General features: G+C 46.6%; 1 protein-coding gene and 1 long non-coding RNA gene across 2 annotated transcripts; both read right to left on the bottom strand.

Annotated features, from left to right (window-relative positions):
- Window positions 1-36,247: 36,247 nt before the first annotated feature.
- On the bottom strand, window positions 36,248-37,071 carry LOC130363112 (uncharacterized). Its single transcript, XR_008891729.1, has 2 exons — window positions 36,988-37,071; window positions 36,248-36,562 (listed from the first exon to the last, which is right to left on the bottom strand). It is a non-coding gene; the product is annotated as an uncharacterized LOC130363112 (long non-coding RNA).
- Window positions 37,072-37,717: 646 nt separating this feature from the next.
- Window positions 37,718-59,835, bottom strand: FBXO28 (F-box protein 28). The gene is given in 7 exon segments (XM_056568471.1): window positions 37,718-38,854; window positions 38,857-38,914; window positions 38,916-39,160; window positions 41,452-41,647; window positions 48,130-48,268; window positions 50,828-50,937; window positions 59,623-59,835. Coding segments are annotated over 7 exon segments (1,047 nt in total). The 3' UTR covers window positions 37,718-38,768.
- Window positions 59,836-60,948: the final 1,113 nt, after the last annotated feature.

Genomic DNA, 60,948 nt, shown 5'->3' on the forward strand with positions numbered 1-60,948 from the left:
GTTAATATCGTCATGTTTTGTCAGTAAATGTGTATTTGCTATTTGTATAATGTTCTGGGGAGAAGTAGCTATAGCCGAAGGGCCCCAGCTGCAAAAGGCATTCGGGTAGAGAGCCTCTGGCAGCCCGATCCGAGTTTATCCTTATACTCCAGCATGCAGTTGCACGTCCTAAAAATCTCACATGTTTATATAATTGTCCCAGTTATTCATATCCTCATCAATTGAGCATGTAACGACATTTAGAGCAATGCCACATGGACTATTTCTCCATTAGTTTATTCATCAGCCCTGAGAAGGACATTGTCTTAAAATGCCCCAGGGGACTTCTGGTTCCGGCGCAGGTGATGACCGTAGCACAGTAAGCAGTAAGCAGGCTCCCGTTCCCCCCAGCTTTCCCTGGCTATTTTACCCACCTCCCTCTATAAATCCAATTTTTGCTTTCAGTTCCAATATCCAGCGCTCCTCTGGGTGTTCCATGCTGACAGGTCCATCTCAGTGTACAAGACTCCGGTGGCTACTGCTACAGCCCTAGACTGTGCTCCAGCATCTTCTTCTCCATCTCGCTCAAGACGAACGACGAGTAGATCCCGCTCTTCGTATGTCCATTTTATCCATTATAAGACTGGGGACTAATGCCTTATTGCCATACTAACCTCGGGGGAGGGGGAGAGTTTTGTTGTTTTATGCCACCTGTAGGTGACATTATTTTGCTATGTGCCTATATTGTCTCTTTTTCTGCCATTTTTGTCACCCGTACATGCTACATTATGTTTCCCACAATGCCCTATGCTCTGCTGCTGCTCCAGTGCTACCTTTCTACTTGTTTAGCTGACAGGTCCCACTTTGTACTACTATTATGGCAAAATTTATAACGTGGAATGTCAAAGGTCTATGCTCACCTCATAAACGCAGGCTCCTACTTCACTACTTGAAAAAATCTCACCCCGATATAGTCCTATTGCAAGAGACCCATTTGTCCGGCGAGGATTTCATTCGGATGCAGCAGCAGTGGGTCAGGCATGTTTATGGTTCACCAGCTGTGGAGGGTAAGGCGGGAGTTCTAACTTTAATATACAAATCCTTCCCATTTATGTTACTCTCTCATGTAGCAGAGTCAGAGGGGAGGGTGTCCCACCTTCAGTTGGAACACAGCGGAGAGGTATTCAGCATTTATAATGATTATACGCCTAACGGGGAAAACTGCTCTTTTTTTTTGGAAATCTAGCCAACCAGATTCAGTCTGACAGCTCCCCCTGGAAAGTTATAGGGGGTGACTTCAATTCTGTTTTAGACCCTCAGGTAGATAGGAAGGGGACTTCTCGGGTGATGCGGACGCCTAGACCCCGTGGACTGTGTGCTTCCCTCTTCGCTAGATCGTCCCACCCAAACGATAGGGAATTTACTAATTTCTCCCATGCTTATCAGTCATGGTCCCGTATCAATCTTTTTCTTGTTAGGGCTTGTTTGGGGGCTCGGATACGGGCATTGGAGAATTGGTTATCTCAGATCATTCACCAGTGACGCTCTCCCTCCAACCCACCTGCCCAAGGGGCACTGAAATATTATGGCACTTCCCATCCCTCTTAACCAGGGATGAGTGATTCATTGACCAATTGCGGGGGGGGGGGTGTTGTTGGTTGGAATTTGTTTGGACCCCCTTCTCTACTGGGAAACGGGCAAAGTGTTTATCTGATGTCCTACCTCAACTCACTTAAACGTACCTCGCATTCCAATTTTATAGCTGCTAGCGCTCGACTGCATCAGGCATATACCCTCTTTCTCCACTCTCCCACTGACTCTGCTAGGGGGCATGGACGGCGGACAGAGTTCAATTTGAATTATGGCTAGATAGACGGGAGAGATTGACTCGCTCCTATTTCGAAGTGGAACTTTTCCGCCAGGGAAATAAAGCAGGCCGCTTGTTGGCAAACCTGGCAAAGGGCCACCGTCAACCGGCCCATGTCACTAAACTAAGGGGCGAAGATGGCATACTACATACTGACCCTCACTCCGTTAATAAGTCTCTGGCCACCTATTATGCTAAATTATACCAAGACACTCCTTCTGATGCCTCTGTAGGGTTGGAATTTCTGAAGGGTCTTGATTTACCCTGTTTGACATCGGACCAGAGGAATGTCTTAAATGCCCCAAGGACCGAGGGGGAAATCCAGTCAGCTATCCATTCTCTCCATAATGGCAAAGCCCCGGGGCCTGATGGCTACTCGGGGGAATTTTATAAAGCCCTTCTTCCCCAATTGTCCCCTGTACTCCGAGATGTTTTTTCTGTCTTTATGACCAAGAGAAGGGTGTCCAAAGAGGCATCAATGGCCTATATCAAGGTTTTCCCTAAACCCGGCAAGGATGTTAGTGACCCTGGATCCTACCTGCCCATATCCCTGATAAATCAGGATATCAAATTACTTTCTAAAATTCTAGCAGATAAGGTTATCTCGATTTATGCAGACTTTGGTGGGGCAGCATCAGGTGGACTTTATTAGAAATCGCTCAGCCACCATGAATATTTGGGCAGTGATGACGGTTCTGGACAGATTACAGCATCAGCCCCAGCCGGACGATCAGTCACCTCTTGTAGCTTTGTATGCCGAAAAGGTTTTTGACAATGCCCGGTGGGACTGGCTGGGGCTGGTGCCGGATCGTTTTGGAATCTGGTGGGCCTTTAGAGACTATATAACGGGGGTGTATCGGGAGCTGATGGTGAGAATAAGTACCCCGGGATTCTCTCTGCCCCCTTTTCACTCTGCAAGGATACTAGGCAAGGATGTCCGCTCTCACCTCTCCTTTATGATCTGGTTATAGAGCCGCTAGTTAGACACCTATTGTCGTTCGATCTGTATGAGGGCATTAAAGGGGCCCCTGACGCGGTTAAGCTGATTATGTTTCCGGATGACATTCTGCTATTTATGAATGCGCCGGGACAATCTTTGCAGAGGGTTCTCAATTTTCTCAAATTTTTCGGTAGTTTTTTAGGGTACATGACAAAAGTCAGAACTACTTCCCTTGGGCACTTCTCTCCCAATTGCTTCCTCCTCAATCACCTACTTAGGCATTAGGGAGGGCAAAACACGGACATGTTATATTGGCTGAACTATCCCCCTCTCTTTAGCAAAATACAGGCGGAACTAAGGAATTGGATGGGTTTGCCACTTACGTTTATGGGATGGTGCCACTTAATCAAAATGGTCAGCTTTTCCCGCCTCCTATATCCCCTACAAACACTACCCCTCCTTTTGCGTGATGCTGATGTCCGTCTGCTGAACTCTGCATTTCCAAAATTGATCTGGGCAGGTAAAAGGCCTTGTATTGCACTGCAGAAGCTCATGCTGGGTAAACAGGAATGGTCTCAATTTCCCTAACCTTAGGGGCTATAATCTTGCTTGCCTATTTTGCTTCATAGTGGACTGGATCCATAGATCTTCCTTCCATGCTATCAGCGGTCTGGAGGGTATTTTGTAAAGATAGACTGCGCAACCTTGATAAGGAAGCCCCTAACGTGGTGGATAACCTTATAGGTTCTAATGCTCGTAAGCTCACTATCTACACTCTCTATCCAGCCTTTAAAAAAGTTCTTCTGAAATTGACCGAGATACCCTTTTTTTCTCTTGGGCTAGCTGGATTCCTGATGGAGATATTTCGGAGTGTATCCTACAGCAGTGTTTCCCAACCTTTTTCAGCTCGGGGCACCCCTCCGGAAAAAAAAAATTTGCGGGGCACCCCGACCGAAGTTGACGAGCAAAAAAAAAAAAAAGGCAAAAGCATCGCAGACATTTTTAGACACCAACTCACAAATGACATCTTCTCTAATCAGCGTCGTTCCCTTTTCTTCTCCATCTGGCCCGGCCATCATGACAATTTCTTCCAGCCACAATTCTTCACCATTAAACCTGCAAAAGAAACCTATTGGGATCCAAACTTTTTTTTACATGGGTGACAGAGGGGTGTAGGAGTGTACATGGGTGACAGAGGGGTGTAGAAGAGTGTATATGGGTGGCAGAGGTGTGTAGAAGAGTGTACATGGGTAACAGAGGGGTGTAAGAGAGTGTACATGGGTGGCAGAAGGGTGTAGGAGAGTGTACATGGGTGACAGAAGGGTGTAGGAGAGTGTACATGGGTGGCAGAGGGGTGTAGAGGAGTGTAGAAGAGTGTACATGGGTGGCAGAGGGATGTAGGAGAGTGTACATGGGTGGCAGAAGGGTGTAGGAGAGTGTACATGGGTGACAGAGGGATGTAAAAGAGTGTAGATGGGTGGCAGAGGTGTATAGAAGAGTTTACATGGGTAACAGAGGGGTGTAAGAGAGTGTACATGGGTGGCAGAAGGGTGTAGGAGAGTGTACATGGGTGGCAGAGGGGTGTAGAAGAGTGTACATGGGTGACAGGGGGCAAAGGGGGTTATAGAGGGGTGTACATTGGTGACAAAGGGGTGTTGGGGTGGACAGGAGTGTACATGGGTGACAGGAGTGTACATGGGTGGCAGGAGTGTAGAGGGGTGTACATGGGTGTAGAAAAGTGTACATGGGTGTAGAAGAGTGTACATGGGTGGTAGAGGGGTGTACATGGGTGGCAGAGGGATGTAGACGAGTGAACATGGGTGACAGAGGAGTGTACATGGGTGGCAGAGGGGTGTAGAGAAGTGTACATGGATGACAGGGGTGTACATAGGAGACAGAGGGGTGTACATGGGAGACAGATGGGTGTAGAAGAGTGTACATGGGAGACAGAAGGGTGTACATGGGAGACGGGCATGGGTCACTACACTGCCGGGGCACTCACTCACTGGGCTGCAGGGGGCTGCAGAGGGACGCTGGGGGACACTGTGTGCGCACGCACAACAAAGCGCACACATACTTCCCTTCCCCCCTTCAGCGCCGTGAGTCACAGGTGCAGCAGGCCGGGGCGGGAAATTTTAAATAAATAATAATTTTGACGGCAAAATCCGGTTGGGAATCACTGTCCTACAGGGCTGGCATAAGGTTTTGCAAAAGTGTCATCAATGAGAGATGGTGTGAAACTTATTTTAAATTGGCCCATAAAGCCCTTTACATCTTCAATATACTCCCCTCTCCGGCTTTTCCTAACAGGATCATGGCTTGCTAAAAATGCTCTACTCCACTAACAGATACTTTGCTTGGGGTGTGGACCTGTCCTTCTGTGGTGATCCACGGGTGTATGGCGGGACCACGGGTGTAGCGGTGTAAGTGGTGGGATCAGATGGTATTAACCCCGGGGGGAAGATGTTGTTAACCTAGTAATGAAATTAGAGTCAACAACCAGTTATGGTCAAACGGTGAGTATAAGACAGATAGAATTATCTTCACAGCTAAGGCCAGATTTCCCAAAGAGGTGGCCAGGACCCAGAAGGACCTCGCAGCTTGCTGGACAAATATATACTTGTAATTAACTTGACTCGAGATTGGACTTCACTATATGCAGGACTTGACTAGTATCAGAGACAGCAGACATAGACTTGAGACTTACTGGAATGACTGTAGCTTTTGGGGTCTTCCAGATGCTGATCACTTGCACTGAGATCTCTGGTAGTTGCTGTGCTCAGTCAGGTAGCAGGTGGTAAGAGCTAAGAGAGTGAATTGTAATGGCCATCCCTTTATATAGTGGGGGGGGGGGGGCTGGACTGAAGCCAATTGGTCAAGCTGCGGGTCATAGGTTAAGCTGGTGCTCTCTGGGACAACATGTGACAACAAATCATGTGACTGCATAACATAACATGTGACAGACTTATACAGGTCCTTTGTACTACCTATACATAAGGATACTGTCTAGGCATTAAAGTGATATACACAACATTCTGGAAACAACAGGGGGAGGCCATGCAGGGGAGCCCCCAGGTCACTGAGGGTCTTAACCTGACAGGGCCTAACGGTTGTGCAGGACCATGTCCTGTACTGGGACATTACACTTCTACAGTTGATTACTGGTGCATGCTCCTAGCTTATATACATAATATGTGGGTTATCACCCTACTTTTCCACCAGTTTCGTCCTCCGGAATAGGTTTCCCCTCCTCTCCCCAAGATACCCCAACTAATACATGTAGTCTTCCTGGTCACTTTACTCTGCCTGTTTGCCTCCTGGTTGTCCTCCTCCATCCCTACCCATACTATGCTACTCACTCAACTCAAACTATTTTGCAATGTCGATAGGTTAGATAGAGAACGGCACAAGGCGTCACGCACACAAAAGTTTTTTGATAAATGGGAGGTCTTTATTACTTCTGCATATACAGAATCAGAAATCGAGGACATAGTGAGGCCCTTTAGTCACACAGTATGGTATTGTCGGGGTGCTCTGGGAGATACATTAGGGGCCTTATGTCTTCCCACGCAATCAACGCTGGTAACTTGCACCTTTTTTACTTTCACATTTACCGACAGTGGGCTTTTATATTTCTGTGACTGTTGATTTTTGTGTTTGCTATCAAGCGAGCTTTTACTGACATGTTCCATGGGCCTTTGTACGGGCAGATGATTGACCTTGTATGACTTACTTTAATTTTCCTGTTTTTCCTCTCACTGATGAGACTGTTATGTTTGTTTGTTTGTTTTTCTACTAAGAAAATTGAATAACATATGTTAAAAAAAAATGCCCCAGGAACTGTTATTGCTATCAACAGGCATCAGTGGCCACATCCTGTTGTCCGCCCTCCAGGACTGGGCGCTGAGGACGGCTGTTTTTAAGAGGGGGAGTTTGTGGTGGCCCAGTACAGGAATTGCACCTCTGTACCAATGCTGCCCTGTCAGGCAGACTCCATTCCGTGACCCCTGGGCCTCCCCTTCACCTGTGTGTACTGAATAGTTAAATAATGTATGTGTTATCCAATGCAATGCACATAATTGTCCAAGTCCACCATAAGTCCCAGGAAGCCCTGTGGTCTCTGAAGTCACTGGTCACCTCCTTGGGCCTAGCCAAGCTGTATAGACTGTTACATCTGTCTAACTCAGTAAAGCTGCCGTTGTTCCGTAACTTGGCATCTGAGTCATTCTTTGCCCCCGTGCCTAGCCCAGGATCCAGCGGTATACCTTCGGGTGGTGTAGAGGATAAACCACGCCCTGGCATCACGAATACAAGGGGTAATTCCATCTGCCCTCATTACACTCTCACCACAATTATTTTTATAAACTTTTGACATCTCAAAATAACATGTCTGAAGTTATGATAAGTGGGGGGGGGGGGGGTCCGAATGCTGAGAAACAAAAAGGCAAAAGCTCTTAGTAGAGTGATGTGCCCCCTCCTTTATGTGAGGTGAACAGATTCAGAGAAAGTGGCGAGAAGAAGAGGGAGATTAGGTGAATGTGTCTAATGTTTAACTTTAAATATTGACCTTTAAGTCTTTGTTATTGTTCCGACTTCCTCAAACAATAGGACATTCATTATTTGTCGTGTAAATGGAGGCGTCTGGGACAAAACTGGTTTAATTTCTGCATTTAGTTTTGATATTTGGTAAACAGGATAGCGACGGCTTCTTGAACGCTCCACTTTGTTCAGGTCGGGCCAAGGAGTGGTCACAAAGCCACTTTGAACATGTCGACTCTTGAATTTGCTTCTTCAAAAGAGAAAACTGTGGGAAATCACGACTATCGCTGCGGCGCTCCGCGGGTGGGCTTCAAAAATGACAGTCACCCTATGACAAGCTAAGCGCAGCATCTATGTATTCTCTTAGGCAGTGGTCTCCAAACTGCAGCCCTCCAGATGTTGCAAAACTACAACCTTCCAGCATGCCTGGGCGGCAAAGTACATGTCAGCTGACATTGTACTAACCTTGACATCGATCTTTAACAAAATGCGTCAGAGTGGTCAGATCCTACCCTCCAGCACGAAAGCGGATCTCATAGTTTTGCCAAAAGAGGACAAGCTTCCTCCTCCTAAAGACCAATATCCTTAAAGGGGTACTCCGCCCCTAGCATCTTATCCCCTATCCAAAGGATAGGGGATAAGATGTCAGATCACCGGGGATCTGCTGGGGACCACTGGGATCTCGGCTGCAGCACCCCGCTATCATTACATCATGGCTACGCCCCCTCAGGATGCCATGGCCCGCCCCCTCAATACAAGTCTATGGGAGGGGGCGTGGTGTCCATACCGCCTCCTCCCATAGACTTGTATTAAGGGGGCGGGCCATGACATCACGAGGGGGCGGAGCTGTGATGTCACAATGCTCCGGCCCCTTTATCATTGGTCATTACGCACAGAGCGAGCGTGCTCTCTGCAGTAATGATAGTGGGGTGCCGCAGCAAAGATCCTGGGGGCCCCCAGCAGCGATCTGACATCTTATCCCCTATCCCTTGGATAGGGGATAAGATGTCTAGGGGTGGAATACCCCTTTAAAGGGGTACTCTGGTGCTCCAGCGTTCTGAACATTTTGTTCAGAACGCTCAGAGCCAGAGGCTATGATCGTGATGACACAGCAACGCCGTTTATGCCCCCTCGCCGTTTATGCCGCCACGCCCCCTCCATTCGTGTCTATGGGAGAGGGCGTGTCAGACGACATGCCCACTCCCATAGACATGAATGGAGGGGGTGTGGCGTAAAGGCATGACCTCTGCCCCAGGTACTGAGGGAGATTGCGGGGGCCCCAGAAGCAGAACCCCCGCAATCAGACATCCAAGAGATAGGGGATAAGATATCTAGCAACGGAGTTCCCCTTTAATGGAGAACTCTAGCCAAAACGAACTTATCCCCCCATCTGTAGGATAGGGGATCAATAGCTGATCGCGGGGGGTCCTACAGCTTGGACCCCCGCGATCTCCAGAACAGGACTCTAGCTCTCAGTGAGTGTGTTTAGTCTATCAGTAGACGGCACGCACTCCATTCATTTTTATGGGAGCGCCGATAATGCCCATGAGCTGTACTTGGGTCTTTTTTGCTCTCACATAGAAATTAATGGAGTGTGTGCCGTCTATCGCACGTGCTCCTCACTCAGAGCCGGGTCCCGTTCTGGAGATCGCATGGGGTCCCAGTGGTTGGATCCCCTGTGATCAGCTACTTATCCCCTATTCTGTGGATAGAAGATAAGTTAGTTTTGGCTGGGGTTCTCCTTTAATAAATCAAGATATCAAGACTATAGCTAATCGGCTAGCGAACATTTCAGCAAAAAAATTATAGACACCAGGTGGGGTTCATCAAAGGAAGATCTGTTGTTACCAATCTCATGATGGTTGTGGCAGCCCTGGATGTCACCGATGGGCTGGGGCTGTAAAATGTGCCCCCCCCCCCCCCCCAGGGCTCTTAGCCATTCATGTAGAAAAAGCTTTGATAAATTCAGCTGAGAGTGTCTGGGGGTTGTGTTGGACGGCTTCGGCCTATCCGGACACTTCCGCTCCTTTATTGATTCCTTATTTTCTCACCCCCAGACAAGGGTTTCTACTTCTGGGTTCCTCTCCCCTCCAATAATGGTTCACAAAGGCACCTGACAGGGATGACTCCTTGCATCTTCTTTCATTAGTGATCACGGGCATAAAAGTGGGTGCTAAGGAAGTACGCCGTTCCAAGAAAACCCAATCCCACAAGCTGATGCGGTGCTGGATGCTCTCAACCACTTTGGCTCCTTCTCGGGCTTCAAAGTAAATGTGTCCAAATGCCAACTACGCTTTCTAGGGGCATCTTCCATCTCTTAAAATAGCAAAGCATTATAGTGCATATCTGGGCCTAAGCTTTACTCCACTCTTCCAGAAGACCTTACGAGATGGAAAGACCTTACAAGACTATCTCGCTGGTGGGGAGAATACACCTCCTAAAGATGAGCTGTTTTGGGCAGCTCTTATACCCATTGCAGAACATACTCTTGTTCAATAAGCACTTTGATATCCAAAAATTACATTCCGCCTCCACACGTTTTATATGGAGCGGCAAGCAACCCCGCATATATGCCAGAAACGTATCTAAAATCTAGCAGTACTCCAATGCCATATCTGAGATTGGATTCTGGAGTCTGACCACTTTTCCAACCTGGAACTGGAGATACAACTGGCGGCCTCCTCGGACCTGCGAGCTTTGCACCCCAAATACGGTGAACTGCCCACTGCCATTAAACATAGCTCGGTATAAAAAAAAAAGCCCTTCGGAAGCTTTACCGTTTACCATTTCATATATCACCTTTCCTGACATTCTGGGACCCTTAAACTACAAATCCCATCATTCCTTGTTTGAGGTCACTTTCCTCCCTTCCACACATCAACCACCCCACCCACTGAAGCACACCTGTGATCTCTTCAATGCAATAGACCAGTGTTTTCTAACCAGGGTACCTCCAGCTGTTGTAAAAACAGAATGATCTTCCTCCCACCTCCCATAGTGAGCAAAGACAGGCTCCCTCTGATCACCTGACTAGTGATGTAATGTCTCAAGCCGCACTGCAACCTGGAAAAACCTGAGACCAAACTAATTTTGTATGCTGTTAAAAATAAACCTTGGGGCAAAAATCAAAGAAGAATTGCGAGACCACCATGACACACAGGTACAGACGCTATATTATGAACACACAAACGTTACAGCTCCCGTAGCATAGTCAAAAAATAATAATAAAAAATACACCTTTAAGTTTATTAATCCTTTAAATCATGTAAAAAGTACAAAGTACAAAATAAATATGAGGGAAGAAAATGGAGGCAGCATTCACTACCAAGACCATATACATAATACAATGGAAAAAGCATAAGTCAATAAAAAATACATAAGTCAATGAACAAGGTAACCCAACATATTAGCTTAGAATGAGATCAAGTAACAAAGCAGGATTGCTAGAAGCTTGCGTATAATAAAGAAACAACAATAGGATATACGAACCGGCCAATAGGAAATGAACAGGTGTAGGAGAGGAAGGGAAAGACGTGAGACGCGAGTTAGTAAATTTAAAGGGACCTCTCATCAAATAAACTTTTGATATATTTTAGATGAATGAATGTTGAATAACTTTCCAATAGCATGTTAATGAAAAATATGCTTCTTTCTATTGTATTTTTCCCGATCAGTCCTGTCAGCAAGCATTTCTGACTCATGCTGGAGTCCTAAACACTCAGAGCTGCCAGCCTGCTTTGTTCACAGCCAAACAGGCCGTGAACAAAGCAGGCTGGCAGCTCTGAGTGTTCTCCTTTGTCAACAAAGCAGACTGGCAGCTCGTAGTGTTTAGGACTCCAGCATGAGTCTGAAATGCTTGCTGCCAGGACTGGTAGGGAGACCCCTAGTGGTCATTTCTTCAAAGTGGAAAATTAAATGGAAAGAAGCATATTTTTTAATAACATGCAATTGTAAAGTTATTCTGCATACATTAATCTATAATATATCAAAAAATTTTTTGATGAGAGGTACTCTTTAATGTTTTTTTTGGACTTCATGGAGGGCTGCCCCATTGTTCATGTACCTGGGTGGACCTTGCTCCGGCCCGAGACACTATCTATGTAAAGGACTAACCCAGAATCACGGGGTCACTACATCACCGGCATACTATTCAGTTTAGCGCATGCGCAGATTCACTCTGTGTCTGTTTTTTCTATAGCGTGACGTCCTGCCTATTTTATTTTTTATGTACCTAGTTGTTGTACAATATGGTAATTGAATTGTACTATTATGTGTGTGTATGTATATCTAGATTAATAATATCATTATTATTTATAATTTTTTTACTTTAAATATAAAAAGTCAAATTTCTTTCATGTGGAGTCAAATAATCTAGAAGAACTGAAATTCTGGTGTGATAAAGTTTACTGCGAGACACGAGTTACGCGTACACATTGGAGGCGCTGTCATAGTTTTCTGCAGGATTCTATGCAGTTTCAGGCTATATCCTAGTCAGTTTGTAGTTCTCTTGTTTATCTGCACGTGGAGTGCACATGCTGCTACTTGAAGTACCGTATTTTTTGCCGTATAAGACGCACTTTTTCTTCCACAAAACTGGGGGGGAAAAGTTGGTGTGTCTTATACGGCGAATACACCCCTATCGCGGCGGTCCCTGCGGCCATAAACCGCCGGGAACCGCGGCTAATACAGGACATCACCGATCGCGGTGATGACCTGTATTAACCCTTCAGATGCGGCAATCAAAGCTGACCGCTGCGTCTGAAGGGAAAGTGACACTAACCCGGCTGCACCGGGAGGGACCTTACCTGCCTCCTCGGTGTCTGCTCCGTGCCAGGGTCCCCTGCATGGCCGGCGCTCTCCTTCATCGTCATCACATCGTCGTGCGCGCCGCCCCGTCATCCAATAGGAGCAGCGTGCGTAGCGACATGATGGCGGCGACGGAGAGCGGCGACGGAAAGCAAGGATGCCGGGGAAGAAGAGGCCTTGCTGGAGCGTCAGGGACACACCGACAGCGATGGAGGGCGACATCTAGGGCAGCGGTGATGGTCCTGAGAGGCGGGGACAGGTGAGTACAACTTCCTATGCCAGTGGTCTTCAACCTACGGACCTCCAGATGTTGCAAAACTACAACTCCCAGCCAACGGCTGTCCGGGCATGCTGGGTGTTGTAGTTTTGCAACATCTGGAGGTCCGCAGGTTGTAGACCACTGTCCTATACTTTACATTGCACGGATCCCTCAACATACGATGGTTTCAACAAACAATGGTTCATTTGAAACGGATTACCATCATATGTTGAGGGACCACTGTAGATGGAATATTTAATCACGCACCCGTATGGTCCATGTCATACCAAGGAAGGAAGGGACGTAAACTGCACAATGTGTATGGACTCCAGCTGCTATGTACGACTGGATTTATACATAGAATTGTCCCCTGATGAAATTAGTCAGAGCAGTATGTCTGAGGGTATAGTGGTTGCTAGGAAGACTGTGGTTGCTAGGCAGAGTGTACAATGGTTGTTAATGTGGAACCCGGGTGGTGTAGTACAGGTAGTAGTAGAGGCAGGTGGTAATAGCCCAGGGATAGATGGTAGTATAATCCCTTGTAGTGTTCGTGACGCCGGGATGTGGTTGTATGGTGTAGGGCACCGCCGACAATCAACCCAGAAATGAGTCCAAAGCAGGTTTTGATGCACCTGGAACTTTACTGAAGAAGGCAGTATAACATTTCTTACAGATAGCCAACTTCCACAGAGGTGACCGGGAAACAGGGAACCTCTCAGGCTTGCTTGTAGTGGTAATAATGATGATGCAGGCCACTGTGTGTAGGAACAGTAGAGACTTGACTTGTAGACATAGATGAGACTTACAGATTAGATGTGGCTGCAGACTTGTCGGCGTTGAACCTGTACAGGACTGGTGTTTTACTGTCCAGGAACTAAGAGCAGGAACCAAGAGAGCAAGTGTAGAGACTACAGCCCCTTATATATATCAGGGGGAGCTGGACTAAAGCCCATTGGTAGCTGGTTGCCTGTGGTTACCTGTGCCTCTGGAACTTTGGGTATCAGGTGATCACATGACCATATCACATGACCTTAGGAAGGTCCTATACAGTTTAAAGGGGTTCTCCGGTGCTTAGACATCTTATCTCCTATCCAAAGGATAGGGGATAACATGCCTGATCGCGGGAGTCCCGCCGCTGGGGACCCACGGGATCATGCACGCGGCACCCCGTTTGTAATCAGTCCCCGGAGCGTGTTCGCTCCGGGACTGATTACCGGTGACTACAAGGCGGGTGGCGTGTGACGTCACGCCCCCGCCCCCGTGTGATGTCACGCTCCGCCCCTCAATGCAAGCCTATGGGAGGGGGCATGATAGCTGTCACACCCCCTCCCGTAGGCTCGCTTTGAGGGGCGGAGCGTGACATCACACAGGGGCGGGGGGGTGATGTCACACGCCGCCCGCCCTGTAGTCGCCGGTAATCAGTCCCGGAGCGAACACGCTCCGGGGACTGATTGCAAATGGGGTGCCACGTGCATGATCCCGGGGGTCCCCATCGGTGGGACTCCCGCGATCAGACATCTTATCCCCTAGCCTTTGGATAGGGGATAAGATGTCTAAGCACCGGAGTACCCCTTTAAACATCGTAATAACCTTTGCACATAACTTACATTCACTGTACAATGCCTAAAATAAGCATACATAATTAACCAGAATAATGACCTAGGGGATCCTACAGGAGAGCCTTGTGGACTTGAAGGACTCTACCTGAAGAGACTTTAGGAACTGTACAGAACCATGTTCTGTACCGGGACATGACAAACCCCCTTGCTTAATATAAGTCGCCCTCGATGTCTGTTCCCTTAGGGAGAGGAGCGAAATGGCCACTGGGCCGTATGCAGTCCTGAAGCATTACATACAACGTCCAATTCCAGGCTGATGAAACAAATATGAAAACTGATGAACTGGTGATAAGAGTCTCTGTATATAATGTCCATACATGCTCTGCAAATCTGATGAACATAATAACTCTAGGACTTGCTTGAGATCATTATCTTATGAATATACCTATGACTATAATGACATGACTTATACTTATGACATAACTTTCTTTTTTTTCTTTTTAGTAGGTATGACTATGGACTATGCACAACTAGTGACTATGCATATAACATACATAGCTGACTATACATTTCTGACTGACTAGGAAATTTTTTGACACTGGATTATATCCGACATTCTATTATGACTATGACATCACACTTTATGAGTACTGCGACATTTGATTAGTACTATGATATATCTGACTATGGCTGACATTTGACTGACTATTAGACTTGGTATGCATGGTGACGGCAATGCTTATACATACACCTTGCCATTATACCACTGTTTATTTTTGCTGTTAGACACTGGTTGCGGATTGGGTTGCCGGAGGCTTTCTGCCCAATGCCTTGGCTACTAGGGTCTATCAGCATTTCACACTTACCCCTAGAACACTTTACTCTAGATAACATTTGACATTCTGTTACCTTACTTTTGTATGTGCATTTAGTTAGCTACAGGAATACCTTCTGGTCAGTAAAGTACCCTGGGCACGCAAAGACAAGAAGAAATGACATTAGTTATATGACATTTTAGTGACTACCAGTGGTGTGAACTGATATAAGAATGCTACAGTCCCTAATGTATATTTGACTGAAGTTTGTGACTGATGTACATGACTTTTGTGATTTAGACTTATGTGTACTGAACTTATGTGTGTACACTATTTAGGTCAATCTAGATATCTGGCTGTGTAAGGCGTTAGTCTGAAGGTGGTTTTCTTGTCTTCCCCAGTGGGGCTGGGGCAACACCTATGTGGTATCACTAGAACACCTTTAAACAATCCTGTACAGTAAACCATTTACATTTTATTACATTTTATTAGGCATAACTTTGAATACCTGCTATTCTTGAGTGCAAAAGGGCACAAAATACATTACTTTGACTATATATACACATTAAAGTTCACATATTGCTCAGTAGTCCCAATACACTATGGAGTCTCTGGGTAGAATCACGGCCGTAGCCAGGCACCAGACTTACAAAACGTTGCAGGATAAACTGGCTTGATGAAAGTCTGTCAGGTACTCTTCTTGAACGTTGCTCTGTTGTAGTAAACCTGTAACAATAAAAATGTACTTGTGCACAGAAACAGTTAGTCATATACCCATGGTAGGTACAATCATTTTACACAACTTTAAGTTGGCACTCTTCTATCCAAGCCTCGCCTAGATGTATGCTTCCTAGGTTGGGACATGAATCTAGGAGAACGAGACTGGGCCCCCTACACGGAGGTGTGGCCTGATCAAAAGGCACCAACAAATTTGCCTCGGCATACTCAGGATGTCAAAGAGGTTTGGCTGGACCAACAGGCACCTAAAATATCCCCAGTGGCGCAAGCTGCTGCTGTGAGCATAGTGGTCACTGTCAGCCCGACCATTGCACAGTCACGGTCGGGCTGACAGTGACCACTACGCTCACAGCAGCAGCTTTGCGCCACTGGGGATATTATAGGTGCCTGTTGGTCCGGTCAAACCTCTTTGACATCCTGAGTAGGCCGAGGCACATTTGTTGTTGCCTGTTGATCAGGCCACACCTCCGTGACTGGAGTAGTCAGGCACATCAGTTGGTGCCCGCTGATCAGGCCACACCTCCACACAGGGAGTAGGCCTGGGCACATTTTCTGTAAAGGAGGATGAAGAGCTGGATCTTCAAAGATACTTGGGAACCAAAGCAGGTGCCTCGGGCATGTAGATCTCCTCCTCAAGGGCTGCGTCCTGAACTTTCCTCGGCCTCAGTCCAAAGGGATCTGTGTCCCAGTCGTCCGAAGAGAAGTAAGTGAATGGCAGATGGGTTGGATTCTTTGGCCATGTGACGGCTGCTGCCCACTCTCCTCGCAGACTCCTCTCCTGAGTATACAATATCACCTTTCTCCAGGCAATGCAGGGCTGGGGGAAGATAGTCTCTTTGGACAGCTCTCCTGCTCACAAGGATGATGCCCCCATGCCGGCAGTCCATAAGTGTGCCAAACCCTCTGACACGGTCAAATTTCACAACAGTAGCGCGGTGGTGCTCCAGGGGTGGCTCACCTGCCTAGGGTTGTTCTAGCTTTTGGATATATAGGGCCTCCAATTTTTTTGTGTCCTGTTGCCGCTCCTGGTGCACCTCATACGGCAGCAGCTTGGGCCCGTACATCTCTCTCTTTTGTGCCCTCAGTTCCTCCACTATAGCAGCAATTTCAGCTTTTCTGCTGGCTTTTTCGGTCTGGGCTGTAGGAACTGTGTGATGGGGCTTCCCTGGCAGGGGAAGAAGGTGCTCCCACATATAACAGCTTAATGCAGGCACATCGCCGAACAACCATCTGGGTAGAGGGGGTGACAGTGGGCATGTAATAACTTAAGCAGATTTCAAGGCCTGGGTAGGGATCGACCGATTATCGGTTTGGCCGATATTTTTGGCCGATAATCACGATTTTGGGCATTATCGGTATCGGCAATTACCTTGCCGACAAGCCGATAATGCCCCGCCCCCCACACCGCGACCGCCCCCCCCCCCCCCCCGACCTGCAGCGTCGCACCCCCTACCGCATTGTCTCCCCCATCCCCGGTTTTATAATTACCTGCTCCCGGGGTCCACGCTACTTCTGGCTCCTGCTGCGTCCTGCGTTACGCTGTGCGCAATGACGAGTGACGTGACGCGACGTCACCGTCAGTGCGCATAGTGACAGCTCAGGAGGACGCCACCAGAGCCAGATGTAGAGTGGACCCCGGGAACAGGTAATTATAAAACCGGGGATGGGGGAGGCAATGGGACCGGGGCGGTCCGGTGGGGGGTGCGGCGCGGTGCTGTGCGGCAGTGGGGGGAGCAGTGGCGGTGATAGGACTCAGGACCCCCGGACAGGCAGGGGGAGAGTAGCGGGTGGCGGCGGCGGTCTATGGCACCGCAAAAGCCACTGCAGTTCATTGATTTAAAGCGCCCGCTTTAAATCAATGATCTGCAGCGGTGCCGCGGGAGGTAAATAGCCGATAACTTATACCGGAATATCGGTACAAGTTATCGGCTATCGGCCCTAAAAAAACGATATCGGTCGATCCCTAGGCCTGGGTCTCTCTCTCTGGGTAGGAGTGGAAGAGGGCGTAGAAAATGCGGCCTCAGCCGGAGTACTTCGGACTCCTCGTGGTAATTTCTGCCCAGGATCCCCAGGTCCGCAGACTGGGATGATTCCCCTTCCGAGGTGGCTGGCCATTCGTCGTCCTCTGGAAGCGGGAGTAGGTCGCAGGCCTCCTCGGCTCCAAGGGACAATTGCTGGAAACGGTCAACCAGGTCCTGAAACAGTTGCGCTGTGGCCGCAGTAACTTACTGATCCGCTAGCGCCATCTTGGTGCTCTCTCCATGTGCTCCGGTGTGTCCCGCCATCTCTTTACTCCTCTCTACAATCTCCGGACTGAAGAGCGATGGCCGCATGGTCTCTTTTCATAAGAGGCTCTGACAAGGACGTCATCGGTGCAGTGCTGACTTCAGGTCCCCCGGCAACAACAGGCAAATACAAGCAGTTGCACTTCGGCATGGAGATGACTACATGATGTCCACCCCCAGGGGCGGGACACTGACCAGCACGGGACATCTTCGCGCGTTTCTTGGGCTCCTCCTTAACCCGTTCAGGTACAATTTGCAATAGCATGGCTTTGGGCCAAATCTTGCACATGGTGGCCTCAGCGGTCACAGACTTAAGCACCATATACAGTGTTCTTCACCTCCCCCCCTTACTTTTTTCAGTGCCCCAGCAAAGCACAATCTCACAGACAATGTCCCGTACACTTTTGGGCGCAATCTCTGTCGCAGCTTGCGACAATTCCGGACAATTTAGCGAGAACAGTTGTGACTAGGGGGAGGACCAGTGGCTATGTGGCAATCGCACACCTGTATCCTGTTCGTGACGCTAAATAAGGTTGTGGTACTGGGTGGTGTAGTACAGGTAGTAGTAGGGGCAGGTGGTAATAGCCCAGGGACAGATGGTAGTATAATCCCTTGTAGTGTTCGTGATGCCAGGATGTGGTTGTATGGTGTAGCGCACCACCAACAACCAACCCAGAAACGGCATATATTAAATGAGAGTCCAAAGCAGGTTTTGATGCACCTGGAACTGTACTGAAGAAGGCCGTATAACATTTCTTACAAATGGCCAACTTCCACAGAGGTGACCGGGACATAGGGAACCTCTCAGGCTTGCTTGGACTTGTAGTGATAATAATGATGATGCAGGCCAATGTTCTACTGTTATGACTTTGGTAGGGACAGTAGAGACTTGACTTGTAGACAGAGAAGACTTACAGATTAGATGTGGCTGCAGACTTGTAGGCTTTGGCCCAGCTGGACTGCACTGAACTAGTACAGGACTGGTGCTTGATTTACTGTCCAGGAACTAAGAGCAGGAACCAAGAGAGCAAGTGTAGAGACTACAGCCCCTTATATATATCAGGGGGAGCTGGACCAAAGCCCATTGGTAGCTGGTTGCCTGTGGTTACTTGTGCCTCTGGAACTCTGGGTATCAGGTGATCACATACCACATGACCATATCACATGGTATAGGAAGGTCCTATACAGTTTAAACATCCTAATAACCTTTGCACATAACTTATATTCACTGTACAATACATATGATAAACATACAGAATTAATGTACAATAGAATGAGCCCTGTGGACCTGAGGGACTCTACCTGAGGGGACTTTAGGAACTGTACAGAACCACGTTCTGTATCGGGACACGACACTAGAAAGACTGTGGTTGCTATTGTGGTGGCCCAGTATGGGAGATGTTACCCTATACCCTTGCTGTCCTGTCAGGCAGCCTCCTCCAGTGTCTCCGGGGCCCCTTGCACCCGTTTCCCCCCCTGTACATATGTTCTGCAGTGTATTGTATTATAAAATGTGTTGTATCTTTTAAGAGTTATGCCATGTGATTGTTACCCAGGAGGTACCAGTGACCAGGTGCTTCCAGGGGGGACCTATGGGCTCCCTGCTAGTCTCCCCCATATAAGTCCTGGGTGGAGCTTCTCTCTCTTTACTTACAAGTCTTTGCTGAGGTCAAGTTGAGTCCTAGAGAGTGTCCAGAGTCATAGGAGCCTCAAGCCAAGTCTGCAGCCACAAGCAGCTATAAGTAACCACAGTCTCAGTCTTGTCAGTCATGTCAAGTCAGTCACAGTCATCATTTGTCAAATCGACATGGCCTGCATTAAATTGACCCCATCTACTATAAGTCCCAGCAAGCCCTTAAGGTCTCTCAAGTCACTGATCACCTCCGTGGGCCCTGGCTGAACTGTATAGGCTTTACCATCTGTCTATCCTCCATAAAGCTACCGTTATTCATAACTTGAAGTCGGAGTCTTCATTGCCCCCGTGCCTAGCCCAGGATCTAGGGGTATACCTTCGGGTGGTATAGAGGATAAACCACGCCCTGTCGTCATGAATATAACGGGTTAATGCCATCTGCCCCTAGGGTAATTCCATTTGCCCTGTGCATCGCACCCTCTACCATGACTTTTGGCGTCACGAACAGGATACGGGTGTGTGCTTTATGCGAAAAGTCCTCCCCCCCAGTCTGAACTGTGTCCAGTATTGTCAGGAATCACATGCTGATGCCAATAACAGTTGCGCCAGAAAGTGTACAGGACTTTATCAGTGGAAAGTGCCACCATGTGCAAGATCAGATCAGAAGCTATGTTACGTTGTCAAGTATTGCCTGTACCTGCAAGGGTTAAAGATGTGCTGGAGGAGCGCACGAAAATGTCCCGCACTGGGCGTGGAAATCATGTTGCTGTATCGATGCCGATCTGACCCTTGTTGCCGGGGGAGCAGAAGTCAGAGCTGCACTGCTGACGCACTTCCGTCCGGTGGCCATTTTCCCGAGGCCCTGCATAAAAAGGAGCAGCGCTGCCAGATCCCCCCAGTTAGCCGGAAGTCAGCAAGTGGAGCAACATGGCAGAACATGCAAGCAAGCATGCAGAAAGTCGCCACGACCGTTAGCTGATCGTCTCCAGATCTCCATTGGGGCCGGAGGCCTGCTACCAAGTCCCGCTGTCCGAGGACCATGGAGACTGGCCAGCAACCCCGGCATAGGAAACACTGGCATCTTCCCGTGCATCATCACCGGTGAGGCTTTCCCCTCACCACCGGACCTGGGCTGAAATCCACAGGAGTCAGAAGTGAGTACCTCGGCTGAGGCCGCTTTCTCTACCCCTCCTCCTACCCCTAGCCCTGAGCAAACCCCCAGGTCCAGAAGTCTGCTGTACATCCCCGGTCACCACCATTACCTAAGTGGTTGTTAGGCGATGAGCCGCAAGTTATCCAATATCTGTGACAGTATCTGCTACCCTTGCCCTAAAGTCAAAGGCATCTGTCCAGAAGAAGAGAAATATTTGCCCAAAGTGCCTGTTCTGGCACCAAAGTATCTACCACAGTCACCTGTGAATGTGCCCAGGCCTACTCTGTGGTCGAGGAGGTTTGGCCTAACCAGCGGGCACCAACTGAAGTGCCTCGGCCTACTCCCGCAGAGGAGGTTTGGCCAGGCCAATAGGCCCCAACTGCTATTCCCGCAGTGGCACAAGCTGCTGCAGTACAAATGGTGATCACCATCAGCCCCACTATTACAGAGTCTATTTTGTCCCGGGTGAACTGGAACACCCGAGTGAGTCCATTAGAGGGGACACAGTCCTGTGGACCCCGCTACATGTCCCAGCTTTGGAAGCAGTCTGACCGGCGAGGCTGGGATGGCAAGTTCCCAAGTTAAAGAAGCCTACCAGTGATAATTCTGCCGTGTGTCACTAACTTTCATAGGAGTCATAGGAGCCTCCAGTCCAGTCTGCAGCCACAAGCAGCTACAAGTAACCACAGTCTCAGTCTTGTCAGTCATCAGTCAAGTCAGTCACAGTCACCATTTGTCAAGTCAACGTGGCCTGCATTAAATTGACCCCATCTACTACAAGTACCAGCAAACTGTTAAGGTCTCTGTGTCACTAGTCACCTCTGTGGGCCCTGGCTATACTGTATAGACTTTATTATCTGTCTACCCTCAGTAAAACTACCGTTATCCGTAACTTGGCGTCAGAGTCTTTATTGCCCCCGTGCCTAGCCCAGGATCCAGCTGTATACTTTCGGGTGGTATCAAGGATAAACCACGCACTGGCGTCACGAATATAAGGGGTTAATGCCATCTGCCCCTAGGGTAATTCCATCTGTCCTTTGCATCACACCCTCTACCACACTAGGAAGATTGTGGTTGCTAGAAAAACTGTCGTTGCTAGGCAGAGTGTACAGTGGTTGCTAAGAAGACTGTGGTTGCTAGGAAGACTATGGTTGCTAGGCAGAGTGTTTTCCAACCAGGATGGTTACCAATATAGCAGTGTTTACCAACCAGGTTGCCTCCAGCTGTTGCAAAACTACAACTCCCAGCATACGCGGACATCCGAAGGCTGTCCAGGCATGCTGGGAGTTCTGGTTTTGCAACAGCTGGTGGTACCCTGGTTGGGAAGCCCTAGTCTTTAGCAACCATAACAATATGTGGGCACTGTATGGTGAAGGGGTTTTCCCATGAGGGACACTCATCACCTGTCCCCAGGATAGTAGATTAGTGCCTACTCACTTGCTGTCCCATATCCCCCTGTTTGAACAGAAAGTTGGTTGGACAGGCACGCCGCCATTTTGTTTAACTCTATGGGCCACGACGATAGCTGAGTACTGAGCTTGGCCATCTTCCTCCGGCCCACATAGTCCAGTCACCACTCCTATGATCCATGGTGGTCCCAGCAGAAGGCCCCCCCCCCCCCCCCCCCCCGATCAGTCACTCCTTCATTGGAAACCCCTTCATGCCCTGTATAACAGGGACTTATTTTAAGAAATGAAATGATGTATCACGTGAGACCCACATACATAGGGGCAGCGGGACCTCCAAAGACGGTCATGCGGTCCTGCCACATGCAACGGACCCACAATATTCTTTATTCTCATTTGTAGGACCCCATACCTCCCATTTATTTTAGTTGAGCATGCACGGTCAATTGTGTCTCAATGTGAAATCTGTGGTCCCTCCAAGTGCCATCTATAATGTTTGCTCACATTCGAATGATCAGCTGGGCGCTAGGACCAATCGAAAAATGCAAATGTGCCGCCTCATAGACGGCAATGCATTTCCGAGTGGAATGCATAGAAAGAATAGACATAACTATTCTTTCTGCGATCACCGGGGTAATGAAGAAAACTGTGTCCCTGTAGCAGAATGTGACCCTCCGCACAGGAACACACTTTTCTGCTTTATAGGCAGATCCCTCTCACTTCCTGACCTCTAACCCTAACATCTAAGCCCAACCCCTATCCCTAATCTTAACCCTTACCCCTAATTGTAACCCCCTAATCCTAATGCCTAATCCTAACCCCTAATTTTATTGCCTAATCCTAACCTTACCCCTAATCCTAACCCCTAGCCCTAATCCTAACCCTAACACTAATCCTGACCCTTAATCCTAACTCCTAACAACAATCAGCACAGAGAAGGGCTGAGAGCGCCGAGCTCAGGTCACATTCGGCTACGGGTCACAGTTTTTTCCACTTCACCGGAATCAGGATTTCCACAGCAGAAACATCTGCCAGGGAAATATCGCCGTGTGCACAGTGCAGCAGAATCCCATTGAAATCGGGAAAATTCACTATGTGAACATAACGTTAGGGGTGGTTTGCACAATGGAATTTGCACGATGTCTATTATTTCTGCCGATTCTGAAAGAAAATGCATTGCCGTCTATGAGACTGTGCATTTCTAAGCGGTCCTAGCGCCCGCTGGATTAGTCCAATGTGTGGATTGTTTGCATGTGTTTTCACTGTGGACATTCGGTACATTTTTCCGCTGTGTGAACCCGGGCTTAGACTCCAGGGCCCAGGAGCTGAGGTCACCAGTTATCTGAACCCTCAATATCCAATAAATCAACAACGAGATTTCCAAGGTTATATAGTGACAGACAAGACACAAAATCCAGGTCACCCTGCATACATACCTGCCACGTGTTATAGTCTAATGGGAGGGTGCGGCTGTCAGTCCTGTTTGTAGACAAAAATAAAGTCATCTGAATATATTATCGCTATATGAAATGTTAATGTGTTATCTGGTTTAGGTGCAGGATATTTTAGGCCTTCGGGCCCAGACACAGATTAGCCATTTTTATGTACATATAACTTTTTAATTGGTTCAAAGAAGTAATACAGAAAATGTAACTAGAAAGGTGAATGTTAAAGGGGTACTCCTAAGACATCTTGTCCCCTATCCAAAGGATAGGGGATAAGATGTCACGCCGCGCTGCCAGCTCACAAACTGCCGGGTGCCGACCACGGGGCCGGAGTATCGTAACATCACGACTCCGCCCCGTGTGACGTCACACCCTGCCCCCACAATGCGACTCCGCCCCCTGTGACGTCACGCCCTGCCCCCACTATGCAAGTCTATGGGAGGGGGCATGACGGTCGTGTGTGCAGCTCAAAGAGGTGGGTGCCGAATGCAAGATTGCGGGGGGCCCCTGCGGTCAGACATCTTATCCCCTATCCTTTGGATATGGTATAAGATGTGTCAGGGTCAGAGTACCCCTTTAAGGAACTCCAAGCGTGTGGGGTGGCATCTCTAGACTGACACTCTATTTCGATACTATTCAATATTTCTGCATTATATATTTTTTTTCCTAATGACAGTGTTTCCCAAACATGGTGCCTCCAACTGTTGCAAAACTACAACTTCCAGCATGCCTTGGCAGCCTAAAGCGCTAATGAAGTGCATGGAACGCGCAAAGTAGCTACCGCTGTCCTGTCCGTATGCTTCCCTGCACTCATCCTCCGCTCAAGCCTATAATTTTTAACATGAAACAATAAAGTATTGAAGATCTTACCGCATCTCCACTGGTGAGTGCCGCTTTCTACTGGACGTCATACAAATCTAATCCGAATATTGGATATAGTCCATAGGCTGCCTAACGTACTCAGGTACAAGGAAACCAGAGATTACCCCAGGGAGCGATCGTAGTACACGAGTAAAACTCTGGTTTCATTGTACCGTTAGTATGTTAGGCCTACTTGTTTTTTTTATTTTTTTATTAAACAATAAAAAAATTTATTGAAGAAACAGCATATAAAACACAAAGAGCACATGTCACCTCTGAACGACGTGAACAGGGAGTAATAAGAAAATAGCGCAGAATAGTGCACGGGTATCGAACAGCACAAGTCACGCACATATATAAGAGAAAAGGCAGCTTTCGGGAACATATGTTCAGTCGTGTAACAGTATAGACAAGCCATTGGCCATCACTAGTCAACATTCGTCACCCGTCTTCATTAGGCACCGCCATCCCGTCCGACCGACCCAGTGGTGCAAGTGTACCTGAAGAGGAACTATCTGAGTATGCGGCAAAGGGAGGTGGAGTTATCCCTCCCTGTAGAGGGGGGTGTCAATAAACGTTAGCCAGGGACTCCAAATTGCAGTAAACTTCTCGGCTACTTGGTTATTTTTATCACCAGTGATAACTCTCAATAATTGGTGGAGTGACTGCGGACCTTTCTATATTTCGATTGCATATTTACCATTTGTATATATTATATTGACTATAAGGAGCTTTTTTTTTTTTTTTATTGGTGTTGGTACTACACCTACAATTGTGGTGGTTTTTATTGTAACTTGAATAAAAGTAATATTTTAGGCACTTCAAGTATTTTTTGTTAATCCAAGGAACAAAACTTATCCCCTATCCACAGGATAGGGGAAAAGTGTCTGACCACGGGAGGTCCGACCGGTGGGATCCCCCGTATTCTGAACATTTGTGTTCAAAACATCGTCTCTTGCTTAGAGTGGCCATGGTTGGCACACCCCCTCCGTGTATCTCTATGGTCGGCACACCCCCTCCGTGTATCTCTATGGTCGGCACACCCCCTCCGTGTATCTCTATGGTCGGCACACCCCCTCCGTGTATCTCTATGGTCGGCACACCCCCTCCGTGTATCTCTATGGTCGGCACACCCCCTCTATGTATCTCAACGGGAGAGACAGAGATACAGCGTTCGTGCATTTTCGGCTCTACCACAGAGATGCATGGGGGGGGGGGGGGGGTGTTGACCATAGAGATACACGGAGGGGTGTGTTGACCGTAGAGATACACAGAGGGGGTGTGTTGACCATAGAGATACACGGAGGGGATGTGTTGGAGGGGGATGTGTTGACCATAGAGATACATGGAGGGGATGTGTTGACCATAGAGATACATGGAGGAGATGTGTTGACCATAGAGATACACGGAGGGGATGTGTTGGAGGGGGATGTGTTGACCATAGAGATACATGGAGGGGATGTGTTGACCATAGAGATACATGGAGGAGATGTGTTGACCATAGAGATACATGGAGGAGATGTGTTGACCATAGAGATACATGGAGGAGATGTGTTGACCATAGAGATACATGGAGGGGATGTGTTGACCATAGAGATACATGGAGGGGATGTGTTGGAGGGGGATGTGTTGACCATAGAGATACATGGAGGGGATGTGTTGACCATAGAGATACATGGAGGGGATGTGTTGACCATAGAGATACATGGAGGGGATGTGTTGACCATAGAGATACACGGAGGGGGTGTGTTTACCATAGAGATACATGGAGGGGATGTGTTGGAGGGGGATGTGTTGACCATAGAGATACATAGAGGGGATGTGTTGACCACAGCTTCGTGGAGTGGTTGGCAGTCTCCATGCATGGAGCAGAGATCACTCCGCACAGAAAGAGAGCGGGGCCCTGTGCAAAAGATCACAGGAGGTCCCAGTGGTTGGACCCCCTGCGATTAAACACTCATCCCCTCTCTTGTGGAAAGGGGAAAAGATGATATGTACCAGAGTTCCCCTTTAATTCACAATGGTATGTTCTGCAATGGGAATAGAAGCCGCCCAAAACGGCTCATTTTTTGGTGTTTTCTTCCCACCAGTGAGATTGGCCATAGGTCTTCCCATCTCGTAAGGTCTTCACACGTACAGTATCCTGCACAGGATGTTATGCTGAAGATTTCAATGTAAACTAAATTACTGAATACAGCTTCAAATCCCTCGCATCAAATCTGCACAGGATACGGTCTGTGTAAATAGACCCTAACAGTATATCTTATAAAAAACAAACAAGCAACACTGCATATAGTCTTGGTTAAAAACATCCTTCTGTTTTGTGTATACAGCTCCTCTGCAGATCAAGGTCATCTCCAAAGCCTCAGAGCAGCAGATGGAAGAGACATGACTGCAGGGTCAGGCTATACCAGTGGTCTTCAACCTGCGCACCTCCAGATTAGGGATTGACCCATTATCGGTTTGGCCGATAATCGCGATTTTGGACATTATCGGTATCAGCAATTACCTTGCCGATATGCCGATAATGCCCCGTCCCCCACCATCCCCGGTGTTATAATTACCTGTTGCCGGGGATCTGCGATCCTTCTGGCTCCTGCGCTGTGCTGCGCAATGATGAGTGATGTCCCCAACGGGACGTCACCGTCAGTACGCACAGTGACAGCGCAGGACGCCGATGGAGCCAGAAGGATCGTGGACCCCCGGGAACAGGTATTTATAACACCACGGATGGGGGGGAAGACGATGGGGCAGCGGCGGTATGTGGGCAGAGGATTGGGGGGGCGATGGGGCAGCAGCGGTATGTGGGCAGAGGATGGGGGGAGGCAATGGGGCAGCGGCGGCAGTATGTGGGCAGAGGATGGGGGGGGAGGCGATGGGGCAGCGGCGGTATGTGGGCAGAGGATTGGGGGGGGCGATGGGGCAGCAGCGGTATGTGGGCAGAGGATGGGGGGAGGCAATGGGGCAGCGGTATGTGGGCAGAGGATGGGGGGAGGCGATGGGGCAGCGGCGGTATGTGGGCAGAGGATGGGTGGAGGCAATGGGGCAGCGGTATGTGGACAGAGGATGGGGGGAGGCGATGGGGCAGCGGCGGTATGTGGGCAGAGGATGGGGGGAGGCAATGGGGCAGCGGTATGTGGGTAGAGGATGGGGGGGAGGCGATGGGGCAGCAGCGGTATGTGGGCAGAGGATGGGGGAGGCAATGGGGCAGCGGTATGTGGGTAGAGGATGGGGGGGAGGCGATGGGGCAGCAGCGGTATGTGGGCAGAGGATGGGGGGAGGCAATGGGGCAGCGGCGGCAGTATGTGGGCAGAGGATGGGGGGGGTTGAGGCGATGGGGCAGCAGCGGTATGTGGGCAGAGGATGGGGGGAGGCAATGGGGCAGCGGCGGCAGTATGTGGGCAGAGGATGGGGGGGGGGAGGCGATGGGGCAGCGGCGGTATGTGGGCAGAGGATTGGGGGGGGGCGATGGGGCAGCAGCGGTATGTGGGCAGAGGATGGGGGGAGGCAATGGGGCAGCGGTATGTGGGCAGAGGATGGGGGGAGGCGATGGGGCAGCGGCATGTGGGCAGAGGATGGGGGGAGGCAAAGGGGCAGCGGTATGTGGGCAGAGGATGGGGGGAGGCAATGGGGCAGCGGTATGTGGGCAGAGGATGGGGGGAGGCGATGGGGCAGCGGCGGTATGTGGGCAGAGGATGGGTGGAGGCAATGGGGCAGCGGTATGTGGACAGAGGATGGGGGGGAGGCGATGGGGCAGCGGCGGTATGTGGGCAGAGGATGGGGGGAGGCAATGGGGCAGCGGCGGTATGTGGGCAGAGGATGGGGGGGAGGCGATGGGGCAGCAGCGGTATGTGGGCAGAGGATGGGGGGAGGCAATGGGGCAGCGGCAGCAGTATGTGGGCAGAGGATGGGGGGGGTTGAGGCGATGGGGCAGCAGCGGTATGTGGGCAGAGGATGGGGGGAGGCAATGGGGCAGTGGCGGCGGTATGTGGGCAGAGGATGGGGGGGGGGGGAGGCGATGGGGCAACTGTGGTGGTTAGACTCAGGACAGGCAGGGTGAGAGAAGCGGGCGGCGGTCTCTGGCACCGCAAAATAGCCGATAACTTATACCGGAATATCGGTATAAGTGATCAGCTATCGGCCTGAAAGGTGACAGATTATCGGTATCGGCCCTAAAAAAAATCGATATCGGTCGATCCCTACTCCAGATGTTGCAAAACTACAACTCCCAGCATGCCCGGACAGCCGTTGGCTGTCCGGGCATGCTGGGAGTTGTAGTTTTGCAACATCTGGAGGTCTGCAGGTTGGAGACCACTGGGCTATACAGTGTTTTTCAAAACACCTACGTCTGCATAGTTGCTGCAAATGTAATATGGAGGAAGATTTTTCTTATATTTATTTTATATATATTTTTATTTTCGATGCATTGGTGCAATAAGAAACATTTCCCAGCCTCCTGGCATAGGAGACACCATTCTATCTCCTGTCCATGGATTTCCCGACGAACAGCGGTTATGTTTCACCAGCTGACATCATAGCAGCTCTAACCATATAATCTCCATCAGAGATATCTGAGTAAATGGAGCAACTGGGGATTAACTGGTTATTTAAAGGGGTACGCCAGTGAAAAAAATTTTTTTTAATCAACTGGTGCCAGAAAAATAAACAGATTTGTAAATTACTTCTATCAAAAATGTTAATCCTTCTAGTACTTATCAGCTGCTGAGGAAGTTGTGTAGTCCTTTTCAGTTTGACCATAGTGCTCTCAACTGACACCTCAGTCCGTGTCAGGAAAAGACTTGAGTGCGGATATTCGCAATGCTAATTTTTTACAGCGAATATTGCCACTTCACGAATAATTAGACTATAGTGATATATAATCGTAATGACGAATATTCGTGTTTTTTTTTATGCAAATTTATGCAAATATCGGCACTTCCAGACTGGACACTGATCCCTCCCTTCTTTTAGGTAAAAATATATAATTGCACGTGTGCACTATACAAATTTAATAACAAATTTTCACATGGGGAAAAAAAAAAAAAGGAACATATGCGAATTTCGCGAACATAGGACGACTCTTCATCCATATATTCGAGAAATGATGCAAATTTGAATATGGCCCCTCCTGCTCATCACTAGTCAGGAATTGTCCAGAGCAGGATAGGTTTGCTATGGGGATTTTCTTCTACTCCGGACAGTTCCTGACATGGACAGAGGTGTCAGCAGAGAGCGCTGTGGTCAGACAGAAGAGAACTACACAACTTCCTCTGGAGCATACAGCAGCTGATAAGTACTGGAAGGATTAAGATTCTTTTTAAACAGAAGTAATTTACAAATCTGTTTAATGCATCACTTTATAATTGTGTTTTATGTCCCCTGATGAACATTGCCATTTTGGGAGAAACACGTTGGGATAAGGTGTAAATATGTCAGAACCTTACTAAGAGGCTTTATCTTCAAGACTGGTCGGGTTTATCTATTTTAGATGTGTTAATGACAGGTTAAGTTTTAATACAGAGTTTTTTCAGTTCTGTGAGAGCAAAGACAAAATGCAAAACAATAGACTCTAAGGTACCAGTTACCATACCGTGATAATACCTGGCATAGTTGGCAGCAGACGAATGATATAATAAATAGACCCCAAGTGGGTGGAGTTTGGGCACTTCTTCTTTTGTGACACCTCCTAAAAAGGTTACCCCAAAATGAAAAATGATTCCCTATGCACCGGGCACACACTGAACATGAGGTCAAATGGCCCCTGGGGAATTAAGCAGCATGGCACATGCTCAACCACACTTCCATTATTTGTCTATAGGACATCGGCACTAGAGATGAGCGAACTTACAGTAAATTTGATTCGTCACGAACTTCTCGGCTCGGCAGTTGATGGCTTTTCCTGCATAAATTAGTTCAGCTTTCAGGTGCTCCTGTGTGCTGGAAAAGGTGGATACAGTCCTAGAAGACTCTTTCCTAGAAATGTATCCACCTTTTCCAGCCCACCGGAGCACCTGAAAGCTGAACTAATTTATGCAGAATAAGTCATCAACTGCCGAGCCGAGAAGTTTGTGACGAATGGAATTTACTGTAAGTTCGCTCATCTCTAATCGGTACATTGGGGGAGATTTATCAAAACCTGTGTAGAGGTAGAGGGGTGCAGTTGCCCATAGCAACCAATCAGATCACTCATTTTTAAAGAGGCCTGTGAAAAATGAAAGCAGCGATCTGATTGGTTGCTATGGGCAACTGCACCCCTCTACCTCTACACAGGTTTTGATAAATCTCCCCCGTTGAGTTCACTGCTTGCCAACATTTGGAAGTCCCATAAGCAGCCAATGAAATGGTGGCCGAGTGTGCACAAAGCCGCTTCATTCATTCAGGACACAATTGACCTCTAATCGCTTGATCGGTGGGGGTCCCAGCCGCCGGACCACCAGTGATCAACTAGATAGGTGGAACAAACCTCAATACTTCTTGTAGCTCATGATTGGCCGTAACTAGAGATGAGCGAACTTACAGTAAATTTGATTCGTCACGAACTTCTCGGCTCGGCAGTTGATGACTTATCCTGCGTAAATGAGTTCAGCCTTCAGGTGCTCCGGTGGGCTGGAAAAGGTGGATACAGTCCCAGGAAAGAGTCTCCTAGGACTGTATCCACCTTTACCAGCCCACGGGAGCACCGGAAAGCTGAACTAATTTATGCAGGATAAGTCATCAACTGCTGAGCTGAGAAGTTCGTGACGAATAGAATTTACGAAGTTTGCTCATCTCTAGCCGTAACTATTGAAGTTATATCTCATTGTCAGCTATATCTAGAGTTGAGCGAACTTACAGTAAATCGGCTCGTAGCGAACTTCGCAGCTCGGCTGTTGATTACTTTAGTCTGCATAAATTAGTTCAGCTTTCCAAGGGCTCCAGTTGCCTGGAAAAGGTGGATACAGACCTAGGAGACCTAAGACGGTCATCCCGGACTCTTCCAGGCAACCAGAGCCCTTGGAAAGCTGAACTAATTTACGCAGACTAAAGTAATCAACAGCCGAGCTGCGAAGTTCGCTACGAGCCGATTTACTGTAAGTTCGCTCTACTCTAGTTGCCGTATTTTTCGCCGTATAAGACGCACTTTTTCTTCCCCAAAACTGGGGGGGAAAAGTTGGTGCGTCTTATACGGCGAATACACATTAAAACCCTGTCCTAATCGCGGCGGTCCCTGTGGCCATCAACGGCCGGGACCCGCGGCAAATACAGGACATCACCGATCGCGGTGATGCCCTGTATTAACCCTTCAGACGCGGCGATCAAAGCTGACCGCCGCGTCTGAAGGGAAAGTGATACTAACCCGGCTGCTCTGGACCGCCGTGGTGAAATCGCGGCGTCCCAAACAGCTTACATGACACCGGGAGGGACCTTACCTGCCTCCTCGGTGTCCGATCGGCGAATGACTGCTCCGTGCCGGGATCCCCTGCATGGCCGGCGCTCACCTCAGTCATCATCACGTTGTCCCGTCATCCAATAGGAGCGGCGTGCGTAGCGGTGTGATGGCGGCGACGGAGAGCGAGGATACCGGGCAGCAGAGACGTTCCGGAGCGACAGGGACACCCCGGGGACGCGGCGACAGCGATGGAGGGCGACATCCAGGGCAGCGGTGACCGGTCCGGAGCAGCGGGGACAGGTGAGTATTACCTCATATACCAGTGGTCTTCAACCTGTGACCTCCAGATGTTGCAAAACTACAACACCCAGCATGCCCGGACAGCCGTTGGCATGCTGGGAGTTGTAGTTTTGCAACATCTGGAGGTCCGCAGGTTGAAGATGACTGTCCTATACTTTACATTGTATTTGGTTCAGAATCTTTTTTTTTTCCCCTAGATTTTTTCCTTTAAAATTGGGTGCGTCTTATATGGCAAAAAATACGGTATTCACTAGAGATGAGCGAACTTACAGTAAATTCGATTTGTCACGAACTTCTCGGCTTGGCAGTTGATGCCTTTTCCTGCATAAATCAGTTCAGCTTTCCGGTGCTCCGGTGGGCTGGAAAAGGTGGATACAGTCCTAGGAGACTCTTTCCTAGGACTGTATCCACCTTTTCCAGCAAACCGGAGCACCGGAAAGCTGAACTAATTTATGCAGGAAAAGTCATCAACTGCCGAGCCGAGAAGTTCGTGACGAATCGAATTTACTGTAAGTTCGCTCATCTCTAGTAGTCACAAGAGCGCGCTCCCTGCAGCAGTATAAAAAGTGAGACCCTACCCCCAGTGTGTATTCACACATACAGCATCCTGCGCATTGAAGCTACAGATTTTAAATGTACAATAAGTGACTGAACACCGCTTCAAATCCTGCGCATCAAATACGCGCAGGATACTATACGTGTGAACATACCCTGAATGTCCTGGGGTTATGTTAAAGGGGTACTCCACCGAAAAACATCTTATCCCCCATCCAAAAAATAGGGGATAAGATGTTTGATCGCGGGGCTCCACGATCAAACATCTTATCCCCCTTTTTTTTTTGGATAGGGTATAAGATGTTTTTCGGTGGCGTACCCCTTTAACATAGCTTGGAGCTTTAGCGTACATGACGTCACACCCCCTCCATTCATGTCTATGGGAGCGGGGCGTGAGGGCTGATACGTAGCCACCACGCCTCCTCCCATAGACATGAATGGAGGGGCGTGCAGCGGTAGTAGTCAGTCATCGCTACATGCACGGATGTCTCGGGTACCACGATGGAGATCGCGGGGGGGGGGGGGGGGGGGGGGTCTCCGCGGCGGGACCCCCCATGATAGGACATCTTATCCCCTATACTTTGGATAGGGGATAAGATGTTTTTTTGGCAAGAGTACCCCTTTAACAACTTTGTCGTTAACTGCAAATGTTACCCTCCCATTATCCATAAATAAATAAAAATAATAATAAAACTAAATTAAAAAAAATAAAAATGAAATTTAAAAAAAAAAACAAAAGATAGAATAAAAAAAAATTTGTAGAAAAAAAAAAATTATAATTTGCAATAAACTTAATAATTTAGATCACAAGGAAAAAAAGGTATAATATATATTTATACGGATATATATATATATTTATTACGGTGTATACACAATTCAAGTCTAAGTGATGTGTTACAAAGACTGGCTCTTTCAGACATTAGTGAATCATAAACCAGTATCCAGCACTGAACTCAAATTAAAGGGACAGCGTCACAAATACCATTCTGCCTCGGTTTTTGTTTTGTTTTTAACTTTCCCAAAAAAATAAAAAATAAAAAAAAAAAAAAAAAAAAAAAAAAACTTTAAACAGTCCAACGTCTGGATGTTAACACGTCTGTTAACAGGAAAAAAAAATAGGCAACTGAGGAGTTAGGTTACCTAAAACCAAAAACGGAACATAAATAACACTTAGGGAAATGGAAAGGGGGGTGGGGGGGGGGGTCAGCGCAGGGTAAGGTGCTAAGTATCAAGGAGGGTTAATAGCAAATGTCAGCCTTATACAATCCGCTCACCTGCCCTTCTAGAAGAGATTTAGGACTAGTGTTTCCCCAACCGGGGTGCCTCCAGCTGTTGCAAAACTACAACTCCCAGCGTGCCCGGACAGACCGTTGGCTGTCCGGGCATGCTGGGAGTTGTAGTTTTTTCAACAGCTGGAGGCACTCTGCTTGGGTGAACCCTACTTTAGACAATGTATGAGGGCAATTTTGTCAACTAAACTGCCCAGTTATAAAGAACTAGTAGTGCCTTGTTGCTTTGGTCTGAACATTGGTTCAGGAAACAATATGGCTGTAAAAAAAAAAAAAAAAAAAAAAAAAAAATTATATATATTATATATATTATATATATATATATATATAAATATAAATATATATATAAAAATAAATAATCAATTTAATAAATTTAATGGGGAGCGGGGTCCATTAACTGAGACCCTCACAAAGAAAAAAAAAAAAAAAAAAAGGGGGGGGGGGCAGTTCTATGTGAACAGCATAAGCTCAATGAAGCCGGCAGAAGGAGGAAGGGCATGACTTTGTTCTAGTGATTGCTGGGGCCCCCCCCCCCCCCCCCAAACTCATAACATATAGTCTGTATATGGTATGTACACATCTGCAAAAATAAATGATAATAATATTAATTGCTCCAAAATTCTTTTTTAAATAACTGAAGAAACTTTGGCAAACAGTCCTGATTTTATAACTTTTGTATGTCTCCATGGCAACAGACTACAGACAAGCCCTGTGTAGTCTGATTCTGCAGTCCTTTTACTTATGACATTTTTTTGGTTACTCCAGCTGGTTCTTCTGCTTAGGCGGTGGGTGTCAAATATGACAATTGGCAATGCCCGACTACACTGGATTTTTTTTTTCTATGTCTGTAACTACTGAGACATTTTGGTCTGCAAAGGAACTGTTTACATAAAGCAGTATATTTACCTTTTTGGGGGGGGGGGGGCTACCGAATGGGGTTATACCAAGTTTAAAAAATTTTTACATCCACAGGATGGGTGGAAAAAAAAAAAAAAATTATATTATATATTTAATTTATATACCGTATATATATTTTTTTTCACACCATCCTGTGGATGTAAAAAATATATATATCTTAGATCTAATTAGTCGGGGATAACTAACAACCTATTGGCCCCCTACTGGTGGTGCATGCCCTTACTCCCCAAGGCAATACAGCAGCTGCGAATATATATTATATTATAATATATATATATATAATATATATTATAATATAATATATATTCGCAGCTGCTGTATTGCCTTGGGGGTAAGGGCATGCCATCTTCCGAAGCCCCATAGGAAATTAAGGGGTTATCCAGGAAAAAAAAAAATGTTTTATCTATCAACTGGCTCCCAGAAAGTTAAACAGATTTGTAAATTACTTCTATTAAAAAAAATCTTAATCCTTTCAGTACCTTATGAGCTTCTGAAGTTGAGTTGTTCTTTTCTGTCTAAGTGCTCTCTGAGGACACCTGTCTCGGGAAACCGCCCAGTTTAGAAAGAAAATCCCCATAGCAAACCTCTTCTAAAATGGGCGTTTCCCGAGTACAGGTGTCATCAGAGAGGATTTAGACAGAAAACAACAACCTTAACTTCAGAAGCATATAAGTACTGAAAGGATTAAGATTTTTTTTATAGACGTAACTCACAAATCTGTTTAACTTTCTGGAGCCAGTTGATATATATAAAAAAAGTTTTTTTCCTGGATAACCCCTTTAATTACTCAACGACTGAGCATGCATGCTGCCATTAAGTTCACTTGGGGGAGCAATGGTCATCCATTATCACCAGTAGGGGGGGGTCCCAGCAGATTGCCCCAGACAATCACATACTTCTCACCAAGCATGTGGATAGGAGCCAAGTTTTAATCTCAGAATAACTCTTAAAAGGGTTATCCAGGAATCTAAAAAACAGACCTATTTTCTTTCAGACTGCTCCCTGTCCGTCTCCACTTTGGGTGTGGTATTACAACTAGGCTTTATTTACTTCAATGGAAACTGAACTGCAGATCCACACTAAACCTGGCGACAGACAGGGAGAGGTCTTTGAAAGAAATCAGTTTTTTCGATTCCTGGATAACCGCTTTAACAGTATGTTTGGCAGTGCAGCAGAATCCCATAGAAATCAATGGGACTCTGCTGCTGGCTATGTTCACACGATGGAATTCCGCACAGAAATTCCATCGTGTGAACATAGCCATAGGCCTTTTCCGTCGCTCGACAGTGTATTTTTTGTTTGTTTTTTTGCCTCCTCTGGGGCTATATCCTTCTTTTTCCTGCCTGGAGTAATGCAGCTTATATTAGCTGAACTAATTTATGCAGGATAAAGTCAGCAACCCGCTGAGCCGCGAGGTTCGTGACGAATTAAATCCCCGTAAAGTCGCTCATCTCTAGTTGGCACAGATGTCAGAGCTTTGGGAAATCCTCCCAATGCCATTCACCTCTGACAAAATCCTTAGATGCACTGGAGCAATACAATTTTCTTTAATATATATATTTTTTTTTTTGCAAAAGTTTACATACCCTATAGCAGTGTTCCCCAAGCAGGGCGCCTCCAGCTGTTGCAAAACTACAACTCCCAGCATGCTGTTGAGGCAAAAAAAACTAGGTGCCAGGATGCATTTCCTAGTCCTGACGCCTGGGATTTGTTGAGCCATGGGGGCGAAAAAGTCATAGAATGAACCAGATTTATATGATTTTGCGCTACTTGTGTTTTCTAAATTATGTGCCTCCTGCTGTTGCAAAACGACAACGCCCAGCATGTCTTCAACTATCATGGAAACCTGGGAGCTGTAGCAGTGTTTTTTCAACTAAGGCGCCTCCAGCTGTTGCAAAACTACAACTCCCAGCATGCTGTTGAGGCAAAAAACTAGGCGCCAGGATGCATTTCCTAGTCCTGACGCCTGGGATTTGTTGAGCCATGGGTGAAAAAGTCATAGAATGAGCCAGATTACATTTTGCGCTACTTGTGTTTTCTAACTTATGGGCCCTCCAGCTGTTGCAAAACTACAACTCCCAGGATGCTGTTGAGGCAAAAAACTAGGCGCCAGGATGCATTTCCTAGTCCTGACGCCTGGGATTTGTTGAGCCATGGGCGAAAAAGTCATAGAATGAATCAGATTTATTCGATTTTGCGCTACTTGTGTTTTCTAAATTATGTGCCTCCAGCTGTTGCAACGCCCAGCATGTCTTCAACTATCATGGAAACCTGGGAGCTGTAGCAGTGTTTTTCAACTAAGGCGCCTCCAGCTGTTGCAAAACTACAACTCCCAGCATGCTGTTGAGGCAAAAACTAGGCGCCAGGATGCATTTCCTAGTCCTGACGCCTGGGATTTGTTGAGCCATGGGCGAAAAAGTCATAGAATGAACCAGATTTATATGATTTTGCGCTACTTGTGTTTTCTAACTTATGTGCCTCCAGCTGTTGCAAAACTACAACTCCCAGGATGCTGTTGAGGCAAAAAACTAGGCGCCAGGATGCATTTCCTAGTCCTGACGCCTGGGATTTGTTGAGCCATGGGCGAAAAAAGTCATAGAATGAACCAGATTTATTCGATTTTGCGCTACTTGTGTTTTTAAAAATTATGTGCCTCCAGCTATTGCAAAACTACAACTCCCAGCATGCTGTTGAGGCAAAAAACTAGGCGCCAGGATGCATTTCCTAGTCCTGACGCCTGGGATTTGTTGAGCCATGGGCGAAAAAGTCATAGAATGAACCAGATTTATATGATTTTGCGCTACTTGTGTTTTCTAACTTATGTGCCTCCAGCTGTTGCAAAACTACAACTCCCAGGATGCTGTAGAGGCAAAAACTAGGCGCCAGGATGCATTTCCTAGTCCTGACGCCTGGGATTTGTTGAGCCATGGGCGAAAAAAGTCATAGAATGAACCAGATTTATATGATTTTGCGCTACTTGTGTTTTCTAAACTTATGTGCCTCCAGCTGTTGCAAAACTACAACTCCCAGGATGCTGTTGAGGCAAAAAACTAGGCGCCAGGATGCATTTCCTAGTCCTGACGCTGGGATTTGTTGAGCCATGGGCGAAAAAGTCATAGAATGAACCAGATTTATTCGATTTTGCGCTACTTGTGTTTTTAAAATTATGTGCCTCCAGCTATTGCAAAACTACAACTCCCAGCATGCTGTTGAGGCAAAAAACTAGGCGCCAGGATGCATTTCCTAGTCCCTGACGCCTGGGATTTGTTGAGCCATGGCGAAAAAGTCATAGAATGAACCAGATTTATTCGATTTTGCGCTACTTGTGTTTTTTAAATTATGTGCCTCCAGCTATTGCAAAACTACAACTCCCAGCATGCTGTTGAGGCAAAAAACTAGGCGCCAGGATGCATTTCCTAGTCCTGACGCCTGGGATTTGTTGAGCCATGAGCGAAAAAGTCATAGAATGAACCAGATTTATTCGATTTGCGCTACTTGTGTTTTCTAAATTATGTGCCTCCAGCTATTGCAAAACTACAACGCCAAGCATGCCCGGACAAGCCTTCGGCTGTCCGGGCATGCTGGGCGTTGTAGTTTTGCAACAGCTGGAGGCACCCTGCTTGGGGAAACCCTGCCCTATAAAGATAAGCGGTCAGTATCTGGTGGTAGGATGCAGGAGATGGGACCCTCGTCCAGTCAATAAATACATTTCTCAGTAGAAAGACTATCCCTTCCTGCACACATGTAATGTAGTGCATTCGCTGGATCCATCGACAGCAATGACGTTTCCACGGTAACCTACCTCCTAATGGCTGCAAAATAAAGAGAAAAAAAACAACAAAAAACAACTAAGAAGTATGGAACTAAGGAGTAACCTGCAAGGTGCTCATCTGTAACTGTGGCATTGAACTGCATGGAAGGGTAAAGTGGAACCTACAACAACATTTTGCGCTCCAGTTGCGCCTCGGTTGTCCACCAGTGCCCAGTCCAGGAAACCATGCCGCTAGCTAAAACAGTTTATCATTTTTTTTTCTTTTTTAGGTTTTATCCAGTTACTTCCGGGTTCGGAGGCGCTTTGATTTCCTAGGACAGTCCGCGCCCCCGACTACTTTCTTCCGTTTCCGGGGGGACTCATCCTGGGGCCTGCTCCGGAGGGGCCTACCGCGCTCTCCACCACGTCGCGCAGTTTGTGCTCTAGACTCGGCGAGGCGGACGTTCTGCTCGCCTATGATTTGGGTCTGTTCTAGAAGTTTCTGGTCCTGGTCTTGAAGCTGTTTCTGCTGTTCTTGTACCTTGGTGCGCAGCTCGGACAGCTCCCGCCTCAGGACGGTCAGGCCGGCCCCGTTGGCCTTCACCTGCTGTACTAGTTTCGTCACTTCCTGTCTCGACGGGTTTTGCTTGGAGAAGAGCTGCATTGTACTCAAGGTGGTGGAAGGACCCGGAACTACGTAGAGAAGAAGAAAGATAGATTAAAAGGGGTTATCCAGGTAAAAAAAATATTAACTGGCTCCGGAAAGTTAAACAGATTTGTAAATTACTTCTATTAAAAAAATCTTAATCCTTTCAGTACTTATGAGCTGCTGAAGTTGAGTTGTTCTTTTCTGTCTAAGTGCTCTCTGATGACACGTGTCTCGGGCACCGCCCAGTTTAGAAGCAAATCCCCATAGCAAACCTCTTCTACTCTGTGCAGTTGCCGAGACAAGCAGAGATGTCAGCAGAGAGCACTGTTGCCAGACAGAAAACAACAACTCAACTTCAGCAGCTGATAATTATTGGAAGGATTAAGATTTTTTTAATAGAAGTAATTTACAAATCTGTTTAACTTTCCGGAGCCAGTTGATATAAAAAAGTTTTTTTTCCTGGAATACCCCTTTAATTGCCACATGAAAACCCAAGACAGTCACACGTCATACATCAATCACATGGCTGTAAGGGTATGCTGGAAGTTATAGTGTCACCACAGCTGTAAACAAAAATGTGGTACTTAAAAAGGGGTACTCCGGAGGAAAAAACTTTTCTAATCAACTGGTGCCAGAAAGTTAAATAGATCTGTAAATTACTTCTATTAAAAAAAATCTTAATCCTTCCAGTAATTATCAGCTGCTGTATGTTCCACAGGAAGTTGTGCAGTCCTTTCTGTCTGAACACAGTGCTCTCTGCTGACACCTCTGTTCATGTCAGGAACTGTCCAGAGCAGGAGAGGTTTGCTATGGGAATTTTCTCCTACTCTGGACAGTTCCTGACACGGACAGAGGTGACAGCAGAGAGCACTGTGATCAGACTGGAAAAAAAACTACACTACTTCCTGTGGAGCATACAGCAGCTGATAAGTACTGGAAGGATTAAGATTTTTTTTTTATATAGAAATAATTTACTAATCTGTTTATTGATAAAATAAAAAAATTCCATTGGAGTACCCCAGTGCAGTAAAAAAAACTTATTCCAAATCCAATAGAGATACATGAAGGGGGGAGTGCGGGCAGCAGCTTCATGCCGAGGGTCAACACACCCCCTTCCTGGGGACTGCTGGGGTGCTGTGCAGGAGATCCGCTGGGACCCCCCACAATCTAAAACTTATCCCCTATTCTCTGCATAGGGGATAAGTTTTACTGCGAAGAAGCAATGCAGAATTTTTTTCTTTTTTACCTATATAGTACGGCATAGGCTATTAGCTGAATAACGTAGAGGGTCTTGTGTATGCCTTGTGCTTACCTGATTTAACTTATGTGGCAGGTACTAGTTTTCAGCCATATTGATTTACTTTTCATGCTGTCTACATTGCCCTTGATTTGCAGGGGGGGCTAGACTTAATTAAAAGGAGAAGTTTCATGGAAGAAAGTTTAAGATCGTGGGGGGGGGGGGGGGGTCCGCTGGGGCCCCCATGATCTCCTGTATGGAGCCCCTGCTCTCCTCCACACTGGAGCGTCACGGCCCCCGCCGCGCCCCCTCTATATAACTCGATGGGAGAGAGGAAGATAGCCGCTCTCTCTTAAAAAGCTATATGAAGGGGGCACATCTCCCGCTTCGGGCAGGGGTCGTGATGCGCCGCTGTGGAGAACCGGGGCTCCATACATGAGATCGTGTGGGGCCCCATTGGTCAGACCCCCCCCCCCCCCCCCCCCCCCCGCGATTTAAAACTTATGCCCTATCCTGTGGATAGGGGATACGATTTTTTTTTCCACGGGACTTCTCCTTGGCTGTGATTTTCCAAAATTATTGAATTACACATTTTACTGCGATTTGTGCAATTGCCTAAGCAGCATTTTTTGGCAATTTTGGGAAAATGAAAGCAAAAAACAAATGATGCACTGCCCTAAAAATACTTTAAGTGGCAATAATAATAATTATATTAATAATAATGATATTAATAAAAATGTACGCTAATTATAATAATCATCATTATTAATAACAATTATAATTATGATTATAATTAGCGTTAATTTTTATTTATATTAATATAATTATAATTATTATTAATAGAATTATCATTATTACCGTATTTTAATAATAATAATAATAATATTATTAATAATTATTATATTATTAATAATGATATTCTATTAATACTAAAATTAATAATATTAATATTCTATTAATAATAATAATTATTATTATTATTGTATTATATTAATAATAACTATTATATTATTATAAATTAAAAAAAAGAAGAAAAATTAAAATTACAGAAGAGTGTTTATCCTGGAAGTCATAATTTATACAGGAGAATCACAGTACCTGGAGGAGAACCCATGAGACGCCCCGACACTTCAGAGCCAGGTAACTTCTTCTTAAGGATGGGAACAATTTTTTCGTCAAAATACTCCATAGCCATAGAGGAGATGTCTCGTAATTCTTGCAGGACCTCGTGAGCTCGCTGAGGGGATCTTGTAGAGTTAACATATCTTAGTACATTGTAGATTTCATCAATAACCTGTAACGGGAACAACGGTGCGATTAAATCCAGTTCACGCAGCGCAAGTGACAATGTGAGACATAGGGATAGCATAAAGAGAAGAGTTTCCCAGCTAAGGTGTCTCCAGTTGTTGCAAAACTACAACCCCCAGCATGCCCGGACAGCCGAAGGCTGTCCGGGCATGCTGGGAGTTGTAGTTTTGCAACTGGGTGCAAGCTGAGATAATTTAGGTATAAGACTGTGCAGTGACGTCCTGCAGACTGACACAAAAGAGATCGGACACTGCCATCTAGTGACTGCTGGAGAGAAGTGCACATTTATATCCTCAATCCAGATACAGTGGTTGTATAAATAAGCGTCTGTCTCCCTGTATACAGGCGTCCTGCTTAAAGAAAATTCTATTTCTGGCTTTATAAATAATAGGGCCGCAACTTTCGATTTTTTTTTCCTCCTTTGCCTTCTAATAGCCATAACGCTTTCAGTTTTCCACCTACAGACCCATAAGAGGGATTGTTTTTTTATTTTTTTTTTCCCCACCGTAAGTTTTGGACTTTCGGATGACATCACTCGTACCACAAACTTTACGGTAAAAAAAAAAAAAAAAAATTTTTTATAATATATATTTATATATATATATATATATATATATATATATATATATATATATATATATATATATATATATTTATTTATGGGACCCAAAAGCCCAAAAAAAAAATTTAAAAAAAAAAATCGATTCTGCAACTTGTGGGCTTTTGTTTTTTTTTAATAACCTTCATCTTTATTCTGTAGGTTAATATGATTGCAACGATACCCGATTTATATAGGTTTTATTTTACTGCTTTTGAAAATTTGTTACTTTTTGTAGGAAAATTTGTATTCCTCAAATTGTCATCTTTGGACCCCTGTAACCCTTATTTTTCCGTATACGGGGCTATATAAGGGGGATTATTTTTGGCTCCGTGATCTGGCGTTTTTTTATCAGTACCATATGAGACTTTCTGATCGCTTTTTATACATTTTTTCTACTACATCGACCACAGTAGTGCACCCATATTCCTGTATTGTATTATTCTAATTGTTACACATCCACACCGTATATCTGGTGTAGGATTCTATTGTGGCACTTGTAGTCCGCTGCAGGCATCCTCCATTGTATGCATTTTTATGCTGGGGATCGAACCTAGCAACGGACTACAAGGGCAGGATCTGCTCCCCCAGTATAAATGCAAAACTGCATGTGGGGTCGAGCACCTCCAGCCATTTGAGACCACGTTTTTTGTTGTTTGTTTACATGGACCAGAAATCAACAATTCTGGATTTTTTAAAATTTATTTTTAAAATTTTTTTATATCAGGGGTGTGGAAAAAAATAAATAATAATACCGTATATACTCGAGTATAAGCCGAGTTTTTCAGCATGATTTTTTGTGCTGAAAACGCCCTCCTCGGCTTATACTCGAGTGAACTCTCCACCTGTTAATCCCTTCTCAGTGGTCTTTAACCTGCGGACCTCCAGATGTTGCAAAACTACAACTCCCAGCATGCTGGGAGTTGTAGTTTTGAAACATCTGGAGGTTCGCAGGTTGAAGACCACTGCGGCCTTCGTTATCATCCAGACCCCCCTTTAGTTTTCTACTCACCACCCAATGGTGGGAAGTTAGGGTTAGTCGTTCCGGGCTGTCCATCTTCACCGGGAGGCCCTCTTCTCCGCTCTGGGCCAGCCCCGGACTAGTGACGTTGCCTTGACGACGACGCACAGGGATGTCCCTGCGCATGAACATCCCTGTGCATCATCGTCAAGGCAACGTCACTAGTCCGGGGCTGGCCCGGAACGGAGAAGAGGGCCTCCCGGTGAAGATGGACAGCCCGGAACGACTAAGCCTCCCCACCGGACGGTCCCTGCAGCATAGATGGCCCGGACCAGCTCACCCTTCCTTCCCACCGAGGGGAGGGGAGTAGAAAACTAAACGGGATCTGGATGATGACGAAGGCCGCAGTGGTCTTCAACCTGCGAACCTCCAGATGTTTCAAAACTACAACTCCCAGCATGCTGAGAGTTGTAGTTTTTCAACATCTGGAGGTCCGCAGGTTGAAGACCAGACCACTGATTAAGGGATTGACAGGCGGTGATGATGAAGGGAAGGGGTGGGACGATGATGACGGGGGGATGATGACGTGGGGATGATGACGTGGGGATGATGATGACTGAGGTCTGGATGATGACATGGGGGGGGGGGGGAATGATGTATTTCCCACCCTAGGCTTATAGTCGAGTCAATAACTTTTCCTGGGTTTTTGGGGTGAAATTAGGGGCCTCGGCTTATATTCAGGTCGGCTTATACTCGAGTATATATGGTATGATTTTTCGTGCTGAAAACACCCCCCTCGGCTTACACTCGAGTGAACTCTCCACCCGCAGTGGTCTTCAACCTGCGGACCTCCAGAGGTTTCAAAACTACAACTCCCAGCAAGCCCGGGCAGCCATCGGCTGTCCGGGCTTGCTGGGAGTTGTAGTTTTGAAACCTCCGGAGGTCCGCAGGTTGAAGACCACTGCGGCCTTCGACATCATCCAGCCCCCTCTCACCCCCTTTAGTTCTGTACAGTACTCACCTCCGCTCGGCGCTGGTCCGGTGCTGCAGGACTGTCCGGAGAGGAGGTGGTCCGGTGGGATAGTGGTTCCGGGCTGCTATCTTCACCGGGGAGGCCGCTTCTAAGCGCTTCGGGCCCGGCCCCAGAATAGTCACGTTGCCTTGACAACGACGCAGAGGTACGTTCATTGCCAACGTACTTCTGCGTCATTGTCAAGGCAACGCCTCTATTCCGGGCCGGAAGCGCGGAGAAGAGGCCCCCCGGTGAAGATAGCAGCCCGGAACCACGGACAGCCCTGCAGCACCGGACCAGCGCCGAGCGGAGGTGAGTACTGTACAGAACTAAAGGGGGTGAGAGGGGGCTGGATGATGTCGAAGGCCGCAGTGGTCTTCAACCTGCGGACCTCCGGAGGTTTCAAAACTACAACTCCCAGCAAGCCCGGACAGCCGATGGCTGCCCGGGCTTGCTGGGAGTTGTAGTTTTTTTAAACCTCTGGAGGTCCGCAGGTTGAAGACCACTGAGGGCGGATGATGACAAGGGGATGATGAAGGGGGGGGATGTGTGGGATGATGACAAGGGGATGATGAAGGGGGGGGATGTGTGGGATGATGACAAGGGGATGATGAAGGGGGGGGGATGTGTGGGATGATGACAAGGGGATGATGACAGGTGATGATGATGAGGGTCTGGATGATGACAGGCGGTGATGATGATGAGGATGTTAATGACGGGTCTGGATGATGACAGGGGGGGATGATGTATTTCCCACCCTAGGCTTATACTCGAGTCAATAACTTTTTTTTTTTTTTTTTTTTTTTTTTTTTTTTTTTTTTTTTTTCCCCCCCCCCCTGGGATTTTGGGTTGAAATTAGGGGTCTCGGCTTATACTCGAGTATATACGGTAATAATAAAAAAAAAATAATAATAATATTTGATACTGGGCTAAAGCTATGAAAAATTCACCTGCCCGGCACCCGGAACTACATGTCCCGGGCATCGGGCAATAGGATTTTCACATCCCTGTTTATGTTTACACCATTGACCGTGCGGTTTCATTAACATTATAGTTCATAGTACGGACATTTAAAGGGGTTATCCAGGAAAAAACCTTTTTTTATATATCAACTGGCTCCAGAAAGTTAAACAGGTTTGTAAATTACTTCTATTAAAAAAATCTTAATCCTTTCAGTACTTATGAACTTCTGAAGTTGAGTTGGTCTTTTCTGTCTAAGTGCTCTCTGATGACACGTGTCTCGGGAACTGTCCAGAGTAGAAGCAAATCCCCATAGCAAACCTCTTCTACTCGGTGCAGTTCCAGAGACAAGCAGAGATGTCAGCAGAGAGCACTGTTGCCAGACAGAAAAGAACAACTCAACTTCAGCAGCTGATAATTATTGGAAGGTTTAAGACTTTTTAATAGAAGTCATTTACAAATCGGTTTAACTTTCTGGCACCAGTTGATTTAACCCCTTAACGACACAGGACGTAAATGTACGTCCTGGTGAGCTGGTACTTGACGCATCAGGACATACATTTATGTCCTATGCATAACCGCTAGCATCGGAGCGATGCTCGCGTCATGCGCGGCAGGTCCCGGCTGCGCGATCGCGCAGATGTCCGCCATTAACCCCTCAGATGCCGTGATCAATACAGATCATGGCATCTGCAGCATCGCTGTCATTTAAATGGATGATCGATTCGCCCGCAGCGCTGCCGCGGTGATCCGATCATCCAGCATAGCAGCCGGAGGTCCCCTCACCTGCCTCCGCTGCCTTCTGGGAGTCTTCTGCTCTGGTCTGAGATCAAGCAGACCAGAGTAGAAGATGACCGATAGCACTGAACAGTATTAGTAATAGAATGATTGCTATAAATAGTCCCCTATGGGGACTATTAAAGTGTAAAAATAAAAAGTAAAAAAATAAAATAAAAATAAAGTTTAAAAAAAAAAAAAAAAAAAAAAAAGTGAAAAACCCCCTCCCCCAATAAAAAGGTAAATTGTCCAATTTTCCTTATTTCACCCCTAAAAAGTGTAAAAAAAAAAAAAAAAAAAAAAAAAAAAATAAAATGTTATACACATATTTGGTATCGCCGCGTGCGTAAATATCCCAACTATTAAAATAAAATGTTAATGATACCGTACGGTGAACGGCGTGAATGTAAAAAAAATTAAAAAAATAAATAAAAATCCAAAATAGCTGTTTTTTTTATAACATTTTACTCCCAAAAATAAATAATAAAAGTATATTGGAGATATGTTGTAGTACATAAGTACTACAACATATCAAAAAATAAAGTTGGTGACAGTGCCCATTTAAGCTTTTATTAGGGAAGGGACTTATTCATATCAATTTTGATTCACTATTTTTTTAGTCCCCATAGGCGACTATTACATGTAATCTTGTGATTTTTATATACTGAGCATTGCTGTGCCATAGAACATAGACGATCGGACAGGATGAAGGCGGGAAGGGACCCTCCACCCATTATCTCAGATGATCGGGACCCTGCAAGTTCGTTGCTAAGGTCCCGATCAACATCCCTGAGCAACCGGCAACGATATTTCCCAGAAGCATTAGCTGTGGGTCCTGGCTGGCGATAGCAGTCGGGACGCATCGGTATAAAGTGCGCGTCATCAGGCAAGAGCAGGCGCATGGCCAACATGTACATTCTGTGTCCTTTAGGGCTTTATCAGATTAAAATGAAAATAAAAAATGTTGCGGCCTGATCTGTAGTTTTTATTGGTACCAATTTGAAATAAAACATTTTGATGCTTTTTTTTCTGGGACATGATTTAAAAAATAAATAAAAAATAAAGGGGTTCTTGTTTAAATGTGTGTGTGTGTGTGTGTATATATCTCTATCTTTATTTTTTTTTTTTTTTTTTTTTTTTTACACTTTCCTATGAGCAATCACTTGATTGCTCATACAGATCAATGCAGTACATATGTACTGCAATGATCGATGAGATCTGCACTCTATTGATAAAGTCTGCCAGAGTCCCAGAAGATACATAGGTTTAACAAATGATAAGCTTTTTTTTTTTTATTTTATTCATTTTTTTTTTTTTTACACGCCATTCACCATGTATAGTGGGGGCCCCACACTATATACATACACACACACATATTTATTTTAGAGATGAGCGAACTTAAAGTAAATTCAATTCGTCACGAACTTCTCAGCTCGGCGGTTGCTGACTTTTCCTGCATAAAATAGTTCGGCTTTCCGGTGGGCTGGAAAAGGTGGATACAGTCCTAAGAAAGAGTCTCCTAGGACTGTATCCACCTTTTCCAGCCCACGGGAGCACCTGAAAGCTGAAATAATTTATGCAGGAAAAGTCATCAACCGCCGAGCCGAGAAGTTTGTGACGAATCGAATTTACTGTAAGTTCGCTCATCTCTAAATATATATCGGTAAAAGAAATCATTAGAATCTTCATACAGCCAAACGCTGTCCAGGCATGCAGAGTGGTAGTTTTGCAACAGCTGGAGGCACACAGGAGCGCAGTCCTAGCTGTATATTACAGCCGTTGTCCTGTTCACCACAAACACACTCATCATTGGTAGAGTTGAGCGAACCTACAGTAAATCGGCTCGTAGCGAACCTTGCAGCTTGGCTGTTGATTACTTTATCCTGCGTAAATTAGTTCAGCTTTCCAAGGGTTCTGGTTACCTGGAAAAGTCCGGGATGACAGTCTTAGGTCTCCTAGGTCTGTATCCACCTTTTCCAGGCAACTGGAGCCCTTGGAAAGCTGAACTGATTTACGCAGACTAAAATAATCAACAGCCGAGCTGCGAGGTTCGCATACGAGCCGATTTACTGTAGGTTCGCTCAACTCTAATCATCGGTCCTCGGGGGATTAGGGCCGATTTACTCTGCTCTCACGTAAAGCTCCTCGGATTATTCTTACCTTGCCTGGGATGAAACAACACAGATTAGAGTCGACGTATTTCATAAAAGTCATATTAAGTAGTGAGAGCCTGGTCTCCACCGCAGCCAGGATGTCTGCATGACGGGCCAGAGAGTGATTCCTCCTTTCTGATTCTCGCCTGCATAAAAAAAAAAAAGAAGAGGAACTCATTAATACAATGTTTTCCAACCAGGGTGCCTCCAGCTGTTGCAAAACTACAACTCCCAGCATGCCCGGACAGCCTTCGGCTGTCCGGGCATGCTGGGTGTTGTAGTTTTGCAACAGCTGGAGGCACCCTGGTTAAGAAACACTGCCTTAGTAGGTGATATAGATCTTTGATCTTCACTGGGCATGCTGGGTGTTGTAGTTTTGCAACAGCTGGAGGCACACAATTTTGAAAACACAAGTAGTGCAAAATCTAATAAATCCGGCTCATTCTATGACTTTTTCACCCATGGCTCAACAAATCCCAGGCGTCAGGACTAGGAAATTCATCATGGCGCCTAGTTTTTTTCCTCACCAGGATCCTGGGAGTTTTAGTTTTGCAACAGCTGGAGGCACACTGGTTGGGAAGCACTGCTGAGCATTTTTGTTGGTCTCCCATCCACTGCCCAGACCATGATACCTACTGCTTAGCATGCTGAGAATTGTAGTCTTGCAACAGCTGGAGGCAGCCTGTTTGGAAAACACTGCATTGAAAGGGGTACTCCGGTGGAAAACATTTATTTATTTTTTTTTAAATCAACTAGTGCCAGAAAGTAAAACAGATTTGTAAATTACTTCTATTAAAAAAAAAATCTTTACCCTTCCAGGACTTATTAGCAGCTGAATACTAGAGAGAAAATTCTTTTCTTTTTGAATTTCTTTTTTGTCTTGTCCACAGTGCTCTCTGCTGACACCTGATGCCCGTATCGGGAACTGTCCAGAGCAGGAGAAAATCCCCATAGCAAACCTATGCTGCTCTGAAAAGTTCCCGGCACGGACAGAGGTGTCAGCAGAGAGCACTGTGGACAAGACAAAAAAGAAATTCAAAAAGAAAATAATTTCCTCTGTAGCATACAGCTGCTAAAAAGTACTGGAAGGGTAAAGATTTTTTTTTATAGAAGTCATTTACAAGTCTGTTTAACTTTCTGGCACCAGTTAATTTAAAAAAAAATAAAAAACATTTCCACCGGAGTACCCCTTTAATATAATGCGACAGCTGCTGCTGGGGAAAGGTCCACTTCACAGTACAGAACAGTGACCCGGGATCTGTCATTTACAGAATAAGATGCCATGTATTACATAATGGTCAGGTCATTAAGCCTGAGCTCGGTCACGGACAGCGCCATCTTCACACGCGATTAATCTCTCCTGCACCTGCCCGCAGGGGTGACATCACATGCTTTATAGGAGAGATCCATTATATGTTTTACTAGTACACAGGGACCACAATGCCCTCTGCACGGTGCTGAGAACCGGAGATGATCAGACCGTATACAAGACAACATGCTGAACACACTCGGCACTGCTAAGCATGCTTGGCGCTTAAATGTAAAGAAGCAACTACAAGTGCATGTGAATTAACATAAAAAGTCAAGTCACTTTATAAAGGTAACATTGCGTGTTCACTTATCCTGTATTGTAATCCAGAGCTGTACTCACTATTCTGCTGGTGAGGTCACTGTGTACATACATTACATTACTTATCCTGTACTGATCCTGAGTTATATCCTGTATTATACTCCAGAGCTGTACTCACTATTCTGCTGGTGAGGTCACTGTGTACATACATTACATTACTTATCCTGTACTGATCCTGAGTAATATCCTGTATTATACTCCAGAGCTGCACTCACTATTCTGCTGGTGAGGTCACTGTGTATATACATTACATTACTTATCCTGTACTGATCCTGAGTTATATCCTGTATTATACCCCAGAGCTGTACTCACTATTCTGCTGGTGAGGTCACTGTGTACATACATTACATTACTTATCCTGTACTGATCCTGAGTTATATCTTGTATTATACTCCAGAGCTGTACTCACTATTCTGCTGGTGAGGTCACTGTGTACAAACATTACATTACTTATCCTGTACTGATCCTGAGTTATATCCTGTATTATACTCCAGAGCTGTACTCACTATTCTGCTGGTGAGGTCACTGTGTACATACATTACATTACTTATCCTGTACTGATCCTGAGTTATATCCTGTATTATACCCCAGAGCTGCACTCACTATTCTGCTGGTGAGGTCACTGTGTACATACATTACATTACTTATCCTGTACTGATCCTAAGTTATATCCTGTATTATACTCCAGAGCTGCACTCACTATTCTGCTGGTGAGGTCACTGTGTACATACATTACATTACTTATCCTGTACTGATCCTGAGTTATATCCTGTATTATACCCCAGAGCTGCACTCACTATTCTGCTGGTGAGGTCACTGTGTACATACGTTTTTATCAGCTCTGACGTGCGCCCATTAATAGACCAACCACTAGTTAACCATCTCTTTATTCCTACGTATATATTATCCCACATTCTTGTGGCTATAGATTCACGATTCCAAATTTGTATATTCGGCATAGAGAGGCCTCGTGAATGTACTTGTAAGGAATGTGTTCCTACGCTTGGCACAGAGCTAGGAAAGGAGAAGCGCCCTAGGCGGCGATCCTGTGAGTGGATATGGCGGCCGTCCGTACCTGGGCAGCTGTGCTTTGACCTGTTTCTGACACAGGCTGTGGTAGCGCTCCACCCGCAGGAAGCCCTGGTTCAGCATGCGCTGACACTCCAGATCCATGCGCTTGCAGACCTATAAGACAAGATGATACAGGAAGAGTAAGACAATTTAGGAACACTACATATATATATATATATATATATATATCTCTATATATCCCTGGAGATCAGACATTCCCATGTACAACCTCCGTCTTGACTGTAAGGCAACCAGCTGTTGCAGGAGCCCTCCCCCACAGCCCTGTCCACAGGAGACAAGGAATGCCATGACACATAACATCAGTATTTGTAGGTGCTGCGCGAAATCTTGCAGACTGCATGTCAGCGTTTGCCAACCAGTGTGCCTCCAGCTGTTGTAAAACTACAACTCCCAGCATGCCCGGACAGCCTTCGGCTGTCCGGGCATGCTGGAAGTTGTAGTTTTACAACAGCTGGAGGCACACTGGTTGGCAAAAACTGCTTTGAGCATTGCTGTTGGTCTCCCATTCACTGCCGAGACCATGATACCTGCTGCTTAGCATGCTGGGAGTTTTAGTTTTGCAACAGCTGGAGGCACACTGGTTGGCAAACACTGCTTTGAGCATTGCTGTTGGTCTCCCATTCACTGCCCGGACCATGATACCTGCTGCTTAGCATGCTGGGAGTTTTAGTTTTGCAACAGCTGGAGGCACACTGGTTGGCAAACACTGCTTTGAGCATTGCTGTTGGTCTCCCATTCACTGCCTGGACCATGATACCTGCTGCTTAGCATGCTGGGAGTTTTAGTTTTGCAACAGCTGGAGGCACACTGGTTGACAAACACTGCTTTGAGCATTGCTGTTGGTCTCCCATTCACTGCCTGGACCATGATACCTGCTGCTTAGCATGCTGGGAGTTTTAGTTTTGCAACAGCTGGAGGCACACTGGTTGGCAAACACTGCTTTGAGCATTGCTGTTGGTCTCCCATTCACTGCCTGGACCATGATACCTGCTGCTTAGCATGCTGGGAGTTTTAGTTTTGCAACAGCTGGAGGCACACTGGTTAGGAAACACTGCTTTGAGCATTGCTGCAGGTCTCCCATTCACTGCCCGGACCATGATGCCTGCTGCTTAGCATGCTGGGAGTTGGGGAACACTTCTTTAAAAGGGACAATTAAAGCAAAACTACAATTGCATGGCTGAGAACCGTAAAGGGGGACTCTATGCAGCCATATCCTTGCACACAGGACCCCCCCCCCCCCCCCCCCGCCCTATTAGTCAGTGCAGAGAGCCACTATCAGACTTGTCTCAGTACATTTATCCCACAGTTAGCCATTTGTTTTAATGACTTCATGTAATGCCACATTTCTCCCATAGTGGCCACTGTAGAGAAAACATATCCAGCAGGAGTCGATCGGATCAGGTGATCGCCAAATAGGACCCCTCCCCCATCAGGAAAACCAATTACCGGGTGTCTCATCCTGTAAGTGATAAATACAAATAGTATTGCCCCCCTGTCTACATCGGTAAATTATGTATTATATACAGATAGTACTGACTCCTATCTCTCCCTGTTAATGTTGTATATACAGATAGTACTGCCTCCCTGTCTCATCCTGTAAATGATGTATTATATACAGATAGTACTGACTCCCATCTCTCCCTGTTAATGATGTATATACAGATAGCACTGCCTCCCTGTCTATATCGGTAAATGATGTATTATATACAGATAGTACTGCCTCCCTGTCTCTCCCTGTTAATGTTGTATATACAGATAGTACTGCCTCCCTGTCTCATCCTGTAAATGATGTATTATATACAGATAGTACTGACTCCCATCTCTCCCTGTTAATGATGTATATACAGATAGTACTGCCTCCGTCTCATCCTGTAAATTACGTATATACAGATAGTACCGCCTCCCTGTCTCATCCTGTAAATTATGTATATACAGATAGTACTGCCTCCCTGTCTCATCCTGTAAATTAAGCATATACAGATAGCACTGTCTCCCTGTCTCATCCTGTAAATTAAGCATATACAGATAGTACTGCCTCCCTGTCTCATCCTGTAAATTATGTATATACAGATAGTAATGCCTCCGTTCATCCTGTAAGTGATGTATATACAGATATAGTATACAATTTCTCAGAATACACCGGCTCTATACTATCCCCCATTTTCACTGCAGAAATTAAGATCCGCAGCGGTCAAAGTTTTTGATGTCTTAGCAGATCTGGCTCCACCGTATCCCTGATTTACTGGATGATTAATATTCATACAGCAAAGATCAGCAAGAAGATGGAGATGGAGTTACCAGGTCACCGTAACCCCCCGCCGCCATCTTATATTACAGGCTGGCACACGATATGCTGCGCTCACTGCTGCCAAACAGGATGAGCTGCAAAAGGTGCGACAGAGACCGATATATACATGATGACCTGGGCACCGGCCACGTGTCTGAACAGGGGGCTATAGGCTGAAAGAGAACGCACAGCAACAAGTCCATAGGAAGAGCTCCTTACAGAACAGCAGAGCGGCCCCCCGATCACACACTGGGCTGGATAGTGAAAGCACAGTAAGTGTCAGAGCGCCCCCTAGAGATAGGACATTATCCCATGATGCACATACCACAGGGTGAAAATCATAGATCTATATCCCCTACTAAGGCAGTGTTTCCCAACAAGGGTGCCTCCAGCTGTTAGAAAACTACAACTTCCAGCATGCCTGGACAGGGAACCACTGTACTAAGGGAAGCAGCATAACAGCTAAAGTGCGCCCCCCCCCCCTCATTTATGCCGTTTTAAACCCTAAATGATGTAGGTACAGATAGTACTGCCTGCTCGTCTCCTCCTGTAAATGATGGATATACAGATAGTATTGCCTCCCTGTCTCATCCTGTAAATTATGTGTATACAGATAGTACTGTCTCCTTCTGTAAATGGTGGATATACAGATATTACTGCCTCATTGTATCCTCCTGTAAATGATGTAGGAACAGACAGTACTACCTCCTGGTCTCCTCCTGTAAATGATTGATATACAGATCGTATTGCCTCCCTGCCTCATCCTGTAAACGATGGATATACAAATACTGCCTCCTCGTCTCCTACTGTAAATGTTGGAACAGATAGTACTGCCTCCCTGTCAATGACGGATATACAAATACTGCCTCCTCGTCTCCTACTGTAAATGTAGGAACAGATAGTACTGCCTCATCTCCTCCAGTAAATGATGGATATACAGATAGTACTGCCTCCTCGTCTCCTCCTGTAAATGATGCAGGAAGAGATAGTACTGCCTCCTCGTCTCCTGCTATAAATGATCTATATACAGATAGTACTGCCTCCTTGTATTCTCCCGTAAATGATGTAGGAACAGATAGTACTGCCTCCTCGTCTCCTCCTGTAAATGATGGATATACAGATAGTACTGCTTCCTCATCTCCTCCTGTAAATGATGGATATACAGATAGTACTGCCTCCTCGTCTCCTGCTATAAATGATCTATATACAGATAATACTGCCTCCTCGTCACCTCCTGTAAATGATGGATATACAGATAGTACTGCTTCCTCGTCTCCTCCTGTAAATGATGGATATACAGATAGTACTGCCTCCTTGTATCCTCCTGTAAATGATGTAGGAACAGATAGTATCTCCTTCTGTAAATGATGTAGGAAGAAATACAGGTACAGACAGTGCTGGCTCCCCTTCTTTCTCTGTAAATAATCTAGGAACAGATAGCACTGCTTCCCTTTCTCACTTTGTCAACAGTGTAAGTAGTGCTGGGCGATATACCGGTTCATACCGAATACCAGTGTGTTTTTCAGGTGAATTTTTCCCTTTACCGCAATACCAGTCGGGCCCCTCCCCCCCCCCTCGAATGAATGAATGAATTATTAGCCGCAGAGTGCTTGGGTACGAATCATATATGACCCGCAGGCGTGGTCCTGCTTTTTCTCTCCCCCCCCCCCACCAAATGAAATCAGCCGCAGCTTGGGTGTTTGAAAAGTTTGAAAAATACCATGATACACATTCATACCGCCCAGCACTAAGTGTAAGTTCAGATAGTACTGCCTCCTTGTCTCGACATAGCAAGGTAGTACTCCATCTACATGGAGAGAGAAGGGGAGGCATACTATCTTTACCTACATTATTTACAGAGAGAGAAGGGGAGGCAGTACTATCTGTACCTACATTATTTACAGAGAGAGAAGGGGAGGCAGTACTATCTGTACCTACAATATTTACAGAGAGAGAAGGGGAGGCAGTACTATCTGTACCTACATTATTTACAGAGAGAGAAGGGGAGGCATTACTATCTGTACCTACATTATTTACAGAGAGAGAAGGGGAGGCAGTACTATCTGTACCTACAATATTTACAGTGAGAGAAGGGGAGGCAGTACTATCTGTACCTACAATATTTACAGTGAGAGAAGGGGAGGCAGTACTATCTGTACCTACATTATTTACAGAGAGAGAAGGGGAGGCAGTACTATCTGTACCTACATTATTTAGAGAGAGAGAAGGGGAGGCAGTACTATCTGTACCTACATTATTTAGAGAGAGAAGGGGAGGCAGTACTATCTGTACCTACATTATTTAGAGAGAGAAGGGGAGGCAGTACTATCTGTACCTACATTATTTAGAGAGAGAAGGGGAGGCAGTACTATCTGTACCTACATTATTTAGAGAGAGAAGGGGAGGCAGTACTATCTGTACCTACATTATTTAGAGAGAGAAGGGGAGGCAGTACTATCTGTACCTACAATATTTACAGAGAGAGAAGGGGAGGCAGTACTATCTGTACCTACATTATTTACAGAGAGAGAAGGGGAGGTGTAGATAGAAATAGTACTGCCTCCCTATAAATTATGTAGGTACATATAGTACTTCCTTCTCTCTCTGTAAATAATGTAGGTACGGATAGTAATGCCCCCCCCCCCCTTACATAATGAATATACAGATAGTACTTCCTCCCTCTTTTCCATCCTACATAATGCAGATACAGATTCTACTACCTTCCTGTCTCTTCCTCTTAGTGATGTAGCTACACATAGTACTGCCTCTACATCTATACCTGCTTGTAAATTAAAGGGGGTTTCCAGCTACACATATGGAGCTGTTGTAACCAGGCACGGCCACTACACTACCTGCCGATCAGATTGATGGACTAACTGGAAAATCCTTTCAAGTTTATTTTAATAGTGAGAGCAGAATAAGAAGCAGCTAATGTCTCCTGAATGTAAGGGGTTTCTATATGGAGGGCTGCATTTCAACTCGCTACATCTGCCATCAGGTTGAGGGTGGTCAGGACCCCCCCATACATGCAAAATGTAAAACCTTCAGCTTCTCCTTTAAAAGGGGTACTCCAGTGGGGAAAAAAATATTTTTTAAATCAACTGGTGCCAGAAAGTTAGACAGATCTGTAAATTACTTCTATTTAAAAATCTTTAATCCTTCCAGTACTTATCAGCTGCTCTATACTCCACAAGAAGTTCTTTTCTTTTAAACTTCCTTTCTGTCTGACCACAGTGCTCTCTGCTGACACCTCTGTCCATGTCAGGAACTGTCCAGAGCAGGAGAGGTTTGCTATAAGGATTTGCTCCTGCTCCAGACAGTTCCTGACATGGACAGAGGTGTCAGCAGAGAGCACTGTGATCAGACAGAAAGGAAGTTTAAAAAAAAAAAAAAAAAAAATTAAGAAATAAAAGAACTTCCTGTGGAACATACAGTAGCTAATAAGTACTGGAAGGATTAACATTTTTAAATAGAAGTCATTTACAGATCTGTCTAACTTTTTTGCACCAGTCAATTAAAAAAAAAAAAAATTCCACCAGAGTACCCCTTTAAGTCTGTACTCAGCCAGCACAGGCAGAACTGCGGCCATTTACGGTAAAGCCATATACAGCAAGTACCGCACCTCAAATGTAACGTCTGAACAGACCCTAAGAGTGTGGGCCAGTGCAGCGGATTTCCAATGGAGATATCCAATCTGGCAACATCTCCGCTTGCTGTGGGTAAACGAGAACTTTCCAAAACGATGAGTTGTATTTATCAGGGCTGTGAAGTCGGAGTCGAGGAGTTGGACGAAATTTTGGGTACCTGGAGTCGGAGTCGGCAAACAATGCACCGACTCCGACTCCTACTAAATTTTGATTGGAATAAAAAAAATAAAAAGCAAGTTTAAATGTCCCAATTCACAAAAAGTTATACCATATTTATCGGGGTATACCACGCACCGGCCTATAACACGCACCCTCATTTTACCAAGGATATTTGGGTAAAAAAAGTTTTTTACCCAAATATCCATGATAAAATGAGGGTGCGTGTGTGCGCGTGTATACCCCGATATACCCCCAGGAAAGGCAGGGGGAGAGAGGCCTTCGCTGCCCGCTTCTCTCCCCCTGCCTTTCCTGGGGTCTAGAGCGCTGCTGTCGGCCCTTTTCACCCCCTGGTTATTGGCGCCGCTGCCCGTTCTGTCCCCCTGACTATCGGTGCCGGCGCCGATAGCCAGGGGGAGAGAAGCGGCGCCGACAGCCAGGGGGAGAGAAGGGGCAGCGGCACCCATTGCCGGCGCCGCTGCCCCGTTGCCTCCCCCCATCCCCGGTGGCATAATTACCTGAGTCGGGTCCGCGCTGCTGCAGGCCTCCGTCGTGCGTCCCCAGCGTCGTTGCTATGCGCGGCGCTCTGACGTCATGCGCCGCGCCGTTCAGCGCATAGCAATGACGCCGGGGACGCACGACGGAGGCCTGGAGCAGCGCGGACCCGACTCAGGTAATTATGCCACCGGGGATGGGGGGAGGCAACGGGGCAGCAGCGCCGGCAATGGGTGCCGCTGCCCCTTCTCTCCCCCTGGCTATCGGCGCCGGCACCGATAGTCAAGGGGACAGAACGGGCAGCGGCGCCGATAACCAGGGGGTGAAGAGGACCGACAGCAGCGCTCTAGACCCCAGGAAAGGCAGGGGGAGAGAAGCGGGCAGCGACGGCCTCTCTCCCCCTGCCTTTCCTGGGGGTGTATCGGCGTATAACACGCACACAGACTTTAGGCTAAAAATTTTAGCCTAAAAAGTGCATGTTATACGCCGATAAATACGGTAATTAATGACTTCTCTACTATAAGAATAAAGACCAATGCATGCAGTGCCTCACGTAACCGCAAAACCAAGACGTTAAGTGACCGTGAAGAAGCTTTTCATGTGCTTTACTATATGGCACGCAACGCACAATTAGGAGCGGCAATACTTATACTTTTCATAGTGTTGTGTTCTGCTGTTACAGGGAACCCATGGGTAACCTCGCCTCTCGCTGATAAGGGGTTAAGGAAATGTTTTTTGCAGGACTAGAGACACTTGTATAAGTGAAGGGAATGGAGGGTCAATAGTTCAAGACTGAAGCTGTAAACCATTGGAAAAACTGCTGCCATTCAGCTAAGGCTATAAAAACTTGTAAACTCGATTGTTAGCTTAAAGGGGTACTCCGCACCTAGACATCACGAGGGGATAAGATGTCAGATCGCCGGGTCCCGCTGCTGGGGACCCCCGGGATCGCTGCTGCAGCACCACGCGCTCATTACTGCACAGAGCGAGCGAGTAATGACGGGCGATACAGGGGCCAGAGCATTGTTACATCACGGCTCCGCCCCTCATGATGTCACGGCCCGCCCCCTCAATACAAGTCTATGGGAAGGGGCGTGGGGGTCGTCACGCCCCCTGCCATAGACTTGCATTAAGGGGGCGGGCAATGATGTCACGCTGCTCCGGCCCCTGTATCGCCCATCATTACGCACAGAGCGAACTCTCTCTCTGTGCAGTAATGATAGCGCGGTGCCGCAGTGGCGATTCCGGGGGCCCCCAGCAGCAGGACCCCGGCGATCTGACATCTTATCCCCTATCCTTTGGGTACGGGATAAGATGTCTAGGGGCGGAGTACCCCTTTAAACTTGACTATGCTATTCTACTAGGGAAATCATGTTCTATAATAAATGCCCCTTCCTGGATCCTCCCCCTGCCCTATCTTCAGCAGCAGATCAGCACACAAACTGTCCAATACAGTAGACTGTTGGCTTCCCAGCCAGTAGTCCTGTGGTAATGACAGGTAGGTTACCTTTCTTTCCTTCAAGGAATGTATAAAAATACATTCACATATTAATACAGAGGAGTCAGGGAGTCGGAACATTTATCTACCGACTCCACAGCCCTGGGGGTATAGGGGGGCATGTAAACATTAACCTTCTAGAAGCAACCAATAAAGATTGCTTCATTCACTGACAGCAAGCACAGATCTTGAAACAATAAGGAAAGTATATTAGTAAATTAGCAAATCACATGACCAGGACAGGTTAGGATTTGGGAAGGGGGGGGGGGGGGTAATGTAAACATTGATCTTCTAGAAGTAACCCATAAAGATTGATTCATTCACTGACAGCAAGCAGAGATCTTGACACAATAAAGGAAAGTATATTAGTAAATTATCAAGTCACATGACCTGAGCTGGTTATGCCCCCCCCCCAAATCCAGATAACATTTTTTTTTGGGGGGGGGGAATGTAAACATTGACCTTCTAGAAGTAACCCATAAAGATTGCTTCATTCACTGACCGCAAGCAGAGATCTTGCCAATGTAACAAAGTATATTGAAAAATTGCAGCACAGTTTTAGCCTTAACCTAGAAAGCCCCTTCATGCTGCCCCCAATGAGCAGCTGTCCAAGAGGTTCTGCAGCAGCTGTGCAGCCTTATGGAGAGCCCAGGCCTCCATTGTGCCCCCCCGGCACAGCGCCCCCTCCTCCTCACCAGGCGCAGTTGGCTGATCTCGTCGTAGGTCAGGAAGTTCAGGATGTTCTCGATGGCCACGATGGGGAGTCCGAGCAGGGTGTTACTCTGGGGGAGCTGGTGGCTGGGGGACGAGGAGGAGGACGCTGAGCCCCCCGGGCCGCCCTCGGTCCCCCTCTCCTCCTCAGCCGCCGACATCTTTCTCTTCCTCCTGGAGTGGTTACGTCCTGTCATGACGTCACTTCCGGCAGGCGGGACCTCCATTCCATCCCCCCTCCTCGGTCCGGTGTCTGCTGCCCGGTACCGGCGACTAAATATACGTACAAACGCATAGGCCTCACAGAGATACATGTGTATATATATATATATATATATATATATATATATATATAATGTCTAAAAGCCTGGCCACCTGCTGCTGTTGGAACACTACAACTCCCAGCATGCCCTGACAGTCTGTCCTCCAACCTGTAGCTCCCCAGTTAATGCACAACTACAATTCCCAGCATGCGCTGACAGCCTGTTCTCCAACCTGTGGCTCTCCAGTTGTTGCACAATTAAAACTCCCAGCATGCCCTGACACCCTCTCTCTACACCTGTGGCTCTCCAGCTGTTTCAGAACTACAACTCCCAGCATGTCCTAAAAGCCTGATTCCCCACCTTTGGCTCTCCAGATGTTGCAAAACCTATGAGGCCCCGTTGACAGTATGGAGCAGTGTTTTCCAAACAGTGTGCCTCCAGCTGTTTCCAAAATACAACTCCCAGCATGCACGGACAGCCTGTTCTCCATCCTGTGGCTATTCAGTTGTTGCACAACTACAAATCCCAGCATGCCCTAATAGCCTGATTCCCCACCTTTGGCGCTCCAGATCTTGCAAAACCTATGAGGCCTGTTGACAGTATGGAGCAGTGTTTTCTAAACAGTGTGCATCCAGCTGTTGCCAAACTACAACTCCCAGCATGCCCGGAGTTGTAGTTTTGCAACAGATGCAGGCACCCTGTTTGGAGACCACTGCCCTAAACAAATAGACCCCCAGATTCTCAGACCCAATAAACAAATACAGACCCCCAAATTAGACCTAAATACATTCAGGCACCAGGCCCCCTAAACAAATACAGACCCCCTAAACAAATACAGACCCCCTAAACAAATACAGACCCCCTAAACAAATACCATAAACATAGACTCTAAACCTGACCCCAGACCCTATAAATAAATCAAAACAGACCCAATTAATACAGACCCCAGACCAGACCCCCACACAAATACAGATCCCTAAGCCAGGCCTCAGACCAGACCTCCTAAGCATGGTGGCTCAGTGGTGAGCATTGTTCCCTTCCAACTCT

The sequence above is a fragment of the Hyla sarda genome, chromosome 3 (assembly GCF_029499605.1).
Source record: "Hyla sarda isolate aHylSar1 chromosome 3, aHylSar1.hap1, whole genome shotgun sequence".
Taxonomy (NCBI): Eukaryota; Metazoa; Chordata; class Amphibia; order Anura; family Hylidae; genus Hyla; species Hyla sarda.